This window comes from Silene latifolia, chromosome 9, assembly GCF_048544455.1.
Source record: "Silene latifolia isolate original U9 population chromosome 9, ASM4854445v1, whole genome shotgun sequence".
Lineage (NCBI taxonomy): Eukaryota > Viridiplantae > Streptophyta > Magnoliopsida > Caryophyllales > Caryophyllaceae > Silene > Silene latifolia.
Genome location: NC_133534.1, coordinates 78,440,571 through 78,512,659, shown reverse-complemented (window position 1 = coordinate 78,512,659; position 72,089 = coordinate 78,440,571). Strand labels below are relative to the sequence as shown.

Here is a 72,089-nt window from a genome sequence, read left to right as displayed (position 1 = left end):
CCACATCCGAGACATGAGGATATTGAAGACCGCATGGTATGATCTTTCCAATCTCCTTTTTCCTCTTTATGTTAATGACTATGTGGCTCTATTTTGATTGATGCGGTATAACAATGTGAACTTAGGACATGAATTTAGTTTATATGTCATATTAGTTGGTAGAATCATTTGCATTAGGATGTTTATATGTTAGTTGCATCATGGCATGTAGTTGCATATTAGAAAATTTTGCGAAACCGTCTACTTGGGAAGCTTGACTAGTGTATATAGGCCCTAGTAGATGCTTTTTATTCTTAAGACTTTGCTTGTTAGAATACTTGTAAAACACCCTAGGATGTGTCATGCTAGTATCCTTTGACCCATGGATTAAGGCCTAGTCAAGAGTACCTTGTGGTGCGATAACTCCTTGGCTACCTTTTATTCCAAGGTGACCCTTGAAACCATGCATCCATCCATCCATCATCCATGTTCTACCACATTTTTGTCATCAAAGGGAATGGGCACAAAAAGAAATCAATTTGAGTTCAATGAAATGAAAAGTGAAAGAAAGTTTGCAAATTGTATCGAATGAAAAGAGGAGCAAAAATAGAACTCCTAAAGCTTCAAATACAAGGCACCCTCGTTACTAATTGGGGTGACTTTGAAAATGTTCAAAAGAAAATGCAAAAAGTTGTCAAGTGTTGAAAATGCCAAAAATCAAAAGAATTGGCAAAGAAAGTGTTCTCAAATGTTATATGCCACAAGAAATTGGGGGGAAAAACAACAATGAAAGCAAACTCCCAAAATGAAACTCAAATACTATCGATCCCTTTATCCATCGTATCCATTTTTGTGCATGGTAGAGAGGGGACGACCCTTCTTCTTGTCTAGGCAAGAGGGGGAATTCCGCGATCCTCCAGTGTTTCTAACACCATAGGGAGTCTACTCTTGACAAAAGCATTTAACGATTGAGGACAAAAGTACCCTAGCTTAACACAACTTGGAGGTGATTTATTGGTATCCTTCTAGGCTTAGTAGTTTGAAGAAATTGCATCTATGAAGGAGTGTGTACCCTTGAATTGCTTCCCTTGTAGATAATTTCCGCCACTTAGATGAGGAAAGTGGCTATTCTTTTGTAGATGCATCCATTATGTGATTTTGTGTGCTTAATGTTTGGATGTGTCGCCATTTTGGCAAGACCCACCTTGCCTTGCAAGAAGGCATCCTACCTCATGGTTGTCTTGTGGGAATTCTAACATTTAACTCTTATTCAAAAATCCAAAAAATTGAAAAATTTCAAAAATCATAAAAATTTGAAAATTGAAAACCCAAAAACATGTTTATTTCCTTTTGTAGTCTTGTATATATTGTCTTGTATATATTGTGTTTGTTCATCCTTTTTCACATTGATTGACTACGCCACATCCGAGACATGAGGATATTGAAGACCGCATGGTATGATCTTTCCAATCTCCTTTTTCCTCTTTATGTTAATGACTATGTGGCTCTATTTTGATTGATGTGGTATAACAATGTGAACTTAGGACTTGCATTTAGTTTATATGTCATATTAGTTGGTAGAATCATTTGCATTAGGATGTTTATATGTTAGTTGCATCATGGCATGTAGTTGCATATTAGAAAATTTTGCGAAACCGTCTACTTGGGAAGCTTGACTAGTGTATATAGGCCCTAGTAGATGCTTTTTATTCTTAAGACTTTTCTTGTTAGAATACTTGTAAAACACCCTAGGATGTGTCATGCTAGTATCCTTTGACCCATGGATTAAGGCCTAGTCAAGGGTACCTTGTGGTGTGATAACTCCTTGGCTACCGTTTATTCCAAGGTGACCCTTGAAACCATGCATCCATCCATCCATCATCCATGTTCTACCACATTTTTGTCATCAAAGGGAATGGGCACAAAAAGAAATCAATTTGAGTTCAATGAAATGAAAAGTGAAAGAAAGTTTGCAAATTGCATCAAATGAAAAGAGGAGCAAAAATAGAACTCCTAAAGCTTCAAATACAAGGCACCCTCGTTACTAATTGGGGTGACTTTGAAAATGTTCAAAAGAAAATGCAAAAATTTGTCAAGTGTTGAAAATGCCAAAAATCAAAAGAATTGGCAAAGAAAGTGTTCTCAAATGTTATATGCCACAAGAAATTGGGGGGAAAAACAACAATGAAAGCAAACTCCCAAAATGAAACTCAAATACTATCGATCCCTTTATCCATCGTATCCATTTTTGTGCATGGTAGAGAGGGGACGACCCTTCTTCTTGTCTAGGCAAGAGGGGGAATTCCGCGATCCTCTAGTGTTTCTAACACCATAGAGAGTCTACTCTTGACAAAAGCATTTAACGATTGAGGACAAAAGTACCCTAGCTTGACACAAATTGGAGGTGATTTATTGGTATCCTTCTAGGCTTAGTAGTTTGAAGAAATTGCATCTATGAAGGAGTGTGTACCCTTGAATTGCTTCCCTTGTAGATAATTTCCGCCACTTAGATGAGGAAAGTGGCTATTCTTTTGTAGATGCATCATTTTGTGATTTTGTGTGATTAATGTTTCGATGTGTCGCCATTTTGGCAAGACCCACCTTGCCTTGCAAGAAGGCATCCTACCTCATGGTTGTCTTGTTGTGAGTTGAAGGGGCGGAGTGAGACCCGCTAATTGTCTCATATCGGCTATATTATTAGGATAGGTTAGTATTGGTCCTAGTCTTTGTCACCTCTTTACTCGGGACGAGCAAAGGTTAGGTTTGGGGATATTTGATGTGACCATAATTGGCGCATATTTAGCCCCCGAATTAGCCTTGTTTCCATGCTTTTTAGTGCTTATTTGGGTCATTTCTTATCTTTAGTTCTTTGTTTTGCATATTCTTTGAGATTTTGATCCCTTGGTAGGAAAGGAGTAAGAATCTTGCATTTTCATGGCAAAACGAGACTAAATTGATCGAATTCAATGACCAAGCATCAAGGAGAGACAAGATTAGAAGGTCTTTGTACATATTATAGTAGAAGAGCAATGTTGAGAAAAGATCGTTGAGTCCCCAAGGAAATCCCCAAGGAATTTATGAAGAAAAGGGAAGAAAAGAAGAAGATTTGTTGCTGACTGACAATCCGAGCGGATTGTCACCAATCCGTCCGTCTCGCAGCAGCACAATCCGAGCGGCTTTGCCACAATCCGCTCGGATTCCCCCTCCACAATCCGCCCGGATTCCCCGAATCCGCTCGGATTCCAACGCGAGAATCCGCCCGTCCCGACCCTATTCCGCCCGGATTCTAGCACAAAGACGGATTGTCTTCTCCAAGCTACGAAGAAAGAAGCCCTTCTCTCAGAAAATACCGGCTCCTCCTTGCTCAACTTAAAAAGTGTAATTACTAGTTTAGCCCTTAGTTAACCCTAATGCATCCTCCCTAATTTCCACTATAAATACCCCATTAGTCTAATTAGAGGAGCATGTTCTTCTTATCAATAATTAGTGTAGTTAATATCAATCAAATCTCTCTTTAATATTGTAATCAAGTATTAATCAAGTTTTAATCCAAGTTTTAGTTCTTTAATCTCTCTTTTGTTCATCCTTTATTTTGGGGAATTGAAGACTATTTGGGTTATTGTTGGGAGATTGACAACCTCTCAATCAAGCATTCAAGTACTTCTTTTATCTTTGCTTTATTATTGGAATCATTAGTAGGTATAATCTCTTAATCCCTCTTTAATTATTGTTAATTATTTTCATTTATTCATCATGTTTCATATTGTTGGTATGATTGACAACCTTGCTAGCATGATCAACATGATAATGAGTGAGTAGTCTCTTAGCTAGGGTTAATGGGTGATTAGGGGAAACCAACATGGGGAATGATTCATGCTTAAATTAATATGTTTTCATGTTTTATTTGCTTGCTTGTTTTGATATCAACTCATGCACATGTTATTTTTGATGAAATGCTAAGCCTATGAATCCTTGCATTTACTATCATCTTCTATCTTTTCAATGAGACTTGTAAGACATAACCCAACTCGAGTCTCATTAGACCATACATGTTGTTGAGTAGGGAAGATTAAGTCGACTTTTAGGTGTTGTACAATCTAATCGATTCGGCTCCGGGACCCAAACTTTCCTAGGATTGTAAGATATAACCCAACTCAATCCATCACAACAATAATTGCTTGCTTATAATTTGAGAACATGTTTGTATGATCATATCCCATGATTCCCCTATGATCCCATGACACCCTAGTGCCTTTAATCAATTGTTTACACCCCTTTAATTCATCTTGCTTGTTTATTTTCATTGCTATTTTAGTTTAGTAACCTTCTACATCAACCCAATTTGTGACACCCCTTAGACACCACTAGTTACAATAGAAATCTCATTTCAACTCCCGTCCCTTGGGATCCGACCTTTACTTGCCTCTTTACTAATTGTAGAGTTGTTTGTGGAGCTATAAATTGTGTTTTGATTCGACCCTGACCAACGACCACATCTTAATTTGTGAACACTTAGCGAGATCGCATCAACTTCCACGCCCGGGTACCCGGTCTTGGCCACAGAGTCATAGATCGGCTCCGGAAAGCCATGGTAGAGCTCGGACTCTCCCTCGGGGACAAAGTATCCATTGAGAGTCAGATGATAGGGACGGAGGATAACCCCGTGCTTCTTGCGTTTTCGAACTAGGAGGTTCATCTTCTGGATATCTTCATCGGTAGGTTCATAGCCCAGTCCGAAGGGGGTGTTGGGGACCTTAGCCTGTTTCAAGGGAGGTAAGGTTCTCTTCAGCGGATTGAGGGGTAAACCCGGGAAGTAACCCTGGCGCATCATGATGCGGTTGACTGTGAGGTTGGCAAACGGGTAACAATCAAAGGGTGTTGATTCATCAGTTATGGCGTTCACGGCTTGGAATCCCCACATTTCATTATCATCCTCCTCAATGGCTTGGGAGGGTATTCCCCTTCTCACGACGGCTTTGATCGAGGAAGCCGGAATCGTGATTGTTTTCCCGTTGAAGGGAACCCTGATTTTCTGATGGAGAGTTGAGGTAACTGCCTTGACGGCATGAATCCAGGGACGTCCCAGGAGCATATTGAAGGAGGCGTCGATGTCGACCACCTGAAAACTGGTTTGCCTTTCCAGTGGTCCGGTTGCGATAGTTAGAGTGATAAGCCTTGCGACCTTGCGACGAGTGTTGTCGTAGGCGCGTACTCCTTGATTTGTCGCGACCAAGTCAACTTCCTCAATACCCAGTTTGTGAGCCGTCTTAAGGGGAATGGCATTCACTGCGGACTCGTCATCCACAAGGACCATGGGCACATTCTTCTTGAGACATTGTACGGTAATGTACAAGGCAAGATTATGATTGGCTTCGAAGGGAGGGATAACCTCGTCATAGAAGACGACCGGGTTGTTCAAGTCAGGGGTGTCCCTTGTCATGTGTGCCACTATTTCTTCAGGGGAGGAGGTGGAGGGCACAGTTAATTTTCCAAAGGCCTGTAGCAAAGCTTGTCGATGCTCAAAGGATGTCGCGATCAGTTACCAAATTGAGATTTCGGCTTTTGCCTTCTGGAGCTGTTTGAGGATCAAATGCTCGGGATCCTTTGGTTGAGTGCCCATGTCCGGGACGACTTTGTCATTCATTGTTGGAATGACCGTTGGATTGTTCGGGTTTTGATAGGGGCGTCCGGATCGGGTAAGATGATTGATCGCCTTTGCCTGCTTCCCTGGGACGATATAGACATCCTCAACATCATCTCTCCAGATGCCATTAATATCCGAATTCCGAGGGTACCTTCGAGGGGCATTCTTCGGTGGGCAGTTTTTGTGAGGGACATTTTTGTGAGGGTGATTCTTGTGAGGGTAGTTATTGTGAGGCTGATTATTGTGGGGGTGATTATCGTGAGGTGCATGCCAGAATGGTCGCGGGAGCAATCCATCCTGGTGAGGGTAGTTTTGGGCGCTCGGGGGACTATCCCTCGGGCGTGGTGGTGGAGGATTGAAGATAAGTCGACGGTAGGCATCGTCAAGTCGGGTGATCCTTTCGGAGAGACTGGCTATGGCTTCCTCAACTTGTTGGAACATGGCAAGCATAGTTGCGGCACTGAACACAAATACCCCGTCCGAGGGATCTTTTTCAAGGCATTCACCTCGTCATCAACTGGCAGGATGAGGTGTAAGCAGTCCAGAGTTGGCTCATCGTTGGAGATAGCGTGGATTCCCAAAGGGTTGGTTTTGTTGTTCGGCTTAGTTGGAGGGGGTAAGGGTAAATCCCCTTTTTCAATCATGTCTTGGATGATGTGTTTGAGTTTGAAGCAGGTTTCCGTATCATGCCCTTTCCCTTGATGGTACTGACAGTACGCATTGGGGTTCCAGAAGCGGGATTTCTTATCATCGGTCGGATCCAGGGTGTGTCCGATTGGTTGTAACTTCCCCTGGTTCATGAGCCTCTTCAGGGCACTTGCATAAGTTGAACCTATGTTAGTGAACACTCTCTTGGGCCGCTCAGCTCTATTGGCGGTTGGTTCAAGGAGGTTGACCTCATCAATCTTGTTCGTTAGACCATAGGGGAGAGATCCGGTTGAGGTGGATCCCTGGTAGCCTCTGCCAGTGGTCTTGGTAGGACACCCTTTCGGAGGTCATCTTCAATGCGTGTCCCGAGGATTTGCAGATCGTGGAAGGTCTTAATGTTTTGGTACCTCAGTAGATTGGCATACACTAGGTGGAGATTGTTGACAAACTTTTCCACCAAGGTTGATTCACTCGGCTTGCTGACCAGCTGAGTACTTACCCTCCTCCAACGGGTTAAGAACTCGGTGAATTCCTCTTTGTCGTCCAGGTTAGGACCTCAAGAGTACGGGTATTGGCTTGGATTTTGACATTGTCGGCAAATTGCTTAGCAAATTCAACTGCAACCTCATCCCAAGTAGTAAGGTTCTTCGATCAAGGGAGTAGTACCATTGGCGAGGGATCGGTTCCAGAGAGGACGGAAAGATCCGGGTGAAAAGTTCCTGTTTGACCCCTTTTATGGCCATGTAGTCTTTGAAGGTACGGATATGATTGAGTGGGTACTCCACTCCTTTGAACTTGGGCACATCAGTCAGGGTAAAGTTGTCAGGTAATTGATCCCCAACAGGTTCGTACCTTCGGTTGTTCTCAAGATGGATATTGTTACCCCGGGCTATGAGCTGTTCTTCCAGGAGCTTGAGCCTTTTCTCAGTTTCAATCAAAGGTGGAATATTATGTTCTCTAGCTTCCTTGTTTTCCAGGGTGTCAATATGGGTCTCGACACGGTCCAGAGTGACCTTAAGAGCAGTGAGCAGGCTGGCTAGCTGAGCAGTCGTGACATCTCTGTTGTTATCATTGTTGTTGCTGTTGACAGACGAAGTTGAAGACGGGGCCATGGTTCTGAGGCAGAAAAACGACTCACAATACAACTCGATCCGACACGGCTCAAAGACTGAACGCAGAAAACACAAAGGGTGAGACAAGGATCAGACTCAACAAGACGAGGATGACCGTGTGTGGTACCTCGATGCTGACTAAATTTATGACGTGACGGTGTTGACCGAACCTTTGACACGCGTCCAATGTAGTAACGTGGCGCCATTGGACGAGTCTCGTGGTGAGACGACTCATAAGTAAAGACCCATAAGTATGTTTGCTTCAACTCGATAGACACGAGGCGGAATTTGAACGGTGGAATGAAGTTTTCGAAAATAGAAATTTCCAAAAAGATTCATTTATCGCTTTATGGCCGGCTTCCGAAGATAGAGATCCCCGCAAGTCGGTCATTTGAAAGGGTTGTCTTGTGTTTATTTGCAAAAGAGGGTTTCGAGTTTGAATCGGCTCGGAAAACAATGTATTGTCTCCAAAGACGGTTTTCTGAAATTCAAAATTATATGTTTTTAAAATCGAGTTTGAAATGTTTGAAGAGGTCTCGGGGATGGTGCATGGTCCTCGGGATCTCGAAAGTGTCTCGAGAAAAGGGTGTGTGCTTTTCTCGGGTTTTGAAAGAGCCATTGTCGGCGCGAAACGGGTTAAAATCCGTGTCTAGACGCGACGATTATAACGGCGTAAAAAGGTGATTTGAAATGGTTGTAGAAAACCGAGTTTGAAAATCGTTATTACGACGGCGTAAAAAGGCGTGTTGAAATGGTTATAAAAACCGGGTTTTTAAAATCGTCATTACGACGGCCTAGAAAGGCGTGTTGAAGTGGTTATAAAAACCGGGTTTAAAAATCGTCATTATGACGGCCTAGAAAGGCGTGAAACCGGGTTTAAAAATCGTCATTACGAAGGCCTAGAAAGGCGTGCATAAGTGGTTATAAAAACCGGGTTTAAAAATCATCATTACGACGGCCTAGAGAGGCTTGTTGAAATGGTTATAAAAACCGGGTTTGAAAATCGTCATTACGACGGCCTAGAAAGGCGTGCAACGGTCGGCGAAAGACCGAGGTTTGAAATGGCCATTATAACGGCGCAAAAAGGTGTTTTTGAAAGTTTGAAAATGACACGGAAGGACTTATGATCAAGTAGCACATAAGCACTCACAGTTTCATTATATTATGCATAATGCTGACACAGGTTTTGGCTTAGATGGGTGGGTTACACACCAAGCAATCAAACCCCGATTTGTGAAAGGGATACCAATCCAAACAAAATGTGTAAGGAGGGTGCCCTACCCTCGTGCTCGAAAGTGTTGAAAGCTCTTTGACGAAATAGAAATGTGTAACGTCAATGGTAAGCTTGACTCAATCGGGATTCAAAACGCGGGGATGAGAAAACTCACGCCGACGAGACGAGCCAATTGGTCGAAGAGGGTAAGGTTGTGGGTCCGGACAAGGAACCCGACCGTGACCGTAATATCAATTAATGCATTCCAACCAAGATCTCGTTCGAGTCTCACCATCTAGGGATCACAAAGACGTAAGTGTCCTAGTTATCCCAGTGAAGTCGCCAATCTGTGGACATCGGCCCACCTGCAAGCCCGGTCGATCTGCGGACGTGCAGCGGTCTTTTGAAAGCCACGCTCGTCGGCGTAAAAATGCTTTCGACCGGATCGTTTTAGATCGGTCGGTTTCGTCTCGGTAAGGGTCTTGAAACGATTAGAGATGTTCGGAGTCACCACCAAACATTTTTGGGATGCTTGGAACCCGTTCGAATCCACTTTATACCTCGGTCAAACGAAGCACAAAGCAGGGTTGACATAGGTACTAAAGATAAGGAATCGTCCATCTTTAGCATCCTATCTCTAGAATGACTCTCGTACGTCGTGGATAAGTTCGTACACTATCCAAAGTTTCTGAGTAAGAGGTGAAGGTACGTATTGGGAAGGCCTTTAATCAGACACCCAATCCCACCCGCGGTAGCGGCCTATACTGATCGATCTTGGTTGGTTGAATGCAAAAGTTGATAAAACGGTTTAAATGCATGAATGCGCATCCAATAATTTAAACCTAACATGTGAGAGCTTTCTAAGTCGGTTGATTTAACCCAAGTATCAAGTATAAGATGTCGAGTTGGCTTAATGGTTGATTTGCATGCAAGACGGAAATTAAACATCCATTTACCGTAATAGGTTTATGGTGCATAATGTGATCCATTTGTCTTAGTAAGGTGTTACGCAAATATGATTAGTCGTCTGATCCATCCTATATCCGGGTTAACCGGAGTCGGGATCCTCCTAGACTAATGCTGGAAGGGGAACAGACCCTGCACCTATTAGATTTATTTAATCTCATTAATATACATATTCATATATGTGACATTTAATTTAGTCATAAAATTAAATCTAGATCTTATGCATGCAAACTAAAACAAGAGTAGAGAAGAAATCGTCATATTCTTACTATGATGTTTCAGATTTTGGGCACAAATGAGTTCTCCTTCTCACTTGTTCTTGAGCTTTCCTTATATGGATGAACAAAGGATCCAAAGAATAATCCCTCCCAAAAGTGAATACCCAAGGTGTAACTCTTAATAATTAACAATACTATGAACTAGTAGTATTATTAATCTTGCTTAAAAATTGACCCAAAATATTATTTTTGCTCTCTTGTTTTTCGGCCAAGAGAAAGAGAAAATGGAGTATTTTCTATCTCTAAGTTCTAGTAATAATAGAGAGTAGAATAAAATTACACTCGTATCAATTATGTAGTGTAAAAGTAGAATAATTATAGAAGAAAAACTCTTATTTCTTCTAGGTGGAAACCGAGTGGGGGAAAGAAAATGAGCCAATGCATGGCCAAGATGCTCTTCTCAAAAGCAGTTAGGCATGCATAGCTAGAAGTAGTGTCATCATATGTGCTTTCCTCATTTAAATTTAAAACACAACAAAACCCTAAACACCCCTATAATTTCGGTACAATGTAAGATAAAATGGGTTCCATTTTATCTTTGTCAATTTGTCAATTTTGTCACAATGTCACATGTAACATGTTACATGTTTATGTCTCACATTTATGTATTTTTAACACATTAAAAATCAATATATTAATAAAAATATGTCATATACAAAATCGACTAGTAATTCGTAATTACTTATACTAGAACGGTTTATTGAATTATAAATCACAACGTCTTGTATTTATAATAAATTATTCATTCAATTTGAATTGTTTCGTAAACAATAATTTAATCTCAATAATAAAACAATTTGATTACTTAGACAGTATCTTATTTAATCGAATTACAATAAGATACGTCAATTATACTCACAAAATCGCCCGTCAATTTTAAGCAATTTAATTAACCCGTATCGACATACGATCAATTAAATAATCAATTAAGAGTGTCACCCTTTAGGTATGACCTAAGGGGATCAACTGATCACCACCGTCGCACTACAGTAATGTCAAACTCTAGTCAGCCAATCACTACCGATATGTGTGGATCAGTTGACTGTAAAACATTACATCCCACATGTATTCTTAAAATGATATTTTAAAATGTGATCATCATAATCAACAGTTGTGATCGCATTATTGTCTGAGGACACATATTTCAACAATCTCCCACTTGTCCTCGACAAGTGTGCGTCACCAATTCTCTTGTCCTATTACTATCTCCCACTCAATGCAAGGTGTCTTTCGGGTCGTACTTGCAAGTGATCATATCATGAGTGGTTTCCTCGATCTGGAGAATAACTGATTGACCGGAATTATATACCATAGATACCTTCTGAGCGTGGCCACGCATTTCCAGTTCATTACTCCTCGAGTGGCCCTGAGATATTGTTATAACACTGACAAGGGGTGGACAATTCCTATCGCACTTATTCCCTTCGACTAGCCACAACCATCATAACCCAAAATATGCCCATTTGACCTCATTTACGAAGGTCGTAGTAACATAAATCAAAGTTAATCTGAAACTGTGCCACCTTAGGCGAACAGTCTTTAGTCAAAAGAATCGACTCATTGGAATACTATAGTAGCTCTCGCCACGACCAGGCTATATAAAGTTTCCAGAACTCTATATGCGGTCATTAGCCCGACAAAGTGTTCCTAACAGTCTGCCTATGTGATCGACTAGTCATCTCACATGAATCTATGGCACTTGAACTTGCCATCAATCGCATCACACTCTAGTCACTTCGAGACGTCACCTCATACAAGTGACTATGGGTTGATACCATGTTAATCCGTGTTCACTTTAACGGGGTTCAATATTGTCTCTACAACCCGTTTGGATGTAACAAAGTATAAAAGGAGTTTTCAGATTTAAAAACTCGAACGACAAATGTGATTCTCACAAATGAATAGTCAATACCTGATTACTACTTCATATTATATAATCCAATTTGATCATGTATGTAGTTGTTCATCTCAATCCAATTGATATGACATGACTCATCATGTTAAGCCTATGAAAAGGCTTTGGTTAGTAGGTTTTATCAACTTCTTGTACCTAACTCAACCTTACTACATACTCGTTTTCCTTTGCAATGTATACATTTGCATTACAAAACTTTCTGAGTACGTGTCTAGATCCAATCTAGACATAGGCCCTCTAGACTTAGAATAGCTCCCACTATTTTCACAGTGTGTGGGACTCATCCTTCTTGCACATCTCATGATTGTAAGTGTACTCAATTTCCGTTGTAAATATCTCTCATTGTTCTTTATTGCCTAGAACGATTCTAGCAAATCTATTTCTTAAATAATATAGCCACAATGGTATCTTAACCATCCTAATGTGTTTTGATTATGGTTTTGTCGGAAACCATGAGCAATCTCAATTATCAATTGTCATTTATGTAACACCCTTACACAAATTTGCATCAAAAACACTTTGCTTTACATCCTTAATGCTTCCTCAAGCACTTAAGAATAATCTATATGGCTACTTGGTAACTATTACTTAAATTCGATTTTGAAACAATTCATCATACTCAAAATATATGAAGTGTTTTACATCATTACTCATTTAATTGATCCGGCAGCGGAAGCAAATGGAATCAATCAAATATGTTCAACTCGATTGAACTAATCATGAATCTTATCAACATAAGACTTCTTATCTGGCACTTAATATCATGTAGATTTATCTCCATAAATCCGGATATTAAAGATGTATTATAATACTCCAAAAGTCTTAAATCATTCCCAATGATCAATATGTCATCCACATATAAGACTAATTAAAATTTCCGTAACTCCCACTAAACTCCATGTATAAACACAACTTCTCGACTTATCGAGAAAAGTTTTATAACATGATCAAAATATTGATTCCAACTCATTGATGTCCTACTTAAGACCCTCTCTTAAGTTTCTCATTATCTTAGGATGGCAAGAATCTACAAAACTCAAGGCATGTATTGAATACATTCCTTCTAATTGAAGAAGTGGGTTTTAGATTCACTTGCTATATATATCTCATAATGAAACACAATCCCTAAGAAGATCCAAATAGACTTAAGAATTTCAACTAGTGCAAAACCCTTTGCCACCAATCAAGCTTTGATATCTAACAATTCACTTGGAATTTATTTCGGATTTTCATGGCTCTAAGCCTTGTATTGAGTTGTGACTTAAACACTCTCATGTAAGTCATATGTTCATTACTTTCTAGAAGTAATCAACTTGAATCAAACAATTTCTTTGTAAGTTTCAAGCTCTTTACTTTATAAAAGTAACACTAATTCATCATCTTCAACAAGTGATGACTTTAACCTCCTAGATTTTGAAGAAACGTCTTACACAAAACGTCTCATGTAGCCAAGAAATTCATGTAGCCAAGAAAGACCAGTTTCTTGCGATATAACATTCTTTGTGGCTCTTGAATAATTTCTCCCACTCTGTCTTCTAGAAATAAACTTGTATTCTAGAAAGACAGCTTCACGAGCCACAAACCCGTTGTACTCGTGATTATAGTAAGGAAAAATGAGCATTTGTTTCTTTTGAAAACTTACAAACATGGTACCCTACCATTTCATATCTCATATGACTCGTTTTAGATTTAGTGGAAAAATAATTTAGACAAAATGATAAAATCCCCAAGAGGATCAAGTAACTCAAAGTAACTTGATTGAAGTCCAAACCATATCGAATAGTGTTTGATTTATTTATCCAACCACGCATTATCCCATAATGCGTGCTAAGAGAGATTAACTTGTGATACTATATCAAATTTCCTTTGGTTTATATCAAAGTCTTCACTTTGATAGTCCCATCACGACTAAATCGTGATTCCTGTAACTCTTTGAACTTCTTTAAAGATTTCTCTATTTACCTTATTAAGTGAACACATTAGCGTCAACTTAAATCGTTGGTAAAAGAAAATGATCAACTTATTTTGGATTAATGATTTACAACCTCGATCTCCTTTTCAACCAAAAGGCACGAGACATCTTGCTTTGAATACAAGATACGCATATACCATAAGATCTAATGGTTTCAAGAGTACTCGATAACTCTTTGCGTTCATCATTCCAGAATCTAAGGTTTAATCTTGGGTTACCAATTTGAGTCTTGCATCATCTTCATGATATATCATTCTAGTTTGGTTTAGAATATAATCACCTTGATAATGGGCTAGCCATACATCAAATCATGGTGTATAGGGTCACAAAAGTGAAACCTCTTTTGTATCTTAACAAGTTTATATTCTTATTTAGAGTTTATGCACTTAATAGTCACAATTAAGTACAACTTTAAACCCAAAAACTAGATTGAGTACACAATGACTCTATCTCTCAACATCATTGTTGCTAATAGTCATATTCTAATCATCCTACGTATCAAATATAATGATGAAAACCACCATCGGTTTCTAATATTGACGAAGTAGTATTAGCAAAATTTATGTCAATCAAATAAACATTTAAAGAAGAAGGTCCCATTAGATGTCCCACAACTAACTTGTTGATTCTTCAATAATTTGGGGTAGTTGCCTTTCTAGCATCCAACAATTAAGACAATGGAAACTTAATCGGTCGGGATTGATAGGTTTAGTATCGTTATTCTCAATAACTTTACTTTTAGCATTACCTTGTATCAATTCCATTCTAATTTTACTTCTTTGAACTTCGTCCTTTTTCTTAACGGTTTAAGAGAATGCTCCCACTCATTTCAATGAGTCTTTGCTTAGAGAAGCAAAATTGAATTTCATGAAGACGACTCTTCAATTCATTTGTTTAGTCTTAAAACTTTCATTGAAGTGGTTGCAGTATTTTGGTCAATTTTTATTTCAAACAAATCTAGTTATTAAAATGTTGTAACGTTTCAAAGTACTTAACTCAATTAAGCATATGAGAAACAATTCATTGTAAGTAGATATGTTAGTCAAGAATCAAAAACCCGTTTGCTCATGAATAACTTTTATCTATATTCTTCACAAGAGATCCTTACAATGGATAATACGAGGTTTTTAGAAGAACATTCAAATTTTGTCTTTAGTTATGATGTTTTAATGGAGATTTGAACTAAAATCGAAATGATATCATATATAAATTGAGGTAAAGAAATAGAACAATATGATAACGGAATAATTAAAACAAAACATTTATCGTTATAATAATACTTGTAAATATAATAACAAGTAAAGCATTTACATAGTGACCTCTACCCAACTATGATAAATGATTCCAAGATCCAAATTCATATTAACTTGGGCACGGTAGGGCCGATTCATCCCTTATCAATATAACTCGGTGGATTAACTCTTTAATCGATTCAACTTTTAGAACTCTTCGTCGATAAAATTACATTAATATTTATCTTTAGCCCAAAACAAACCCGGCAATGGTCGAGAATACTTTTGTAGAGTTCAACCCAAATTTCGAATAATTGTGTCCATGATCCAAATCCACACCAACTTGGGCACGGTAGGGCCGATTCATTCCTTATCAACATGAATTTGGTGGCTAAACATTTATCACCCACTTCCCCTACGTAACAACGTTTGTACCCCGGTAGGGCCGAGCGCACTCCCTCATGTAATAGGTTTTCATGGTTTCTACTTTTTGGTAAGGCTAAGTCTCAATTGTTTATTTTAGCAAGAGGTCATGTCAATTTATTATCTATCACGTTATAAGTGAACTACGATAATTGTAATTGACACGGTCGACATACTCGATAAAATGATAATACATGTTTTAGTTATGGCGATTTAGCGATGCATGCAACATATAAATAAAAAGCAAAGCATAAATAAAATCCTAGTATGGCCTTCCTAGAATAATAAATCTAATAAACTATTACAAATTCGAAAACCAACTCCTTTGGTCCTTTGAACTTCGGTCTTGGCACGTATTTCAAGGCAACATTCTTTGATGGATCGCCTTCTCGAGTGGCACCGTCTTCAAGGAACTCCGGAATAAATAAATTACAAAATAAATTGCACAATTTCCTATTATACATTTGTAATTAAAATAAAAATAAATCTATTAAATTACAAAACGGTGATACGAGATCACAATAATTACAACCGAATCGATATTCCCATACATTTCGGGTAATATCAATTAAAACTAAGGCCATACTAAGTAAAAATTACATAATTCAAAATTACATAAAATTAAAATATGACAATCAATAAATAAAATGCAGCATTATAATATGTATGAACATGCTAGATTTTATGCTAAATTGCCTTTTAAGAGCCAATATCATATATTAATCGGTTTTTACGGATTTGCGTGATTTAATTTATTAAAATCACAATAATTACATAAATTCATATTTATGTACAAGTTAATTACCCTAACCATCTTAGGACTCAAAATTAGTCTCTACTAACATTTTGACAATAATTAAACTTGATTTCTTAATATTGTTCATAAATAGACCTAAAATACAAAATTATGCCATAAACTTCAAATTAAATCATAAAAATTTCAAATAATTTCAAAATTTGAAATTTAAACTCATGAACATTCTGAAAAAAATACCATGACACTCATAATGTTCAAAACTTAGGTTAAAAATTTCGAAAATTTATCGAGAAAAACAATGTTGCGGTTTATCGGATTTAACAATTATGATCCTAAAAATATGAGAAAAATTATATTCATCAACTTTTCACTTTTAGATCTGAAATATATGATAAAATGCAACATATGACGTTTTTCCTTAGTCATGACGTATGTTTTAGCATTTTTACTAATTAAAGTCACTATTTATGTGATTTTTCATCAAAAATTCATAGATCATGCATAAAGACTTCATTATAGCCAAATATTTTACACACATCTTGTAAAATTTCATGTGACAGCATACTAAATTTCCATGACCCTATTCGAAATATAACTCATATTAACTTATTTACCCATTTAAATACGATTTTAACTTGAAAAATCCATATTTCGAGCAAAACAACTCATTTTATCATGAAACTTTCCAGGCCATCAGTAGATAATATATGTGAAAACATATCCAAAAACCACTGAAAAAATCGAAGTTTAGCTATTTTTCGTCCAAAAATGACATTTTTATCATAAAAATCACATTTTAATGCCATTATTATATAAAATGAACAATAAAATCCATAAATAAACCAAAATGTCCTAAAAATCACTTAGGACCAGAAACTTTTAACATGCAAGGTAATTTTTAGGTTTATCTTCATAAAACCAAATTAATTAGTTTTGTATGTTAATAATATAACTCGGAAAAACTATAAACCGATTTGCATGCAAACAACCTAAGGCTTTGACACCACTGGTTAGATTTATTTAATCTCATTAATATACATATTCATATATGTGACATTTAATTTAGTCATAAAATTTAATCTAGATCTTATGCATGCAAATTAAAACAAGAGTAGAGAAGAAATCGTCATATTCTTACTCTGATGTTTCGGATTTTGGGCACAAATGAGTTCTCCTTCTCACTTGTTCTTGAGCTTTCCTTATATGGATGAACAAAGGATCCAAAGAGGAATCCCTCCCAAAAGTGAATACCCAAGGTGTAACTCTTAATAATTAACAATACTATGAACTAGTAGTATTATTAATCTTGCTTAAAAATTGACCCAAAATATTATTTTTGCTTTCTTGTTTTTCGGCCAAGAGAAAGGAAAATTGGAGTATTTTTTAACTCTAAGTTCTAGTAATAATAGAGAGTAGAATAAAATTACACTAGTGTCAGTTATGTAGTGTAAAAGTAGAATAATTATAGAAGAAAAACTCTTGTTTCTTCTAGGTGGAAACCGAGTGGGGGAAAGAAAAGGAGCCAATGCATGGACAATATGCTCTTCTCAAAAGCAATTAGGCATGCATAGCTTGAAGTAGTGTCATCATATGTGCTTTCCTCATTTAAATTTAAAACACAACAAAACCCTAAACACCCCTATAATTTCAGTACAATGTAAGATAAAATGGGTTCCATTTTATCTTTGTCAATTTGTCAATTTTGTCACAATGTCACATGTAACATGTTACATGTTTATGTCTTACATTTATGTATTTTTAACACATTGAAAATCAACATATTAATAAAAATATGTCATATACAAAATCGACTAGTAATTCGTAATTACTTGTTCCAGAACGGTTTATTAAATTATTCATTCAATTTCAATTTTTTCGTAAACAATAATTTAATCTCAGTAATAAAACAATTTGATTACTTAGACCGTATCTTATTTAATCGAATTACAATAAGACACGTCACTTATACTCACAAAATCGCCCGTCAATTTTAAGCAATTTAATTAACCCGTATCGACATACGATCAATTAAATAATCAATTAAGAGTGTCACCCTTTAGATATGACCTAAGGGGATCAACTGATCACCACCGTCGCACGACAGTAATGTCAAACTCTAGTCAGCCAATCATTACCGATATGTGTGGACCAGTTGACTGTAAAACATTACATCCCACATGTATTCTTAAAATGAGATTTAAACATGTGATCATCATGATCAACAGTTGTGATCGCATTATTATCGGAGGACACATATTCCAACCGCACCAGGCAGCCATATGAGGCGCGAGCCTGTTGGCGATGCAAGGGGGTCTCCCCTGGTTTTGAAAACAGGAAAGAAATGGCCCATTTAGGCGCGGGTCAGTCAACAGTTTAAGACGCGTTCTGACCATTTGAAAAACGTTTATAAAACGTGTTGAAAAATGGGTATTTGAACCCGTTTTGGTTTGAAAGGGTCGTTTAGACCGTATTTGTGTTGATTCGAGGAACGAGACTCGAATAATCAGTCATTATTTTGATGATGTTGGATGTCGGGTTCGACTTGACATGGATAGTTTTGAGAATGATTATGAACTAATTGTTTTAAGTTCATTTGAATATAATTAGTTGATACTCATCATCGTACCCGGGTTAAAATCCGGCATGGTATGTGGAACCAAGGATGACTTTGTGTTGGTGACTACTATGTTTATTTTGGAAATGTAAAGAAATGATGAAAGGCTTTAAAATACCCCTCAAAATGTAAAGAAATGAAATAAAAGGCTTTAAAATACCTTTTAAATGTTATTAACTAAATATTATCACCGAAACTTGGATTAAACCGTCATGGTATTAAGAACCAAGGGTGAAAAATGTTTTATGGTTAAAATTTGTAAGAATAAATAAAAGGGTTTGAAAATATTCGAAATGGTAAAAACCGATTACAAATATGAAAATAGATTAATGAGGAAGGACGAGAACAAACACGGTTGAGTTCTGACCTGGGTACCCCATTGAGGCGCGGGCCTCTATGCAGGACAAGGGGCTTCTGCCTCAGGCCAAAACTCAGTTTTGGCTCGTCTATCCTATTTTTTTGGATCGTTTTATGCATGTTTAGCATGTTATGTTCATAAAACAAGCAAAGACATGATAAAAGAAGGATTTTTACACCCTCATACTTACATGTTTGGTTATGGCGAGATACCGACGTAAGTGTAACAACTCGTTTGGTCGGAAAAGACTCGGTTTAAAACCGTTTTGGTAAGTAAAAAGAGTGTTTTATTAAGATTAGTGACGGTGTAGTGGTCTAAATGGTCGGTCAAGTGATTTAATGCACGATGACGGTACCAAACAATGTGTAAGGCTTGTATTTACGATCGGTAGGTCGTAAATACGCGTCGGATTGTGACTTAAGAAGTCGAGTCGATAATTTTAAGGGAGAAGGGGGGGGGGGGGACACTCGCGTAAGTTCTCAAATGGGGGCATTTGAGGGGTATTTATAGGAAAATGAGTGGTTGTGTGAGTTTTGAGCGACGTGGCCACCTGGGTGCTGAAAGAGGCGCGAGCCATGTCGCGGGTCTTCGAGTTGTCCTGTCACTTTCACACAAGTGCAATCATGATTTGTTCTATCCTAGGATTTGTAGTCACATGTTTGGTACTTAACCATTCATGAATCCGAGAAATCTTAGTTTAGAAGGTTTGAAATGGTTTGTTTTTTGTGGTTGACTCGGTTTGACTCGTTGTTGGAGTCAGGATTTGAATTTTTGAGTCGGATTTTTGTCCGGTGTCGGTTTTTACTCTAGTTAGTGTCATTGCGACCCCGTTGTCGTGCATTAAACACTCCAAGTACTTTTGAAAAGTTTTGAAATGTTTTATTTTCGAAATCGTTTTAAGTTTTCCGACGTAAAGTTGTACACAAACTGTCGATTAAACGCCGCGATTCCAAAACATGTTGTAGTCCGATAATCATCGGGTGTTTGTTGGAGTCTCAGCAGATACTGTGTATCTACAGCATGTCCCTCAGGATTAGCAAGATTGTTATGTTTTTCTTAGGGTCTTAATTTTTGTATAAATACCCTATTGTACTACCTAGATTATCATCCTATCTTAATCTTAGAAATTTTATCAAAATCATTTCCTTAATTTAGTCTTAATCAAAGTTGTAATACACATTTCAATATTAATAATATCTTAATCTTTCCTTAATTCTCTCAATTGTTCTTAGTTTAGTTGGATAATTAGAAGATTATTGGGGTTTATTGGACGATTGACAACCTTCCATCAATCATCAAGATTACTTCTATTATTCATTACTTTATTATTTGGATCACCTCAATAGGTATAATTTCTTTTTACCTTTGTTTAATTATTGTTAATCACATAATTTATTCATCGTGTTTAGCTTTGTTAGTATGATTGACAACCTTATTAGCATACTAAACTTGATCATGAGTGAGTAGTCCTTTAGCTACGGTTAATGGGGAATTAGGGGAAAAATCATGGGAATTGATCTATGCTTAATCTAATATGTTTTCATAATTAAATGCTTGTTTTTTGTGATTTTAACCTATGCTCATGTTATGTTTGATGAAATGCGAGCCTATGAATCCTTGCATTTTTTACCCATCTCTTATCTTTTCAATGAGACTTGTAAGACATAAACCAACTCTAGTGTTGTTAGACCATGCATAGAGTTGAATAGGAAGAGACTAAGTCGACTTATAGGTGTTGTAAAGTCTTGATCGACTCGGCTCCGGGACCAGACCTAAATCTTGCTAGGAAATGTATGATATACACTAACTCGATCCCATCACAACAATAAGTGCTTGCTTCTAATTGAGAATATGTTTGTATGATCCATTTCCATGAATCCCCTATGAACCCATGACACCTTAGTGCCTTTAATCAATTGTTTACAAACCCCTTTATTTTCTTACTTTGTTTCCATTCATCTCGTTGATTAGTTTAGATTACATCTCATCTCAACCCATAATTTGTGACACCCTAAGACATACACTACTTGCAATTGAAATCCTAAATCAATACCCGTCCCTTGGGATCGACCTTTACTTACCACTCCACTAAAGAGTAGTTTGTAGAGTTAGAAATATTGTTTTGGTTGATATCTTTTTACGACGAGTTTAAACCGATACCAGTTGGGATGATGGATACCCCGGGCCAGGGATTGGCAGGATGAACGGGTGTTTCGGGTGATGAGCTCAGTAGCATTTGTATATCATATCATATGATGTATTATCATATTATTCTTGTTATTTATTGTTGTTTAGTTATTCTACTCAACCCTTTGGTTGACGTGTGTGTTTGCTTATGTGTCAAAATAAAGTTGATGCCTGCTTTAATTGATGCGTCCGGGTCCACTATAACTGTACAAGTGTCATATATAGTTAGTACACATAAGTATAGGTGACAATCGTGTCACTCGGATCGGGTTAAAGCGGGTCGGGTCATATCGGGTTCGGGTTATCTCTGGTCAGTGACAATGTTTGGGTCGGTTTGGGCCATCTTCGGGTCGGGTCATCAACAGGTGGCAAGTCGGGCCAGTAGACCTAGCAAAATGGGTCAACGGGTCGGCTTCCGGCCGGGCCAATTCTGGTCGGGTTTGTTCGGGTCTCTCATTGATTTCGGGTTAATTCGGGTCGAGACGGATCATTTACGATTTCGGGTCTATTTCGGGTTTGTTGGTCGGGTCTATTTCGAGTCAAGCGCATCGGGTTGTTTCAGGTTGGGTCATTTTCGGGTTTGGTGGTTTCGGATCGGGTCATTTTCGGGTCGGGTGAGTTACGGGTTAAGAAATATCGGGTCATGTTCGGGTCGGGTCAATTCGGGTCAATTCGGGTTTTCGGATCATATTCGGGTAATGTAGTTCGGGTCACTTCGTGTCTTGGGTCAGTCTTTTCAGGACGGGTTGCTTTTGCCAGATACACGGGTCGGGTATGTAATACTACGTTTTTCTAAGACCTGTTACTCGGCCGAGTTATGCGTCGTGTGTTTCTAGTTATGCTAGTGTCACTACTACAAATGAGCACTTGGGCCACGGCTAAATTCGTGGCGCAAGTACTAAATTTCCGTGGCTAAATCATTTTGCCACGGGAATACCTTCCGTGGCGCAAGTGGCCGTGGCAAAGGGATAGCCACGGGAAAAACAAGAACGTGGCTATTATTGAATTTTTGGCCACGGATTTTCTCGTGGCTAATAACTCCCGTGGCCAAAGAAATTTCCCGTGGCGAAAAAATAATTCCCGTGGCAAACAATATATATGAAAATTAAATAAATAAAACGTAAAATAATTTATTTATTTTTCACAATGGGTATTTTATCATATACGGAACCGTGACAATCTAGGTAATTGTTTCGCTAGTTAACTTGATTCATTTGAACGTTATTTCGTTTCACGAGTCATGCATTTGTGAGCATCGGAGAGGCTTCCCAGGAGGTCACCCATCCCAACACTACTCTCACCTGAGCACGCTTAACCGTAGAGTTATTTTGATGTGTCACCGAAATTGAATGTTACCTTTGTTGATATAATTAGCACTTTGAATCCTTTTAAGTTTATTTTTTTCTTTCAAATTTTACCTTTAGTACTATTTAATTACATAAATATTACATGTTTTACAATTTTTGCGGGAAACAATTATGTTGGCTGAAACAATTAAATTTTCGACATTAACCTCCTGGTTAATGATTTTGACATCATTTTTTTTTGCCCAAGTCAGTAAACCATTTTCTCCAAAAAGTAAAATTAATTGTGTTTTCCTAACATTTTTTTATTTCTTTTGTTTATCGACATACTTATTTTCATTTCTCATGTACTCATTTTTTCGTATATTTTTCTTCGCAAATTCTATTGTATAACCGTTGTACCTGCGATATGAAAAATGAGACCATTTTTTTAGTAAAATAATGACCGCTTTTTATAATTAAAGGTCTTTTTTTCCCAAAGTGATCACTATTAACCAAAAAATAGTCACTTTTTTACCCAAAACCACGAAAAAGATTATTGTACAAAAGAATCGCTTATTTTCCTAAACTGATTTCTCTTTGTTATGATTTATCGTTTCTTTTCTTAAAATTTTCACATTATTTGCACATGTGACTTTAAATTATTATAATTTATATATTTTTCCGTGTGATGCGCTCATTTTCAATGAAAAAAATTTCCCAATTTTTTTTCAAAGAAGTTAAATTTTACATAATTTTTCACGGTACCCTCGAATTTTGACAGATTACATATGGTACCCTTCTTTTAAAATTTTTACATATGCTACCCCTGTATTTACGTTTTTCGGTCTCGAATACCCTTTGACAAACTTTCGTCATAACGCCGCTACTCATATGCCTTGTGACGCCTTTTTTGTTATCTAATACACTATCAATTCATCATCTAATAATACCTAAATCCTTATTTTGTCTAATAAACTAACATTTAGTACCTAAATAATATAACAATAACAGCATAACATACACAATTACTCATCAAATTACTTATAGGAGTAATGACGTTATGACGAAATTTCCCCAAAGAGTATTATGGGAATGAAAAGGTAAACACAAGGGCAACATATGTAGAAACTTAAAATAACGGGTACCATGCGTAATCTGGCAAAGTTTCCATAAATTTTATATCAAATTCAAAATTTTTTATAAATATCCTACAAATAAAGATGGAAATAAAATTTTGAATGAAATAGTTTAACAATATATTAATTTTGGACTTTCAAAGATAGATGGTAAATAATTTTTTTATTCAATTTGATATGCTATATCTTTAAATGTGATACGATCATTTAAGATTGTTATTCAAGATTATAAAGTTTAATTTAAAAAAGTAAAAGAAATTCATCACGACTTTAATAAACATAGTATATATTAAAACAATTTTTTTAAATTATCAATATTTTGAAAAACCTACAAAACATAAATGTGATCTGTAAAAAATCAAAAAATTAGACGATAAACTTTTCTTTGCTTGCATATAAGTTTATAAAATTTTAAAATTTCTTATTAAAGTAAATAAAACAATAAAAAATATTAATTAAATTAATCAAAGTGTTTCTAAATTTTTATATTCAAATGTATTTTCATATTATTATATTTGATTAAATTTCATTCAGATTTAAATTGGAAAAGATACTCGCCACGGGTGTTTGTTTGTTCGTGGCTAAAAAAATATTTGCCACGGAACAATTTGTGACTAAATAAAATTTCGCCACGGGTGTGACATAGGCCGTGGCTAAAATGATTATTTGCCACGGGTGTAGCCTAATTCGTGGCGGAAGTGACTTTTTGCCACGGGAAAAGTTATCACGTGGCATAATTTTTTTTCCAAAATAATGAATAAGTTTTTCCCGTGGCTAAGCCAAATTTAGCCACGAATTATGAGTTCCCGTGGCATAATTCGTGGCGCAAGTGATGATTTGTTGTAGTGTGTCCAGGAATACTCGGCCGAGTATGGTAATACTTGACCGAGTAAGGGATACTCGGCCGAGTATACTCAATACTCGACCGAGTATCTGGTCTGACGAGTTTTATTTCTGCTGTTTGATTAAAGACGATCAGAGTTATAAATTACGATTAACAGTTTCACTTTTCAATTTTATTATAACCTAAAACATTCTACGTAACTCTAATCATCTCTAATATCTCCCAAGATCATTGATTGTTCATGAGTCCTTGTTCATTTCTCTCTTGCGTCGATTGCGTCGGTTAATCACTAGTCTTATACCTTTTGTCAGTTTGTCTTTTAGGGTTTTACCCTACTGATTGATTTGGGTTAATTTGGGGGAATGGTTTATAGTGATGGTATGTGATTATTGTGTGTAGGTGACGGTGTCATGGAGAATTGTTATTGATTGCTTGTGTGTGCTTGGATTGCGAAAAGGGAGGGTTTCCCTACTCAGTTGATTGTATAATTGATTTAAGATGCATTGTTGTGATTAATTGATATGATTAATATTGTTGATTGATTGTTGTTGGCGGATTAGAGTATGGGGTGTTGGAGTTGAGATGGTTTATGATGTTTGCGAGGTGCATCCTAGGCTGAGTGGAGTCACATGCGGGAGTGGCTTCACGCCCTTGATTTACCCTTTGTGGAACCCGCCACAAGAGGGAATGTGCACATTAATGAACATGGGTTATTGCTCGTGTGATGATCGGGGCTTAGGTGGGCAAGGCTGTTGTCCCCCACTGGCAGGGCAAGACACTTTAGTGTGTAGTAGTTATGAGTTGTGATTGGGTGTTGGAGATTGATGGTGGCACAGTTGTTTACCTTTGTTGCATTTTGTCTTATTTTATTTATACAGTGAACTGATCCCGTTGTTATTTTGTAAAATCTATGGTAATCCATTCGGGGATGGTGAGCAGATTGTGACAGGTGATGATGGTCTTTAGCTATGGGGACGAGATGAGGAGTCATCACTTCGAGTCTAGCCTTCGCTGTTACGAGATTAGCTGTTTTAGATTTCAATTGTTTTGATATTTGTAAACATTTCTTTTGGTTTGGTTTTGGAACAATGTAATCGTTAACTTTATATACTTCAATAAATGTTGTGGAATGGTTTATTTTGATATACTAACCTTGGACAACCGAGACGGTAACAGTCTCTCATGTGAGGGTGGTCCTAGGTAAGGCACATTGGTATGTGGGGGTGTTATAGGGTCATTAGCGGGTCATTGTCGGATCGGGTTATCAACATATATTTTATTTTTTATATTTAGTTTTACTATTTGGTTGCACCGTGCGCGATGCGCACGGTACCCCAAGACATTTTCGTATCTATAATATAGTCGGCTTGGATCAATCGTTTTTAAAATCTATTGTTGATGTAAGCATTTTGTCATTTAAAGCGGATATGAAGAATGACAGTTTATGGGTAATGATTGGCTGGATTATTCCCTTTGCATGATTTCCCCGGACTATGTGTGATAAGTAGTATGTATATTAATTAAAATCTTCATTGAGATAACGTTTACAAAGACAATAACGTTGACTTGAAACCGCATAATCTAACAAAGACTGAGTTGTGTTATTAGTATAGCAAATTCTCATAGGTTTATATTTAAGCAGCTATAGATGCAAACTTCATCCTCTTCAGCGAGTTGCCTTCCTTCCTTCCTCAATACATTTGGTACCTTCTTATATATTGGTGTACACCCAAAGTATTGTTCATCGCCTTTTGTTGTAACCTATAGATACGGTCCTTCTTGTGGTTTGTATTGAGCAAAGTACTCTTCACGGCTATGGCCGGCATATTCAAATTTTTCCTGTAATTTAAAAGCCAATTTACATGCGTCATTGTCGTGTCCCATCTATATGCGAACTACTCCAGTAAAATGCATGGCTTTGGCGTAATTAGAAGTGTATAAGCCTTCTATGGGATAGCCATGGCTCTTCAAATTGTTTGCCAGTGCCGTTAGATTTCGCAGAACATAGCGCTCGTGCTCCATTTTCCCGGGGACATTTGCGAGGATGCACGTGTAAGGGTATACAAACATATGTCCCATTTTTTTTTGTGTTTACAGGAATTTTTTTTAGGTTTTATATATACGATTTTTATTTGGTGAAGATCTATGTTATATATACTGTTAACTTTCGATGGATTTTTGGTGGATGAATGAATTGCATCTATATGTATTCAATGCATGAGTTGAATTTTCGTTTTTAGAGTTGGTATTTGTTCAATGTTTTGGTTGTTAATATTCCTGGTTAAATGTATTTTTTAATTTACATGCGTCATTGTCGTGTCCCATCTATATGCGAACTAGTCCAGTAAAATGCATGGCTTTGGCGCAATTAGATGTGTATAAGCCTTCTATGGGATAGCCATGGCTCTTCAAATTGTTTGCCAGTGCCGTTAGATTTCGCAGAACATAGCGCTCGTGCTCCATTTTCCCGGGGACATTTGCGAGGATGCACGTGTAAGGGTATACAAACATATGTCCCATTTTTTTTTTGTGTTTACAGGAAGTTTTTTTTAGGTTTTATATATACGATTTTTATTTGGTGAAGATCTATGTTATATATACTGTTAACTTTCGATGGATTTTTGGTGGATGAATGAATTGCATCTATATGTATTCAATGCATGAGTTGAATTTTCGTTTTTAGAGTTGGTATTTGTTCAATGTTTTGGTTGTTAATATTCCTGGTTAAATGTATTTTTTAATGTTTCAGTTTAATTCTCTTGGTTTGTTCACACATAAATGTTTTAAGTTTGTTTGATAATTGATCTTATTAATATTCATTAATCATCCAACGTTTCAATGAGTTTGTTTGACTGCAAATACAATGTATCCATTTCATCATTTCAGGACCTATTGCTTGATATATGTAGTTTAATAAAGATATCTAACGCTAGTGAGAGTATTATTTACGATTGTTATTACTTGATCCAATTAAAAGGAACTTACTATACTTATTAAATCATTAATATCCATAGTGATATTTTAACAATAACAACGTTACTCCTATGATAATATCAACACCATTAATTTAACTAATAAGACTCTAATAATAATAATAATAATAGTAGTATAATAATAATAAAAATATTAATTATAATCTGATTGATGATGAATCTCCTTTAATTTGTGTGTCGTTGGTATATTGAAGCGAAAAGTATTTATTTTTTTGTTACTATCCTTTGCAACAATGTTGCGGCTTTCGAAACTAATTTTAATTGTAACCGAAATTATTCAATTATTACGCTCATTTGCATGTGTCATGGCTACGGACTAAGTATATGATAAGTTCAGTTTTGTGCTTCGCAAGATATATAGTGGATAACTCTATAATACGTATGGGTTGTCCACATGCATTATTTTGACGATGCTGCTCTAACACAATAACTTGTGTGTTTTTTACGATTGCATTTTTTGATGTTTCACGTGTACGTTACAATTTTTTTTTTTTTCTTTCATTTAATTTTTGGTTTAGTACACTAATTTTAACACTTACTATGCGATGCGGCGTTAGACTATAACTTGGTGGCATTTAGGTTTGATTTTCTTGTTAAGAGTTTGTTTCATTGTTGAGTCATATCCCTTTCTTATTTATTGTTGTTTAGCACCACAACTGTGGTCTGGAATTAAGGTCTGAACTAACAGCTGCATAAGGTTATGCAGCAATAATCTGTGCGCATTAAAATGTTATAGCCTGTGCAGCAGGCCGAGTATTGTAGTTTAATTGAGTGGGCAAGTAGAACTTTCAGTTAAATGTCGTTAGTTCGTCAGCTAAATAGTTAGTCATCAATAAATTCAGCTAGACTATGATGCGAAGAATTGTCTGAGTTTGGTACAACCAAGTGACGATTGCGCGTGGAAACTAAGAATCATAAAATAAATCTCTGCGGAGCGTAGATTAGTAGTTCGAAAAGTGTCCCCTTAAAGTTTTTTCGTTAGGGCATTTGTCTGTGTTAACTTGTAATAGTGCTTGAGGAGGCAAAGAGATCTAAACACGAACACGTTTTATACATGACATTTTTGTTTTAGAATGCACAATGGTGAACCCAAAGGCAAGTTTGGTAGGCTTACAGTTTGTAGAATTGTTGAGTACGACATTACAGCCTACAAACGTCATATATAAGTCTATATTTTAGAAGCAAAAGGCAGACTTTCTAGCTTAGGTTATTTTTATAGGAAATAAAAAGAAAAACAAACATGCAGCTAATTGTGGACATGTAGCTGGAACAACAAGGCACTTAACAGTCAGAGTCATAGTACCCTTCACTTCCAGACGCCTCTGAATGGTACACTTTGTAATCGCACATGGTTGCCTGCGTTTTCTCCAATTTTCTGTGATACACTCGCTTTTCCTTGTCGGACCTATAGTATGCGCATGTGCAGAATATCTTAACTACCTTTCCTTCCCTTGATAGCGTAACCATACCGTCGTAGTTCTGCCTCACCAGTTGCCTATTATAATCATGGTCTACCTTAGATGTTTCGGTACCCACGATAAACCACTTAGCCCAACACTTGCACACTTCAGACATGCTCTTATTATCAGGTTTGGAAAGCTTGTTAAAGATATGGGTCTTCACTGCCACTTGGGATAGCCTGTTCAACAGTGGTAGTTGTAAAGATATTCTTGCAGGCATATGTTTTCGGCATCCATCGTACATATTCGTTGACAAAGGCCTCGTCAGATTCATCTCGGTAAACAGGTCGGGGGCAGATAAAGTTAGACATGATGTTGAGTAAGTATTGTTTGATTATAATGTAAGGTGAGAATTTATGTTTGAATATGGAAAGCTAATGAATTGCATGGGGGGTTAATTTTGTAGAAGGGTTATATAGAATATGAGGGAACAAGGACATTTATTAGTAATGATGAATATTGATAAATTATGTATGTTAACTTGTAAAACGCCCACTCAACATAGGTAGATGAACAATTTTTTTTTTATTTAATTTGACTTGTGCACACACAACTCTCACGTCTTTGAACAGTACTGTCTAATCCAGCTGACGTCACAATATTAGGTGGATTGCATTGGATTACAATTGAAATTTAGTTAGTTGGCACAGTAACCAGTTGTCTTAATTGTAGGTGTAGATACCCAGTATCTGCTGAGATTCCAACAAACACCCGATGATTATCGGACTACAACATGCTTTGGAATCGCGGCGTTTGATCGACAGTTTGTGTACGACTTTACGTCGGAAAACTTAAAACGATTTCAAAAATAAAACATTTCAAAACATTTCAAAAATACCTGGAGTGTTTAATGCACGACGATGGGATCGCAATGACACTAACTAGAGTCAAAACCGACACCGGATCAAAAATTCAAATCCTGACTCCAACAACGAGTCAAACCGAGTCAACCACCAAAAACAAAACATTTCAAACCTTCTACCTTAAGTTTTTCCAGATTCATGTTGGTCAAGTACCAAACATGTGACTACAAAACCTAGGATAGAACAAATCATGATTGTGTTTGTTGTGAAAGTGACAACACAACTCGAAGAACCGCGAAGTGGCTCGCGCCTCTTTGAGCAGCCTAAGTGGCCACGTCGCTCAAAACTCACACAACCACTCATTTCCCTATAAATACCCCTCAAATGCCACCCATTTGAGAGTTACGCGAGTGTCCGCCCCCTCTTTTCTCCCTTAAAATTCTCGACTCGACTTCTTAAGTCACAACCCGACGCGTATTTACGACCTACCGATCGTAAACACGAGCCTTACACATTGTTTGGTACCGTCATCGTGCATTAAATCACTTGACCAACCACTTCGACCACTACACCATCACTAACATCAAAACACTTTTTTTACTTACCAAAACGGTTTTAAACCGAGTTTTTTCCGATCAAACGAGTTGTTACACTTACGTCGGTCACTCGCCATAACCAAACATGTAAGTATGAGGGTGTAAAAATCCTCTTTTATTATGTTTTCATTTGTTTCATGACTATAACATGCTAAAACGTGCATAACATGAACCAAAACATGGAATAAACGAGCCAAAACCGATTTTTGGTCTGAGGCAGAAGACCCTTAGGTCGCCAACTTACCCGCGCCTAAATGGGGTGTTCAGACAAGAAATCAACCGTGTTTGTTCTCATCATTTCCCTTTAATTCATTTTCATATTTGTAATCGGTTTTTACCATTCCAAATACTTTCGAACCCTCTTTATTTTATGTCATTTGTTTTAACCATAAAACATTTTTCACCCTTGGTTCCTCATACCATGACGGCTAAATCCGTATTCGGTGATAATATTTGGTTAATTACATTTAAAAGGTATTTTAAAACCTTTTATTTCATTTCTTTACATTTTTCAAACAAACATATTAGTCCCCAACACAAAGTCATCATTGGTTCCACATACCATGCCGGATTTTAACCCGGGTACGATGATGAGTATCGACTAATAACATTCAAATGGACTTAAGGCAATTAGTCCATAATTACTTTCAAAATTATTCATGTCAAGTTTTTCAAATCGAACACGACACCGAATATTATCCAAGTAATGATGATTATTCGAGTCTAGTTCTTCAAATCAACAAATGCGGTTTAAATGACCCCTTCAAGTCAAACCGTGTTTAAACACCCATTTTCAATACGTTTTATAACGTTTTATAAAAGGTCAGAACACGGTACATAAACTGTGGGCTTACCCGCACCTAAACAGGCCCTCCATTTCTCATTTTCAAAATCAGAGGGAAGCCCTTTGTATCGCCGGTTGGCTCACGCCTCATATAGCCACCTGATATAGGGTCTGTTCCCTTCCAGCATTAGTTTAGGATGATCCCGACTCCGGTTAGCCCGGATATAGGACGGATCAGATGACTACTCAAAATCATATTTGCGAAATGCCTTACTAAGACAAATGGATCTTGTTATGCACCCTAAACCTAATACGGTAAATGGATGTTTAATTTCCGTCTTGCATGCAAATCAATCATTAATCCAACTCGACTTCTTATACTTGATACTTGGATTAAATCAACCGACTTAGAAAGCTCTTACATGTTAGCTTTAAATTATTGGATGCGTATTCATGCATTTAAACCGTTTTATCAACTTTTGCATTCAACCAACCAAGATCGATCAGTAGAGGCTGCTAACGCGGGCAGGATTGGGTGTCTGATTAAAGGGCTTCCCAATACGTACCTTCACCTCTTACTCAGAAACTTTGGATAGTGGACGACCTTATCCAGGGCGTACGAGAGTCATTCTAGAGATAGGATGCTAAAGAGGGACGATTTCCTTATCTTTAGTACCTATGTCAAACGCTGCTTTGTGCTTCGATTTGACCGAGGTATAAAGTGGATTTCGAACGGGTTCCAGGCATCCCACAAATGCTCGGTGGCGACTCCGAACATCTCTAATCGTTTCGAGACCATTACCGAGACGAAACCGACCGATCTAAAACGATCCGGTCGAAAGCATTTTTAACGCCGCCGAGCGTGGCTTTCAAAAACACCGCTGTGCGTCCGCGGATCGAAGTGGGCACGCAGGTGGGCCATGTCCACAGATTGGCGACTCCGCTGGGGAAAACTAGGACACTTACGTCTTTGTGATCCCTAGATGGTGAGACTCGAACGAGGTCTTGGTTGGAATGCATTAATTGATATTACGGTCACGGTCGGGTTCCTTGTCTGGGCCCACAACCTAACCCTTTACGACCAATTGGCTCGTCTCGTCGGCGTGAGTTTTCTCATCCCCGCGTTTTGAATCCCGATTGATTCAAACATACCATTGACGTTACACATTTTTGTTTCGTCAAAGAGATTTCATCACTTTCGAGCACGAGGCTAGGGCACCCTCCTTACACATTTTGTTTGGATTGGTATCCCTCTCGCAAATCGGGGTTTGATCGCTTGGTGTGTAACCCACCCTTTTAAGCCAAAACCCGTGTCAGCATAATGCATAATATAATGAAACTGTGAGTGCTTATGTGCTAGTTGATCATAAGTCCTTCTGTGTCATTTTCAAAACTTTCAAAATCGCCTTTCTAGGCCGTCGTAATGACGATTTTCAAACCCGGTTTTCATAACCATTTCAACACGCCTTTCTAGGCCGTCGTAATGACGATTTTTCAAACCCGGTTTTTATAACCATTTAACCACGCCTTTCTAGGCCGTCATAATGACGATTTTCAAATCCGGTTTTTTATAACCATTTCAACACGCTATTCTAGGCCGTCGTAATGACGATTTTCAAACCCGGTTTTTTACAACCATTTCAAATCACCTTTTTGCGCCATTATAATCGCCGCGTCTAGACACGGATTTTAACCCGTTTCGCGCCGACAATGGCTCTTTCAAAACCCGAGAAAAGCACACGCCCTTTTTCTCGAGACACTTTCGGGATCCCGAGGACCATACACCGTCCCCGAAACCTCTTCAAACATTTCAAACTCGATTTTCAAAACATACAATTTTGAATTTCAAAACCGTCTTGGGAAACGATGCACTGATTTCCGAGCCGACTCAAACTCAAACCGTCTTTTGCAAATAAACTTAAGACAACCCTTTCAACTGACCGACTTGCGGAGATTTCTATCTTCGGAAGCCGTCTATTAAAGCGACAAATGAATCTTTTTGAAAAATTCTATTTTCGAAAACTTCAGTCCACCATTCCACTTCCGCCTCGTGTCTATCGAGTCGAAGCAAACGTACTTATGGGTCTTTACTTATGAGTCGTCTCACCACGAGACCCGTCCAGTGGCGTCGCGCCGTTACGTTGGACTCGTGTCAAAGGTTCAGTCAAACACCGTCACGTCATAAATCGAGTCAGCACCGAGGGACCACGCACGGTCACCCCCGTCTTGTTGAGTCTGATCTTTGTCTCTTCCTTCGTGTTGTCTACGTTCGGTCTTGGAACCGTGTCAGATTGAGTTGTAATGTGAGCCGTTTTTCTTCCTCAGAGCCATGGCCCCGTCTTCAGCTTTATCCAACAACAATGATAACAACAGAGATGTCACGACTGATCAGCTAGCCAGCCTGCTTATCGCTGTTAAGTTCACCCTGGATCGCGTCAAGACCCATATCGACGCCCTGGAGAACAAGGAAACTGGGGAACATAACACCCCACCTCTGACTGAAACTGAGAAGAGGCTAAAGCTTTTGGAGGAACAGCTCCTAGCCTGGGGTAACAATATCCATCTTGAGAACAACCGAAGGTTCGAACCTGTTGGGGATCAATTGCCTGACAACTTCACCCTAACTGATGTGCCTAAGTTCAAAGGAGTGGAAGACCCGCTCAATCATATCCGTGCTTTCAAGACTACATGGCCATTAAAGGGGTCAAACAGGAACTTTTTACCCGGATCTTCCCATCCTCTTTGGAACCGATCCCTCGCCAATGGTACTACTCCCTTGATCCGAAAAACCTTACTACTTGGGATGAGATCGCAGTTGAGTTTGCCAAACAGTATGCCGACAATGTCGAGATCTAGGCCAATACCCGCACTCTCGAAGTGCTAACCCAGAACGATAAGGAAGGGTTCACCGAGTTCCTGACCCGTTGGAGGAGGGTGAGTACTCAACTGGTTAGTAAGCCCAGTGAATCAACTTTGGTGGAAAAGTTTGTCAACAATCTCCGCCCAGTTTATGCCAACCTACTGAGGTATCAGAATATCAAGACCTTCCAAGATCTGCAGATTCTGGGGACACGTATTGAAGATGACCTCCGAAAGGGTGTCTTGGCCAAGACTACTGGCAGAGGCTACCAAGGATCCACCTCAACCGGATCTCGCCCTTACGGCCAGACGAACAAGATTGATGAGGTTAACCTCGTCGAACCATCTGCTAAGAGAACTGAGCGCCCCCAGAGATTGTTCACCAACATAGGGTCAACTTATGTAAGCGCCTTGAAGAGGCTCATGGACCAAGGGAAGTTACGACCGATCGGACCCACCCCAGATCCGACCGATGCCAAGAAGTCCCGTTTCTGGAACCCGAGTGCTTACTGTCAGTACCATCAGGGAAAAGGGCATGATACCAAAACCTGCTTCAAACTCAAGCACATCATCCAAGATATGATTGAGAAAGGAGATTTGCCTTTACCCCCACCAACTAAGCCGAACAACAAAACGAACCCTTTGGGAATCCACGCCATCTCTGACCATGCGCCGACTTTAGACTCCTCTCACCTCATCCTGCCAATTGATGACGAGGTGAATGCTTTGGAAAAAGATCCTTCCGACGGAGTGTTTGTATTTAGTGCTGCCACTATGCTCACTATGTTTCAACAAGTTGAGGAGGCCATAGCCAGCCTCTCTGAGAGAATCACCCGACTCGACGACGCCTACTCTCGACTCATTTTCAATCCTCCACCACTGCGCCCGAGGGTGAATTCCCCAAGCGTTCAAACTACCTACCCCAGGATGGATTGCTCCCGCGACCATTCTGGCATAGACCTCACGAAAATCACCCTCAAAATAACTAACCTCCAAATAACTACCCTCACAATAACTACCCCCATAAAAATCACCCTCACAAAAACCATCCTCACAAAAATATCGCTCACAAGAACTACCCATCGAGGAATACCCCCCCCCCCCCCCAAGGTATCTTCGAGACTCCGAAATGAACGGCATCTGGAGAGATGATGTTGTGGATGTATATATCATCCCAGGGAAGGAGAACGGGCGAAAGAAATCGGACATCTCACCCGGTCCGGACGTCCCTATCAGAACCCGAAAAATCCAACGGTTGTTCCAACAACGAATGACCGAGTCATCCCAGAGGTGGACACTCAACCTAGGGCTCCTGAGAAGTCAATCCTTAAACAACTTCAGAAGGCGAAAGCTGAAATCTCAATTTGGCAACTGATCGCAACGTCTTTTGAGCATTGGCAGGCTCTACTGCAGGCTTTGGGAAAATTAACAGTGCCCTCCACCTCTTCCCCAGAAGAAATAGTGGCGCACATGACGAGGGACGCAACTGATATGAACAACCCAATCGTCTTCCCCGACGAGGATATCCCTCCGTTCGGAGCCAATCATAACCTGGCCCTGTATATCACCGTACAATGCCTCCAGAAAAATGTACCCATGGTCCTCGTGGATGACGGATCCGCGGCGAATGTCATTCCCCTAAAGACTGCTCACAAGATGGGTATTAGGGAAGCTGATTTGGTCCCAACAAATCAAGGGGTACGCGCCTACGACGGCACTCGTCGCAAGGTCGCTGGGCTTATCACCTTGACCGTCGCAACTGGACCACTGGAAAGACAAACAAGTTTTCAGGTGGTCGACATCGACGCCTCCTTCAATATGCTCCTGGGACGTCCTTGGATTCACGCCGTCAAGGCAGTCATCTCGACTCTCCACCAGAAGATCAAGGTCCCCTTCAACGAGAAATCAATCACAATTCCTGCTTCCCCGATCAAGGTAGTCATGAGAAAGGGGATAGCCTCCTAAGCCATTGAGGAGGACGATAACGAAATGTGGGGTTTCCAAGCCGTAAACGCCATAACTGAGGAGTCACCACCCTTTGATTGTGACCCGTTCGCCAACCTCACGGTGAACCGTATCATGATGCGTCAAGGTTATTTCCCGGGTTTGCCGCTCAATCCACTGAAGGACCCATTGCCTCCCTTAAAACAGGCTAAGGTCCCCAACATTTCCTTTGGGCTGGGATACGAACCTACCGACGAAGATATCCAGGAGATGAACCTCCTAGTCCGAAAGCGCAAGAATCACGGAGTTATCCTCCATCTCTATCATCTGTCTCTCAATGGATACTTTGTCCCCGAGGGAGAATCTGAGCTCTACCATGGCTTTCTGGAGCCAATCTATGACTCTGTGGCCAGGGCTAGGTACCCGGGAGTGGAAGTCTTCCAGGACTGCTACTTTATCCCCGACAACGCCGAAACTGCATCAACTGAGTCTAAGCCGTCACCATACCTCGACGGACAAGCTGTCACTCTCCTCTTTGGGGAAGATAACATCAAGCACCTCGACTATGAGGACATTATCAACATCGCCCTGAAGGACAACCAATTTGATCCCACCGCCTTGATCTCCGACACTGACCCGGAGAAAGTTACCCAAGGTTGGAGGAAGACCGTCAAGTGGACCGATCGCCGAGGCCGCATTCTCAAGATCACAACTGGAGAAGGCCCTATGTTCAAGGAGGGAAGTGAGGAAGATTCCGAGTCTGAGTCGGAGTCAGAGTCTGTCATAGCTCCTAACACTCCTGATGTCCTAATCAAGGTCCCCTTCCCACTGTTTTATCACAAAGTCGTGGCTGCTTCAGAGGCTGAGTCTACTAAGGTTACCCCCACTCCCATGAAGGGTGACAACCTGGAGCCTGTTCCAGGGGCTACCTCCTCTGTTGTGTCACCTTTGACCATGAAATGTCTGTCCTCTCCGAGCTTTTCGCTCGTGTCAACTTAATGAATGCTAAGTTTGCTTATGACTCGTCTCATTTTAACTGCAATGCAATTCTGAATGACTGTGAGGAATTTGACTTGAGTAACTACCCACCTCACCTAGCTAAAGAACTTGACAAATGGGAAACCAGAACACCCATCATTGAGGAGATCGAACCTATTAACGTAGGAAACGATAACACACCGCAAGAACTTAGGATATGGACAACCCTGGACCCCTAGGAAAGACAACAGTTCATTGACCTCCTTCACAAATACAAGAACGTGTTCGCCTAGTCTTACAGAGACATGCCTGGGATTGACAGAGAAAATGCAGAGCACCGGATACCCATTAAACCCGGGGCTAAACCTGTGAAGCAGAAGCTACGCTGGATGCGTCCTGAATGGGCCCTAAAAATCAAGGAAGAAATGGATAAACAGTTCAAGGCTGGCTTCATCAAAGTGTCTGAATACTCTGACTGGGTGGCCAACATTGTGCCCCTACCAAAGAAAGACGGAAGAATTTGGGTTTGCGTCGACTTCAGGGATCTGAACAAGGCGAGTTCAAAAGACGACTTCCCTTTGCCACATGTTGACATTCTGGTGGACAATACTACCGAGCATGCTCTCCTATCATTCATGGACGGGTATGCTGGGTACAACCAGATTAAGATGGCTGAGGAAGACATGCACAAGACAGCATTCACCACACAGTAGGGTACATATTGCTACACGGTCATGCCCTTCGGCCTCATCAACGCCGGGGGTACCTATCAAAGAACCGCTACCACTCTCCTACATGATATGATACACAAGGAGGTAGAGGTATATGTCGATGACATGATTGTCAAATCAAAAGAACGGGACGGCCACATCAGTGCCCTTCGGAAATTCTTCGCTCGTCTGCGGAAATACAACATGAGACTAAATCCTCAGAAGTGTGCATTCGGGGTTACCTCCGGAAAACTCTTGGGACATGTCGTTAGTAAAAGAGGCATTGAGATTGATCCAACCAAAATCAAGGCCCTTCAATAAATGCCTCGGCCTAGGAACGAGAAGAAGATTCGGGGATTTCTCGGTCAGGTCCAATACATCAGCCGCTTCATTGCCAAGCTCACTATGATTTGCGAACCAATATTCAAAAAGCTTCGGGCCTCCGATCACACCGATTGGGACAACGACTGTCAGAAGGCCTTCGACAGGATAAAGGAAATCCTATCCAAACCTCTTGTCCTCATGCCATCTCAACCGGGGATTCCTCTATCCCTATACCTGACTGTTACCAACACAGCCATGGGAGCAATGTTAGCACAAACATTTGGCAACGAAGAATGAGCCATCTACTATATCAGCAAAAAGTTCATTGAGTACGAGACGAGGTATACCCAACTAGAAAAGACATGCCTTGCCCTAGTATGGTCAACAAAGAAGTTGCGGCATTACATGCTCAGCTATACGGTCCACATCTACTCCAAGATGGACCCGGTCAAATACATCTTCGAAAAACCCGTACTAAACGGAAGGTTGTCTAGGTGGACACTCATGCAGTCTGAGTTTGATCTCAAGTTTGTACCCCTCAAGGTTATCAAGGGAAGAGCAGTTGGCGATATCCTAGCAGAAAATCCCGTCAACGAGGATCCAATGACCGACACATGGTCACTTCCTGACGAAGACATCCTTTGCGCCGACTCCGTCGTATGGGACCTATACTTCGATGGTGCGTCTAATCTAAGAGGCTTCGGGGTAGGAATCCTTCTAATATCACCGGAGGGAGAACATGTTCCGATCTCGGTCAAGCTAGACTTTGCCGTCACCAACAATGCCGCTGAATATGAAGCATGCCTCATCGGCCTACAAGCAGCCATCACACTTGGCATCAAGAGACTGAGGGTCCACGATGATTCCTCGCTCATCATCAATCAGTTGTCTGGATCATGGAAAATCCGATCCGACAACTTAGCTCCATACCGAGCAAAGATCAATCAAGAGGCCGAATTCTTCGACGAAGTCGACTACTTTCATCTGCCGCGAGAGGAAAATCAATTTGCTCATGCCTTAGCAAAACTTGCCGCGCTCGTCAACATACCTGACGACATGACATCAATGCCCCTATGTATCGAGAGAAGGAGCGAGCCAGCTCACATTTATGTCGTTATCAACGACGAGGAAAGCCATGATGAACCTTGGTACCAAGCCATTCTCAATTACAAAACCAAAAACGAATTCCCTCCCAACTCTGATCAAAGAGGACAAAGAGCCATCCGTTTGCTTGCATCACAATTCGTGATAAACCAAAATCAACTATACAAAAGAACACCCCAAGGAATTCTCCTCCTTTGCATCGACCATCACAAAGCCAAAAAAGTCATGGGAGAGGTTCACGACGGAGAATGTGGCCCTCACATGAGCGCAATGATGCTTACACGGAAAATCACAAGGCTAGGTTACTATTGGACCACCATGGAAGCCGATTGCCGTAACTACGTCAAACGTTGCCACAATTGCCAAATCTTCGCCAACATACAACACATACCACCATCCCTTTTATACACCATGACATCCCCCTGGCCTTTCTCAACCTGGGGCATCGACATCATCGGGAAAGTCAACCCGATAGGCACCAAGGGGCATTGCTTTTTCCTTCGGGGTACATCTTCCCCTTGTTCTTCTTATTGGCCCGCCTAGCATGGATTTCCTCCTCAGAACAGATCCTCAACGGATCTAAGATGGCGAGGGCCTCCTGTCTAGCACAAGACCCCATATTCGACCCAAGACGAGCCAATGCACGGCCCACCATATTCTTGGGGCTGGAACTCCTCCTCTTCGGTGGTCTCATCACATCGGGGGTAGCTCCATCAACATAATCCTCAAAGAAGGCACGGATTTCCTTGCCAACCTCTTGATACTTCAAGTCGACAACCTCGTCCTTACGAAATTTGGATCTCTCTTCCAAGGACAGAGCACGCGACCACTTGACATAAGCGGGAGTCACCCATGTCGTGGCACCGGGTTTGGCACCTCCCAAAGCGGACGAGCGGCCCACCACCTATCAAAGAACTCCACAAGCTCGGAATTCTGGAAAATATTCTCTTGGACGAGAGTATCTTGAGCGGGCACCTTTTATTGACGCCCCATTTGCCTCATGAGCCTTTCGGGATAAATGAAGGAAACAACCTTCAAACCCACCACCATCAAAGAACGAGGACTAGCACCCGAAGCGGGCAACCCCGTGAAGGACCTCAAGTGCCACCACGGCACCACCCAACGAATATGAGGACCACCCTCCTCCGCAAATCTTGCGGCCCAATACGCCTCGGTGGAAGCGAAACTATCCGGGTACAACTTCTTCCTCATGGTAAGATGACGGAAGGAATAAGAAGAAGAATAAACCGGAGGCTCTACATACCTTAGCCTCTCCAATAGCCACACTTGGAGGATCCTTGGGGAATCCGAAAGAGAGAGCTTCTCCACAAGAGCCTTCCTTTTCCAAAGCTTGGATAATCTCTCCAAGCACCAACCATGATGGATCTCTACCATGCTCGATTTGCTCAATCACATGAATAAGGGTCATGCTACCATGGCATCTTGGCCCCTCCTTCTTCAAGACATCAACAAAGAGGTACACATGGACAAGGCAAAATGCAAGAGCCCTTCTCCTAGCCACCTCCGAGACATTGGCATCTAATCGATTTGAAAAGATGTTGATAAGAAGCAACATGTCCACACCATGTGGAGCAAGAAGAAAGTTGATTTGGCTTGTTGATAAGCCCAGCATGGAACGGAATTTCTCCTTGTAGCACAACCGAGTCAGAGGAAGCACCGGAACACAACCCGGCCACCTACCAATGGCTCCAACTTTTTCGGCAAGAGGACAAAGCTCACCTTGAAAACGAAAACATGGTGTTTCGAATCCCAAACCGAGAACATGCTTCAAGAAATTAAGGTTGCACCTTGACTTGACGAAGCACCAACAATTGCCCAACTCCCATGCAAACAAGTTGATACTTTTCGGGAGGCGACAAATCTCGGCACCATTGTCGCAATGCGTTCTCAAAAGCATCCATGAAATATTTTTGTGGAAGAAGAAGAGGTTTTGTGGAGATGTTTTTGTGTTTCGGATGATGAAACAATGAAGCGTAAACGTCCCTATTTATACAAAATGATCAGCGCATTTTTCAGAAAAAGGGGAGAGCCGGCTTCCATCACCAGGCTGCTCGCGCCTCTTTAGGCCTTCCCCAGGATTCCCGTTGTTGACTTCTCTCTTTCAACTTGTGCTTTCTCCTGACATCTCAAATCTCCCGCCAGGAAGCTCGCGCCTCTTCGGGATAATCCAAAGACATTTTGTGTTTCCTCACACTCACATTTCCTTGTTTTCGCGTTTTACGAAATCCGACACGGTTTCCATGACGCAGCTTTCAACATACGGATTTTTCTTTCTTTCTTTTTTTAAGGGCGGAAGGGCTAGTCGCCCCGATCCGCGATGGATCGTTTACATGTCAGTCGAAATTACAAAAAAATTTCGCTTTTTCGCAATTTTCCATCAAAAATCAAAATCGAGAATTGATAACACGACATCAATTTTCATCAAAATTAAAGCACTCACAAATTCGAGTCTTGACCTCAAAAATCAAAAATCAAATATACTCGCCAAAAATCCTTTTCTAAAATTCTTTCCTGACGGTTTGAGTTTGAATTTTATTGAGTCAATTTCAATAATTTCGACGCAATTTAATTCACGACATGAGTTAATTGCTCAAATTTTCAAATCAATTCCTTTTGAATTCCGAACGTGACGATTTGTCACGGAATTTTTAAAATTCATTTCAAAATTTCAATTTTAACTTCAAGTCATCTTGGTTAATTTTGGTTTTCGATCAAATGCTTTACGTGTTCTCAATCAAATGCTTCTACGTGTTTGCATTTTTGCATATGTGCTATCTGTTGCCTGTTTTTCTACACTAACGATGCAGGCCCTAGTGCGAAGCAAAAGGAGAATCGACAGCCGACAGCAATCCTCCAAAACACAACACAAAAAAAGCCAAAAATCACAAAATGAGCTACAATCCAAAAACACATATATACAAACCGCCTCACGCAAAATGTAAATATGTACAAACAAGATCCAATACAGATATCTATCATACAGACACTGGCCTAAAACAACCATCTATCATACAGACACTGGCCTAGGACAACGAACTGGGGGCTATCTGCCACCTACCGAACTAAGCACTCCCTACCCTTCCAATTAGAAAAGAAAGGGAGCAACATAGGGAACAGAGGAGCAACAACAGAAGCAGAGGTGGTTACCACGACAGTAACACCTCGTTCCTGCTCCACGACAAAAATGAAGACAGTGTCTTGCAGACTTCGGATGATGAGGAGGCCAAGAACCGTGATGCGATGCACCACCCCGGTGCTGACCCCCAATCATCAGCCATCCTGTCTATGAGCCACAATGAAAAGGACAAGTCGGCCACATCAGGCGCCTCTCCTCCTCTACGGAAGCATCCTCCACGACCGCCTCAAATCCGGCAACCTCCTCGGTCATCTCTTCCCCTCCAGGATCATCCTCCTCCTCCAAAACCTCAACAACGGACCCCATAGGTCCCAGACGATACCCTATGATCAAAAGAACAAACAAAAAAACGTCAGCCAAAATTTCGGCATTACGACGACATGAAATGGATAAATCCAAAAAACGCAACCTGCAATACAAAACAAGGGCAATCCCGCCCAAAATCCAACCAAACAAAACAATTAAAAAAAAAACAAGAATTCGAATGACTCGCCCATCTTTTCAAGCAAAAGACGAGTCAAAACCACAAAAACGGCATTTCGAGACCCCTACAAGGTCCGCCAACAACCCAAAATACATTCCCGGCACAATGGGGATTTTTCTACGGTTCAAAAAGGCAATTCATACGCTAATTTGAGCCCAAACCGGTCAAAAATTCAAAAACGACCGCAAAAAGGCAAACGTGATTTTTCACACCTCAAGGTGACCTACACTACCGATGAGGTCCATTTCAAGGCAAACTGACTCAATTCAAGCCCAAACAGGCGCTTATTTTGTCAGACATAAGACCGTCACAAAAGGCAAAAATCCAATTTTGCCTACAAATACCCAACAAAGGTCCATAAATGGCAAATACGGGTTTTCCCAACTACAATGCAACTTAGTGGAACCCACTACCCAAGCAAATAAACTTGGCGTTGCGAAATGAGACGGTTTCTCACCTCACTCACGTTTTTCGAGCATGGGGAGCGGGAACGGGGACCAAAATGCAAACTAAAAGCACCCCTATACTCCTAAACAGGTTTCTAACCTAATGCAAGCATCAATTTCACTAGAAATGGGCTCAATCAAAAACGCCCAATTCGATTTTTTTAGGGTAAAATTCCGCCCTAATTCAATCAAGCTAAAGATCAACAAATTTAAATGGATTCAAGAGGAAATACATACCTTGAGATGACATTGTTGATAATGGCACGAATTCAAGCGAACTAGAAGGTCCAACAATGGCGATTTTGGTTTGTTTTTGTCGAAAAATGAAGAAGACGAAATGGTGAATGGGATGCAGTCCAACCTCGCGTCTTTTTACAGAAAAAAGGGAAGCCCCTTTGGTTCGCCAGGTGGCTCGCGCCTCAATCAGGCTTCCCTTACTCTTTCAGCGAATTTTGGGCTTTGGCCCAACTTCCACATAACAAGAATCGGATTTTCATTGACGATATTAAAGGTCGTCATTTTTTCAAAAACAAAAACAAATAGTGAAAATTTAAATTCGCTATTTTCGAAAATTTCAAGCAAGCGGCGATCAAAACCGCCAATTTCAAAAATAATGGTGAAATCGAAATTCACTATTTTCTTTCAAAACTTTCAAAAATAATAGTGAATATTCAAAATTCGCTATTTCATCAAATTTTCAAGCAACGGCAATTAAAACCGTCATTTTCAAAATAATAGCTGGAAATTGAATTCCACTATTTTCGCCACACATGTCAACGGCGGCACATAAACCGTCACTTCGATCAATAGTGAAGGTTCCAAATTCACTATTTCTTTCACATGTCAACGACGGCACATAAACCGTCACTTCGATCAATAGTGAAGGTTCCAAATTCACTATTTCTTTCACATGTCAACGGCGGCACATAAACCGTCACTTCGATCAATAGTGAAGGTTCCAAATTCACTATTTCTTTCACATGTCAACGGCGGCACATAACCCGTCACTTCGATCAATAGTGAAGGTTCCAAATTCACTATTTCTTTCACATGTCAACGGCGGCACATAAACCATCATTTCAATTAATAGTGAAGATTCCAAATTAACTATTTCCATCAAATGTCAACGACGGTACATAAACCGTCACTTCAAACGTAATGGCAGATTTAAAATTTGCTATTTCCTTCAAAATTCAAACGGACGGCGATGGAAACCGCCACTTCAAAATCAATAAAGAACAACGAGTAGCGAATATCCCAAATTCGCTATTCCTTCAAATACAAGCAGGGAGCTTCCCAGCGGAACCCGCTCATTTCAAAAACAGTGATAGTGAAAATTCAATGTCACTATTTCCACAGCTGGCGAGCCTTTGTCCGCAAACATCCAAGGACAGATCCCGAAGATGCCTCGGGTACATTTCCTTATCACAGCTGGCGAGCCTTTGTCCGCAACCTTTCAAGGACAGATCCCGAAGATGCCTCGGGTACATTTCCTTATCATGGCTGGCGAGCCTTTGTCCGCAACTTTTCAAAGACAGATCCCGAAGATGCCTCGGGTACATTTCCTTACCACAGCTGGCGAGCCTTTGTCCGCAAACACTCAAGGACAGATCACGAAGATGCCTCGGGTACATTTCTTTACAATGGCTGGCGAGCCTTTGTCCGAAAACAAGCGAGGACATACCCGAAGATGCCTCAGGTATGACTCCTTCCTATGGCTGGCGAGCCTTTGTACGTAGTCTAATGGACTTTAAACGACCCGCAAGGACAGTCGACAGACTCTTAACTGTTCCCGACGACAGGTCCTTGGCTCGTACCCTCGACTCACCTTGACGTCGCCCTTCCCGACGGCAGGTCCTTAGACCGAATCCTTTCTAGCCGCCTCGACGTCGCTTGGGTCTCCAGATTGTAATCTTCGACTGACCTGGAGCTCTACTTTGACTTTCGCCCTATCCAAGCCTCTGTCAAAGTGGGGGCTCTGTAGATAGCCAGTATCTGCTGAGACTCCAACAAACACCCGATGATTATCGGACTACAACATGCTTTGGAATCGCGGCGTTTGATCGACAGTTTGTGTACAACTTTACGTCGGAAAACTTAAAGTGATTTCGAAAATAAAACATTTCAAAACATTTCAAAAATACCTGGAGTGTTTAATGCATGACGACGGGGTCTCAATGACACTAACTAGAGTCAAAACCGACACCGGATCAAAAACCGACTCAAAAATTCAAATCCCGACTCCAACAACGAGTCAAACCGAGTCAAAAACCAAAAACAAAACATTTCAAACCTTCTACCTTATGTTTTCCCGGATTCATGTTGGTCAAGTACCAAACATGTGACTACAAAACCTAGGATAGAACAAATTATAATTGCGTTTGTTGTGAAAGTGACAACACAACTGGAAGAACCGCGACGTGGCTCGCGCCTCTTTGAGCAGCCCAAGTGGCCATGTCGCTCAAAACTCACACAACCACTCATTTCCCTATAAATACCCCTCATATGCCACCCATTTGAGAGTTACGCGAGTGTCTTCCCCCTCTTTTCTCCCTTAAAATTCTCGACTCGACTTCTTAAGTCACAACCCGACGGGTATTTACGACCTACCGATTGTAAACACGAGCCTTACACATTGTTTGGTACCGTCATCGTGCATTAAATCACTTGACCGACCACTTCGACCACTACACAATCACTAAAATCAAAACACTCTTTTTACTTACCATAGCGGTTTTAAACCGAGTTTTTTCCTATCAAACAAGTTGTTACACTTACGTCGGTCACTCGCCATAACCAAACATGTAAGTATGAGGGTGTAAAACTCCTCTTTTATTATGTTTTCATTTGTTTCATGACTATCACATGCTAAAACGTGCATAACATGAACCTAAACATGGAATAAACGAGCCAAAACTGATTTTTGGTCTGAGGCAGAAGCCCCTTAGGTCGCCAACTTACCCGCGCCTAGATGGGGTGTTCCGACCAGAAATCAACCGTGTTTATTCTCGTCATTTCCCTTTAATTCATTTTCATATTTGTAATCGGTTTTTACCATTCCAAATACTTTCGAACCCTCTTTATTTTATGTCATTTGTTTTAACCATAAAACATTTTTCACCCTTGGTTCCTCATACCATGACAGTTAAATCCGTGTTTCGGTGATAATATTTGGTTAATGACATTTAAAAGGTATTTTAAAACCTTTTATTTCATTTCTTTACATTTTTCAAACAAACATATTAGTCCCCAACACAAAGTCATCCTTGGTTCCACATACCATGCCAGATTTTAACCCGGGTACGATGATGAGTATCGACTAATAACATTCAAATGGACTTAAGGCAATTAGTCCATAATTACTTTAAAAATTATTCATGTCAAGTTTGTCAAATCGAACCCGACACCGAATATTATCCAAATAATGATGATTATTCGAGTCTAGTTCTTCAAATCAACAAATGCGGTCTAAACGACCCCTTCAAGTCAAACCGGGTTTAAACACCCATTTTCAATATGTTTTATAACGTTTTCTATAAGGTCAGAACACGGTACATAAACTGTGGGCTAACCCGCGCCTAAACAGGCCCTCTATTTCTCATTTTCAAAACCAGAGGGAATCCCTTTGTATCACCGGCTGGCTCGTGCCTCATATAGCCACCTGATACAGGGTCTATTCCTTTCCAGCATTAGTCTAGGACGATCCCGACTCCGGTTAGACCGGATATAGGACGGATCAGATGACTATTCAAAATCATATTTGCAAAATGCCTTACTAAGACAAATGGATCTTGTTATGCACCCTAAACCTAATACGGTAAATGGATGTTTAATTTCCATCTTGTATGCAAATCAATCATTAATCCAACTCGACATCTTATACTTGATACTTGGATTAAATCAACCGACTTAGAAAGCTCTCACTTGTTAGGTTTAAATTATTGGATGCGCATTCTTGCATTTAAACCGTTTTATCAACTTTTGCATTCAACCGATCAAGATCGATCAGTAGAGGCCGTTAACGCGGGCGGGATTAGGTGTCTGATTAAAGGACTTCCCAATACGTACCTTCACCTCTTACTCAGAAACTTTGGATAGTTGACGACCTTATCCAGGGCGTACGAGAGTCATTCTAGAGATAGGATGTTAAAGAGGGATGATTTCCTTATCTTTAGTACCTATGTCAAACGCTGCTTTGTGCTTCGATTAGACCGAAGTATAAAGTGGATTTCGAACGGGTTCCAGGCATCCCACAAATGCTTGGTGGCGACTCCGAACATCTCTAATCGTTTGGAGACCCTTACTGAGACAAAACCGACCGATCTAAAACGATCCGGTCGAAAGCATTTTTAGCGCCGCCGAGCGTGGCTTTCAAAAAGACCGTTGTGCGTCCGCGGATAGAGGTGGGCACGCATATAGGCCATGTCCACAGTAGGTAATTTAAAAATTTTTTAATTTGTTTTTTTTAATTGTTTGGATTATTTTTCATTTGTTATGTTTGAATTAAAACAATACAACGTAATCCCATCACGCTGTCATGTTTCATTAACGTTTTGGCACATTTGACGTTTTAAAATCTGAAACGCAAATGTTGTTAATATTACTGTTCATATGCTGGATTTGCCTTTTTGATAGTTCTTGGCAGGCATAAACAAACACAACTCATTGATATTTTTGGGTGGCTAGGTGGCTTTTCATGATGTTGGTCGTCATTAAAGCAGCGAGAAATAGTATATTGCGTTTTAAAGGCATATATATATATATATATATATATATATATATATATATATATATATATATATATATATATATATATATATATATATATATATATATATATACACACACACACACTCACTCACACTCAACAGAAGTGTAGCTTGGCCTTGCTTAGTTCTCAACTGCTTGTTTTTTTTTTACCTATGAATTTTCGACACTAAACATCGATGTATTTATCTAATAATAATGTTACGGTGATAGTAAGCTAGGTATCCCTATTATCAATACTTTGAAAACCTAAGAGGACCTTACCTGGGTCCCATGCTAGCTTTTGTTGTTGTCAATTTAAAGTACTAGTGTGGATGGTACGGCAGCTTGTAATGTCTTAGTCGTATTGGCAACAGACGGTAAACCACAAGACCACCGTTGTCTTTCCATGTCCTACAGGGCGCATTAATACAGTAAATAAAGTACCTAAGCAGCATAAATTATTGCCATAACATATTTCGTAACATTTTTCCGAATACATCAGACTGCAGACTACTGGGTATTAGTCTACGAAATTCGATCATTTCCTCTATAGTTTCTCTCTGCGATAGGGTGGGTTCATCGGCCACACTCTTGTAGATGTGGATGTCAAGCCCCTTTTGAAGTAATCATAATAAGCTCAAATTTAAAAGTTACCTTACAAATCCCATCTTAAACATCACTTAAAAGAAGCCAGTACTTAGAGCATGTTATAGCAATCGGCACACGTGCATTGCGCCGTCACTCGGATTGGACCAAGATCCTACTAAGAATTCCATCATCAGCACATCATATTTCCATGCATTCTGTGGACACACTGATAAAGAATTACAAATGTGTATTTGGTTTTAATAAGCCTATGTGAACATGCGGCAGCGTTCTGAAGTGGGGTAATAAGAAAATTGCGGGAAACAAAATTCACCAAAATAATAGTACATACGATTAGACGACAACAGTTCCTGTAATGAAACCATTCACCAAAGCGTGACGGTGTGAACGCATCTGGCGAGTATATCACCTTCAGGCCAGGTAACCACACACTAAAAGTGTAGGCTGCGTAGAGCAGGTAGAGTTGTCCTTATAATTTGCATTGTAGGCAGTGAGCCAGTAGCAAGCATGTACACCTCTAAAGAGGGCAATTATCAGACGTGATTAAAAAAACTAAAAGAGAACTGAAGTAGAAAGCACGAGACAGATCACGAGTGCAAAGAGTTTAGGGTCAGGGCATGGCCTCTACCTGAATTTTTTTGCAGATGCATTAGGCTTTCACCAGTGGCTTTATTTCCCAAATGTTTAGCGCACAATTTAGACACTTCGCAATTCCTGTTCATACAATCAAGTTGTCCAGTATCGGATACCTATCATATTTGACAATATGATGTGGAATAATAAAACATAAATTAATTTACTTTTGACGTCTTAAATTCGCAAACCTTATTTCATAAATATTCTTCCTATGACTGCATCTATCTGTTGGGGTTGGTGTCCTTAACAGTTAGTGCAAGGACTTATAAACCTCTAAAAGGATCAAAGGGCATACTTTGGTATTATTATCAGTTGATCCACGTTTATCAATAACGGTTGGCTTGCTAGATAAGTTTGACGTTATTGTCATACAGATGGCGGTGATCAACTGGTCCCTAAAAGTCACACCTATAGGATACGTTTTGAGTGACGTGACGGTATGAAAATACTGTCATGTAGATGCCAAAATTGACTAACCAGTTAGTCCGAGTTATTTGACTAGTAATTAGTCAAATATGTGATGTTGAGATATTATATTTAATACGGATTAAATATCATGGGCTAAGGCGAATTAACCAGTTAATTCGTAAAATTAAATGTAAGCAATTTATATTTAATTAATGTATATTGAATATGATTATACAATATCGTCTTTGTCGGACATGTATTAATACTTCAACTAACCCGTGTTATTAGTTGACGTTTTAATAGCCGATAACCGATGACGATTTATAAAAACCGCGTCATATACATTTAGTCATTTGGGTACGGACTACGAGGTAAAATTAAGAGGAAGTGGAAGCCCACTTCCCCATGCATGCCCTCGGTCCAGCCGAACCAAACAAAAGGAGAGGCTCCCTCTCCTTTTGACCTAGACAATTTTATTTACAGAAAAACTAGGGTTTTGGAGATATTTTCTCTCTGAAACTCAGATCTCACATCTCGAAAACCTCACAACAAGTTCTCCCAATATTGCAAGGCAATCGGAGAACACTGTTCTAGCACACGGGCATATCTCAGACGATCTTGGGTGCAACGATTAGGAGGAAATCTGCTTTGATTTCTGTTCTTTACGCCGCAATTTAAAGGACCCGAGGTTGTTACTTGCTTCTTATCGTTTCTCTACTGTTTTTATGTTTTATGACCATATTCACATGTAAATTTTACGTTATAGTCCTACATTTAAAGGGGTAGTATACGGATATTGACCCACAAGTGGTATCAGAGCGAGGCCACATAAATTTTTCTATGTGTTTTTCATAAAACGTTTTTGAAACGATGATTTTGTGCTTCGAATTCCGTGCCATGTATACACGGCTGATTCGGGTTTTGTTTTTGTTGAAACCGTGACATGTTTTACACGGTTTTATCACCTTGTTTTCGATGTGTTTTATACATATTGTTGTTTTATACGGAGATTATAACAATATGTCAAGTTTTATCAAATTGTTAATTTTGTTTTGATGCGTTTTGATCAAAATTGAAATTGATTTTGTCTCGACAAACTGTTTTCACGAGGGTTTTGAAGTTTCAGCCATATAAGCATTCGATCGAGCGTATTTCTACTCGATCGAGTGCTGTTTCTGTCTTGTTTTTGCTCGATCGAGTCCCTGTTGTACTCGATCGACCCTGTTCCAAAACCTTTTGTTCGATCGAGTCCCTGTTGTACTCGATCGACCCCTTTCTAAACCCTACTGCTCGATCGAGTTGTCCTCGTACTCGATCGAGTGGATATGCTGATATAAGTTCTCGATCGACCTCCAGTTTAGTCGATCGAGTACCTCCTGATTAGCATACCCCTCGATCGACTTGCAGTTCAGTCGATCGAGCCCTTTAGTTCCTCGATCGAGCACTTGTGTCCCTGGATCGAGGGATTTAGTCTTTGACAGCTTTGAAAATTTGTTTCTTTTGATTTAAATTTTCTTTTGGCTTCTAAATGTACTTTATACGGATATAGTACACTCGCTATGATTGTGAAACAGTTCACACACGTACCATTAAGTTATTTTAAAGCGTTTTTAAAATGACGGATTGTAATGGATTAAAATTAAATGATAGAAGCGGTTTTATCACATGAATTTTAATCATTAAAAGGTGGTTTGGATAAATTTAACATAATTACGGAATTATGTCACGAATGAATTTGTTTTTAGTTGATGCATTTTATTTATCGTAAATTTATGAATGCCGTGAATGCCTTTTTATTACGTATTTAATTTTTGCAAACGGTTGTAACTTAGTGTGGCCTTAGTAGAACGTGTTACCGTAATGATGGAACACGGTCTTGGTTGTATTTTGAGATCTCGTATCTCCGTTTTGGATTTTTCACTTGTAATTACAGTTTTAATTAGAATGTAAATAGGTTTATATTTTGTAATTTTAATTGTAATTTTTGAGAAGACCAAAGATGGAGACCAGATGCTCACTCCCGCTACTTGGATCAAGATGGAACATCAAGACAAGCTTTACGGGTCCAACGGTGGATTCCAAAGTTGTATTATGTTCTTATACTAGGATAGGCCACACTAGGAAATTTTTATTTACGTTTTTGCATTCCTTATTTATTTTACGCAACGATAATATGCATCATATTCCGCCTAAAAACCAAACCACCTATTTATTGCATGAAAACTGACACATATAGAGGTCACGAGTTAGTTTTCATTGACATTCTCATGTCACACGTTTTAAAGCCATCATCCAAATAAATTCATTCACGACAGACGCTAGTTATTCGTTCACTTAAAATGAATTATAATTTAGTTGATGGGATCTTCCTCGTATAAACTAAAATTGAGAACGGTCTTTATAGGTCAAACTCCAATGAGTCCCTTCTTCGTCGGTAGGCATAATATGACCCCTTCTACGTCGGGTAAGTTGGAACCGATTGACCTATTTTATCTCAACACTATGGTCACTCGTACGATCCTGTGATCATGGTGGACTATAGATAGGATTTACGGAAATCTATCGACCAAGAGTTCTTAAGGAAGAATTAGCTAAACAGTTGGCTTATCAATTTACGGAAATTGAGTCTTGGGATCACTTGTATCATTCTTGAGGGAGATCAATTATGCAAGTGCGAGAGTCTACATGTTTAAAATGAATTTTAAAATAGACTTAAATCACCTCGATGAGTTGCTTATTTCGTTTTGTTTTTCTTTCTTTTTCAAAGTGTAGATCACGTTTTTAAAGCGCTAAACAACAAATGGCTGGTTCAAGTGATAACCCAATGCCAAGTGCCACATTGGACCGTGAGTCCGGGCTTAGGATCTTCATGAATCGGATGAATCGGTCTACTCGATCGAAGAATGATGGATCCAACTTCGCGGACCGGGAGGCGGCATTACGGAATCTTGCCGCTGCTGGCGACGGGAAGCTCAAATATCTCTTGGAGCCCATCCCGGCAAACCCAGGTCCCACGGCTAGAGTGCGAAGTCACCAAGTTTAATGATTTTACGTATGGAAGCGGGTGCGATTAAAAACGTACTCATTTTTGCAATGGAACCCAATTTGCAGAAACGCTTCATAGCCCATGGTGCAAACAAGATTTTCACCACGCTCACCAAGGAATTTTCGAAAGCACCGAGAATCGTGACCTATGAGCATACCACTCGCTTCTTTGATGCGAGACTCGAGAAGGGCCAACCGGTTAGCCCACACATTCTCAGCATGATTGAGAATGTCGAGAAACCGGAGACCTTTAATCGTAACATCAGCGAGAATATTGTTATCGACCGTATTCTTCACTCACTCCACGATGGTTATTCACAATTCAGAGCGAATTACTATATGAATGATTTGAAGAAAACTCCGCATGAACTGCACTCCCTTCTCGTACAGACCGAGAAGGACATGAAGTTCAGTGGGAGCTCGAAACAGGATGTTCTCGTTGTGTCAAACAAAGGGAAAGGTAAGGGCAAAGCTCCGGCAAACCTAATGAGAGGTAAGGCGAAGTTCAAGAAGTCGGGTTCGGGTAAGAGTGGGCCTGGTGAGTCGAGTAACTCATCGGGCATGACAAAGAGCAAGAGTGAAAACATGGAATGCCATCATTGCCACAAGACTGGGCATTGGAGACGCACATGTCCTGTTTATCATGAGGACTTAAAGGCGGGTCGTGTTAAACCTGTTGGTATGTCTTCTCTCTCTTCTACTTTTATTCATATGATTGAGATTAACCACGCAAGTTACGGAACTTGGGTACTTGATCCTGGTTGTGGTTCTCATCTGTGTAATCATGTGCGGGGGCTCCGAAACATCGAACCCCTCGTAAAGGGTGAGGTGGACTGCGTGTCGGGAATGGAGCAAGAGTAGCCGCCATCTCCAAGGGGACATATGTGATCCAGCTTCCTAGCGGATTCGAGTTGTCATTATATGTTGCTATTATGTACCTAGTCTTTCCAAAAACATTATTTAGTTTCTGCGCTTGATAAACTTGGTTTTTCATTTGTAATAGAAAACAATGCTTGCATTTTCTCATTACACGATATGATTTCTGACAAGGCGGTTTCCATGAACGGAATTTATGTTTTAGATCGGACCAATGAAATATTACACGTAATGAATAAAAAGATAAAGGTTGGTGACAAAGATCAAACGTATCTATGGCACTGCCGTATGGGACACATTAATGAGAAACGCGTAAAACAGCTCATCAAACATGGAGCTATCTCGGCCTTTGATTTTCAATCATTTGGCACGTGTGAATCATGTCTCATCGGTAAGATGACTCGGATTTCCTTCAAAGGTGTTGGAATGCGGCTGCGACCTATTAGGACTCATACACACGGATGTATGTGGACCTATGTCAATCACCGCACGAGAAGGCTATAGGTATTTCATCACTTTCACGGACGATTTGAGTAGATATGGCTATGTCTACTTAATGAAGCACAAAAGTGAATCCTTTGAGAAATTCAAAGAATACCAAAATAGGGCTGAGAACCTATTAGGTAGAAAGATTAAAACACTACGTTCAGATCGTGGTGGCGAGTATCTTTCTCACGAGTTTGATCAACACCTCAAAGACTGTGGGATTGCCTTACAGTTAACTCCACCTGGAACACCTCAGTTGAATGGTGTGTCCGAACGGAGAAATCGAACACTACTTGATATGGTTCGATCCATGATGAGTCACACGGTTTTACCTGATTCGTTATGGGGTTATGCTCTTTTGTCAGCCGCTCTAATACTTAACCGAAGTCCGTCTAATGCTGTTGACAAGACTCCATATGAACTATGGAAGGGAACGGTCCCTAACTTGTCCTTTATACGGGTTTGGGGCTGCGAGGCTTATGTCAAGTGGAGACACGAGGATAAGCTCGGCCCGCGATCGGTCAAGACATACTTTATAGGTTATCCTAAAGGAACGCTTGGTCATTACTTTTATTCGCCAACCGAACAACGTGTTTTTGTTGCGGCTAGTGCGACATTCTTAGAGAAGGAATTTCTCGAGAATGCAAAGAGTGATAGAACCTTCGACCTGTCGGAGATTCCAGAACCAAACACCGAGCAACCATTGGAGGAACCTGTTCCTTCAATCCCAACTGCGGTGAATATTCCTGAGGAACCTAGGAGGTCGGGAAGAGTCTCTATTCCTCCCGGACAGATACATTGGTATGGTCGAGGAACATGACATAGATGACGTTCTACTCTTAACGAGTAGTGAACCCGCAACCTATAAAGGTGCCATGACAAGTTCTGACTCAAAGCTATGGCTTGAGGCCATGCAATCCGAGATGGACTCCATGTATGAGAACAACGCCGGGATCTTGTTGACTTACCCGCTAAGGTTCGTCCCCTTCAATGCAAATGGCTTTACAAGATAAAGCATTCTGTGGAAGGTCAAACAGATATCTACAAAGCACGACTAGTTGCTAAAGGTTTCACCCAAGTGCCAGGTTTGCACTACGATGAGATTTTTGCACCCGTAGTTATCTTTGCGTTCCATTCGGATTATCTTAGCGATCGCCGCTTTTCATGACTATGAAATTTGGCAAATGGATGTGAAAACCGCCTTCTTAAACGACTTTTTGGAGGAAGAGTTGTACATGGTACAACCCGAAGGTTTCATCGATCCTAAACATCCTAAGAAAGTGTGCAAGCTTAAGCGTTCCATTTACGGACTTAAGCAAGCATCAAGGAGTTGGAATCATCGCTTCGACCAAGTGATAAAAGACAATGGATTTACTCGATCGGTTGAGGAACCATGTCTATATATCAAGTCGAGTGGGAGCAAGATTGTCTTCCTAATATTGTATGTTGACGACATACTCCTGATTGGGAATGACATACCTCTCTTAACTTCGGTGAAAGTATGGTTGAAAAACCATTTCCAGATGAAAGATCTGGGAGAGGCACAAAGAATTCTAGGCATCCGTATCTATCGAGATAGATCACGACGGATGTTATCTCTCAGTCAGGAGTCTTACATAGACAAAGTCCTAGAGAGATTCAGCATGACTAACTCCAAAAAGGGGTTCCTTCCTATGGCTCCAGGGGTGCATTTGAGCAAGTCTCAGGCACCAGGGACACCGGAAGAAAAAGAGCGCATGACACGGATTCCTTATGCTTCGGCTATAGGATCAATCATGTATGCCATGATATGCACACGTCCGGACGTGGCATATGCATTGAGTATGACAAGTCGATTCCAACAGCAACCAGGTGAACCACATTGGTTGGCTGTCAAGAACATTCTTAAGTACCTCCGGAGGACTAAAGATTGGGCATTGACTTATGGAGGCTCTCAAAAGCTATGCGCAACCGGTTACGCAGATGCTAGCTTCCAAATGGATCGAGATGACTCGAAATCTCAGTCTGGATTCGTTTTTACTCTTAATGGCGCTGCAGTCAGCTGGAAGAGTTCGAAACAAACTGTTACAGCAGATTCTACGACTGAGTCCGAGTACTATGCCGCGTCTGAAGCAACAAAGGAAGCGATATGGATGCGTCAATTCTTACATGGGCTCTCTGTAGTGCCTAGTTCGAATGACCCGATCACCATCTATTGCGACAATAGTGGTGCCATCTTCCAAGCTAAGGAGCCAAAGTCTAGCAACAAATCTAGACATGTACAACGGAAAGCTCATCTAATCCGAGATTACGTAGAGCAAAAGGAAGTAGTGATAGAAAAGATTGCTACTGATGATAACATAGCAGATCCTCTCACTAAAGCATTACGACAAGATAAGCATGAAGGGCACGTTAATTCCATGGGAATCAAACGTGTTCCTGAGTTGTAGTACTTTTTATGGATTAGATTCATTCTCGTTTGTACTCTATACGACATCATCGTTTTGATATTTTATATATATATTTTGTTTTTCATGTGGAATTGTACGACAATTTTGAACACCACAAAGTGAACTGAACAAACATTATAGTTTTTAGTCCTTAATTGCCCACATGAGCTGATAACTCTGGCAATTATTTTGTGACGTTGGTTGATGGTGGGTTCAACGAGCCATAAGTCAACCGGTTGACTGACCAATCACAGAGGCGAGTTATACGGATATCTCGTAGGACACAATTGTGACATCGACGTGGAGTCCTAAATGTTTTATAACATTTGCTGCCCGGTCGTGGATAGGACTTCCATGGTGATCCTAAGAGTCGATTCTTTTGACTATCGACTGTCTCTTGAGACTACGGCAGATTTTGGGTGACTTTGGTTTCTTTCTCACGGTCATCCGTAACAGGGGGCCAAGTAGATTTTTTTCTGGGTCATTTCATGCTGTGCTTAGATCGGAAGGAGTCGAGTTGAAGGAAATATTCAGCCTTTATCAGGTACTCGATATTTCTCGGGGCCACTCGAGGAGTCAGAATCGAAATGCATGGCCATGCTCGGATACGGATTCGTTTTATCAGTTAAGTTACTCTCTAGTCGGGGAAACCACTCTAGATACAGATCGATTGTAAAATACGACCTTTGTGGATCCAGATCTGCAAATTGTTTTACATTGAGTGGGAGAAATTTTAAATGAATATGAGAATCGGTTATCGCACATACACTTGTACGGACAAGTGGGAGTTTGTTGGAGCTTGTGTCCTCCAGTTAGTGCGGATAACGTCATTGCACATACACTTGTACGGACAAGTGGGAGCTTGTTGGGGTTGGTGTCCTTAACAGTTAGTGCAAGGACTTATAAACCTCTAAAAGGATCAAAGGGCATACTTTGGTATTATTATCAGTTGATCCACGTTTATCAATAACGGTTGGCTTGCTAGATAAGTTTGACGTTATTGTCATACAGATGGCGGTGATCAACTGGTCCCTAAAAGTCACACCTATAGGATACGTTTTGAGTGACGTGACGGTATGAAAATACTGTCATGTAGATGCCAAAATTGACTAACCAGTTAGTCCGAGTTATTTGACTAGTAATTAGTCAAATATGTGATGTTGAGATATTATATTTAATACGGATTAAATATCATGGGCTAAGGCGAATTAACCAGTTAATTCGTAAAATTAAATGTAAGCAATTTATATTTAATTAATGTATATTGAATATGATTATACAATATCGTCTTTGTCGGACATGTATTAATACTTCAACTAGGGTTTTGGAGATATTTTCTCTCTGAAACTCAGATCTCACATCTCGAAAACCTCACAACAAGTTCTCCCAATATTGCAAGGCAATCGGAGAACACTGTTCTAGCACACGGGCATATCTCAGACGATCTTGGGTGCAACGATTAGGAGGAAATCTGCTTTGATTTCTGTTCTTTACGCCGCAATTTAAAGGACCCGAGGTTGTTACTTGCTTCTTATCGTTTCTCTACTGTTTTTATGTTTTATGACCATATTCACATGTAAATTTTACGTTATAGTTCTACATTTAAAGGGGTAGTATACGGATATTGACCCACACTATCCACTATAGTTTCAGTAACCTGAAGAACAAACACTTTAGATAAACAATAGTCAATGCAGAAACAAGCAACATACACAAGCAACATACACCCAGTAGATTCTGAAACAATTAACTTTAAATCCAAGTAAACTACATAAACATAAATGGCATGTTATAAAGGCAATTAAATATTGTAACCCAAAAGTAATGCTGATTCCATCCAAATCATAATCACTTTAATATACAGCAATCTAAGAAGATGAATATACACTAGTTACCGGGGTACGCAAAATGACTTGAAATACTATTGCATAAATGTTTTTCCCGAATCTGATCCCAAATCAATGACACATTTAAGTTTAATAATATCAAAATCGAGATCTACTTTTTGAAGGATGGACATGATAACGGAAATGGTACCGCAATCGAGACTGAACTCTGAGCCCCCAAAAAAATGGAAAAAAAAACACAGAGATCTTATTTAAAATTAGAACCTTACCAATTCCAATTCTGAATATAGAACTTTCTAATCGAGTCGTCGTACTGAGGTAAGGAAATGAGATCTATGTAGTGGAAGTTTACAAGAGCTAATGAAATTAGAGATGGTAAAAAAAACAAAGCAACCGATAACGGTAAATCAATTGTAATAGAATTTAGATTAAAAACCCTCAAAAGGCTGAAAAAATATAGGAGATCGAAATACAACTAAAAATCCAGTAAGGGGAGAAGTAGAAGAAGATGTGAATACGAGAGATTTAGTAGCTCACCAATCCCAAACCTCAATGTAGAAACACTACTACGAAAAAGCAGGATACTGACGGCGTAAATCGGTCGGTACTAACGGATTTTCCGTCAGTATTTCCATTTCTTGACGGACATTTCGTCAGGAATCCGCGTCAACGATTTCCGTCACTAAAAATAGTGTCCTGACGTAATTTCCGTCACGAAATGGAAATACTGACGGATAACTGACGAAATAACCGTCGTCCAATAACAGCAGATGACAGACGGAATTTCCATTAGTATTTCCAATTCCTGACGGATTGTCCGTCAGGACAGTGACACGTGGCAATTTTGGCGGCTGTTTTGAAATTATGAAAAATTGCCCTCTGACGGAAATTCCGTCAGGAAAGTCAAACTTTCTTTGACTTTCCTGACGGAACTTCTGTTAGGAGCGTGACACATGGCGTTTTTCAGGAAAATGGAAATCCTGTCCTCTGACGAAAATTCCGTCAAGAAAGTCAATTGAGGTTTTACTTTCCTGACGGAATTTCCGTCAGGATTATTAAAAAACAGGGGCTGGAAACAGCAGCTTGCTGCCCAGCCACGAAGCGTATTTGCATCATTTTAAATACAACCAGAACCTGCAAAACACATATACAATCGTCGACCGCCAAGCGGGAATCCATTTTCACGTCGACTGCAATTGCGGGACTAAAGAGAGGCAACAAAAGAGAATTGAACGCAAATGTTTTACATAAAAAGTAAGTCAAATTCGTACATTGTCTTACTAATTAAACACAAATCACTTATGTTTTTTCATACTCCCTACTAGACGACAATAATAACCTAACTAAAGCCTCTAACCTAAAGGCTCTAACCTATAGGGGAATTAAAACTACCACCTCCAAACCCGTGTCTATCATCCGCAAAGTCGTCCCGACCATGTGGGTTGAATTGTGAGCACGTGTTTGGGGGTTGAGATGCTTGCATATTAGCCCAAGCCTTTTGCATTGCCGCCATTTGTTCGGCCGGTTGATGAACAGTTTCTTCAAGACCTAGTCGAGCGGCTCGCTCATCATTCATTTGGGTGGAAAGCTGTGAAATCATGCTAGGAGCATAAGAAAAAGATCGGCGACCACTTTTGTTAGTAGAAGGATCATACCATACTTCGGCCCCTTTTTCTCCGGCCCCAAATAGCCGGTTCTTCTTGTCAAAGCCCTTGACAACCTTGTAGCATTACCGGATCTCGTCGGGAGACTGTTCAAGTGGCAATGGTTGACTCATCTCCTCATTGTAAGCATTCTAAAAAAAGAGAGAAAACCTTCAGAAATGATATATATATATATATATATATATATATATATATATATATATATATGATGCGTGTCTATTATATAAGGTTTTCACCTCATTTTTACACGCATTTCTATGCTTTTTATGTAGCATCTGGCTACAAATACCCCCGAATATTCTACTTTGGTCCGTTTATTGTAATTTGCAGGAATTGACCGAGGAGGAGCTAAATCGAGCCTTAATTGTCCCAATTGTATGCATTTACGGGAAATAAGGATCCGGAGTTTGGGAATCTTACACTTGGAGGACGTATGAGATTAGTTAAGGAAGATGTTCAAGTCCTGGTGCGCATATATAGCTCGATCGAGTGCTTTAGTGCTCGATCGAATGCTTACACACTCAAGATTGGTCGATCGACCAGCTCAAGGAGTCGATCGAGGATGTTCAGCAAGCAGTGCTCGATCGAGAGGTGGTTCTAGCTCGATCGAGTGACTTAGAGTTCGATCGAGTGATCAACTTACTCGATCGAGAGGTTTTCGTGTGTTTTTGGTTTATTTCCGCCTAATCTTCTATGGGCTTTTGTAATCAGTCCATGGATTAGGTTTAAGACAATTTTTCAGTATAAGACTGAGGAGAACACTACGTTACTCCCATCTCCCTTACCACGTACATTTTCATCTGTTGTTTTTGGTCTTGTTCTTTGGGAATTCTACTCTCTACCTTGCTACTCGGATTCGGTACTATCAATTTAATTATTCCCTTATTGTTTTTATTGTTTTAATTCCTTTTCTCTCTTTACTTGATAATCGTTCAATCAATTAGATCATTCATCATGTTTAGTTTTAATTGTTTGGCTATTGTTATTGTTAATCTGACAATTATGAGTAGCTAAATCCCTATGCTAAGACTATAGGGGACCCATGATTTGAAGGAAGAGTAATCGAAGTACTAGATCAATGCCGGTACCGCCTTTGTTGTTTAAATGCTACAAATAACTGTAATTGCCTAATTGAGTCGACGCAATTAGACCCTTATTCTTGGTGGACCTTGACCTGGACCGAAAGGTTGGAAGAGGGAGACTAGTAGCGAACAATAGAGTATTGCAGCGAGGGCGAAAGTTAAACTGTTTACGCTTTAGGGTGAATTAAGGACCGAAAGGTGACGTTCGCTATCCTTTAGACTGTACTGCATTGACTTGGGACATAGATTACTCGACCTGGACGATTGTGGCGAACCGCTTGTCTTAGCTATTCTCTTTTATCTGTCAAACCCCTCCTTTTAATTTCTCTTTCCCTTGCTCCTTTAATTTAGAAATCACAATTTAAAACCCCCATTTTGGTTACCTTGGCGAACCTAGTTTGAGACAATTTCCTACCTCTCTGTGGATTCGACCCGACTTCCCTAGCTATATTAGTTAGTTGGCCGGTTGGTTATTTTTGTGAGTACGCGACAGACGTGTCAATATATATATATATATATATATATATATATATATATATATATATATATATATATATATATATATATATATATATATATATATATATATATATAGAGCCAAGTTCAAATGAGTCCACCTAAATATTTGAGTCCCTAAGTCCTAATCTAAGCCATTGATCTTCTAAGATTGATAGTTGAGATTTGAAACTTTTAAACAATTTTTGGAATGAAACTTTAATGTTTTATAAAAGAAACTTTAATATGTGAATGAAACTTTAATTCTTTAGAATTATAACTTTAAATTTTTAAAGTCATTTTTTAACAAAATTTTAAAATTTAAGTATTTTTGAATATAATTTTAATGTTTTTCAAGTGAAACTTTAATGCTTAAAAGTGTAACTTTAATTTTTTTTTAAACCATTTCTAACAAAAAAAATTTGATTTATGAAATAATGTAATTATAATTAATGTTTTTTTAATTTAACTGATTTTTGACTCTAACTTTAGTGGTATACGAGTACAACTTTAATGCCTAAAAATGAAACTTTAATTTTTTTAAGTCATTTTTAATAAAAAATTTTGGATTTATGTAATAAAGTAACTGTGACTAAAATTTATTTAATTTCACTCATTTATGGACGTAACTTTAATAAATACGGGGTGAAACTTTAATGTTTAACAAGTAAAACTTTAATGTTTTTTAGGTCATTTCTAATATAAAAATTGAATTTATGTATTAATATAATTTTAAAGTTTATATAACTTTAATCATAAATTATGAAACTTTAATCATAAATTATGAAACTTTATTCTCGAATAACTTTATCGACTGAAATTTTAGTCCATGTCCTGTAACTTTAGTACTTTAATGGTGAAACTTTAGTCCATATCGGTGAAACTTTAGTCTGAACCACCACCATCGACACCAACTAATAACAACCACCACCTCCTTTGTCACCAACCTGACCCACCACTACCTTTACCAACCACCACCACCACAACCACAGTCCCACCACCACAACCACTTCACAGCCAACAACCACCATAGATCTGAATAAAAGAGTGGAAAAAAAAAGGAGGGAGTTAGAGAGGAGGTAGTTAGAATGACCGCCCATAACTCACGGCACGGCCACCACCACCACGGTCCACCAACCATTCCGTCCCTTACTCAAATCTGAAAAAAAAAAACAGAGAGAGAGAGGCGGTAGAACAACCACCACGACAACATCGAACCAAAAAAAAAAAAGTGAGAAGAACAGACGGCGGAAACCAACACGACAACAGCGAACAAAAAAAAAGATTTTCAGTACAACCACCGTCGCATCAACATCCCAACCGCCATTTTGGTCATTAATAATTAAATTTCGAAACAAAATGAAACTTATAGCCACTTTTATGTGTAGATTTGAAATTTTCAAAAAAAAAAAGTTTTCAATGTGTAGATATGATATTTTCGAAACGAGAAATAGAGAAATGAGAAGCGGAGGGAGGCGGCAACGTGGGTAGTTGAGGACGAGAGGAAGCAGGCGGGTGGCGGACTGGCGGCGAGTAGGTGGCGGCAGTTGGAGGTGATGGAGAGAAGGAGAAAGAGAATGGAGTGAGAGTGATGGCGGCATAGTGGCGGCAGCAGCTTCGTGCGGTGGCCGCGTGAGTTACAGAGGAGGAGGGAGAAGAGGAGAGAGGAGGGAGTTAGAGAGAGGAGGAGGCAGTGAAAATGAATGAGTGAGTGAGGATGAATTAGGGTTTGCTTGCTTTTATATCTCCCCTCTTTTTTTTGTTTTAATCTTAGCCATTTATTTTCTATGATCTAAGGGTTAGAAATAGGACTTAAGGACTCATCTAAGAGTAGAGGACTCACTTGAACCTAATTCTATATATATATATATATATATATATATATATATAGTCAAGATCCGGTGAGAACGACACTCGGTGAGAACGGTGAGAACGAACTAACTAACTTTTATTAAACTAAAAACACAGTACAGTTTTAGGAAAATAAAAAACACGCGTTCGTTTGAACTAACCAACATCCCCTTTCACAACTTCACCTTGTTTCACATACTGTCATCAGAATCGGAGCTCCGGCAAGCTATCACCAGCAGTACGCTCGTTTGATGGCCGCACACCACCAACAGATCTCCGACAGCCACACGACCATACAATCATACATGCACCTTCAACATACTGCCACCGGCATCACAAATAAAAACAAACGCATCACCCATCATATGTCACTCATCCCTACCGAACACAATCGAACTTTCCGACCAACCATATATCTCCGACGAAGGCTTGCTGCTGCATTTTATTACATCATTTGCGACCTCTTTCGCGTCTCCATCTTCACTCTCACCATAATCCTCATCGACGCATCACCATATTCACCTGTAATTTGTTCCCATCTATTCAATGTATCTACATCAAGATTTGATGTACCTAACCACTATTTTAATGTACCTTAACATAGATACACAAAATTAGTTGTTAGGTACAACAAAATTGATCTGAGATACATCGATATATAAGCCAGATACACACTTATTTCGTTTAGCTCTAACAGTGATAAACTGATGATGGAGAAATTAGATGTTGATGGTTGGTCGGAGAAATCAAAGATGGTGATGGAAAAAGAAAAGAGAGGTATACAAAGACTCGCATAAAAAAGATGTCGTCGGCGGAATCTCGGTAGACTAACCTCCGTCAGTTACAAGGGTCGATTGCGGTGTCGCACGTTGGGAGAAGACTCATAACCATTTTCCAATTACACATTCCAGAATCCGTCAATCCCCAATTTCACTCATCCCCAATCTTCATCTGCTTCCGTCGTCGACAATCAGTTCATGACCGGCGACTCTCCCATTTCCAATCAGCGTACTGTCAACGACGGTGATTTTGGATGCGGAATAAGGGCGAAAGGGACGCGAATTGAAGGAGGGGCATAACGGTGGTCATCTCGGTGCCAGCGTACTGTCAACGACGGTTAGTGACGGGGCTCGGTGTCGGCGATGGGTGTGGTGGTTGCGGATTTTGGTGGTAAACTGGTAATCGTAGATTAGGATGAATGGGATTTGGATTTAGGATTTGGGCTTTGGGCTTTGGGTAGTGTGTTGTTAATAATGGGGTGGGCTGATAATGCATTTGTTATTAATAATGGGCTAGATAGTTCGTTCTCACCGAGTGTTCGTTCTCACCGGATCCTAAATCTATCTATCTATATATATATATATATATATATATATATATATATATATATATATATATATATATATATATATATATATATATATATATATATATATATATATATATATATATATATATATATTGTAACACCGCGAATTTATCATTTTGACATTTATAATTTATTTAACCATTTTATTACTTTACTTTATATTTTTAAATTATTTAATCTGATTAATTTTATTTTAAACATGATTTTTATAAAGGTAATATTTTAAAGTTTAATTTATGTAAAAATACGTATTTTAGTCGGATAGTAATAATAATTTTCCATCTTAAATTAATATAGACTTGAGACATTTTCCCGTCTAGCATAAGACCGTCACATTTCACTTTTGAACCTAGTTTAATCCGGACCAACCACAAATCGACTACACATTCACCTACCCTTTTACACTCTACTCTTAAATAATAATAATAATAATAATAATAAAAATAATAATAGTAATAATAATAATAATAATAATAATAATAATAATAATAATAATTATTATTATTATTATTATTATTATTACTACTACTACTACTACTACTACTACTACTACTACTACTACTACTACTACTACTACTACTACTACTACTACTACTACTAACCCCACCAACCCGTCTTCCCCCTTCCTCTTTTTTTTTGGAATCAGCTACCACAACAACAACATACAACGACACCTTTAAACTCCATTTCTGTCGTCCTTCTTACTCCGATCCCGTCACCATTTCTCAACAAATTCGATAATTTTTGTACCATTCTATTCCTCTTACCTTCCTCCTTCCTTCAAGGTAAGAAAGTCTCATTTTTGTGGTGGTTTCGTTTTTCGCCGTCTTATAAAAGTGTCATCTTTTATCTTCCTTATCCCGTTTTCTTGCTCTTTAATGAAGGATTTGAAGACCCAAAGTAAGACTTGTGCCATGTGAACCATTTATTCGAAGAAGTTATAAGGTAACGGTGATAGGTTACTCGACAAAGTGTAGGAATTTTGCCTTATAAACTAGTTTCTAGCTTATGTGTGTGTTAAAGTTGTGTCCTTTTCGCTTTCTTTCATTTGTATGGTTGAGTGTGTGAGTTTAGGAGGCATTTTACATGTTTGTCCGGCTGTTCTCATAGCTTATTTCTCATGTATGATGGGTCGTTTGTGAGCTATGCAGATTCATCAGATATTGAAAAGGCTCTGAATGTTTTTAAGAGACTAAGCAAATAGTTGGTAAAAGCATTATATAGGTGAGTGGTTCCGAGATGTTGGGAACGTATTATGACCAAACGATTTATGAGGTAGCTGATTCATAGTTAATGGGTATTAGCCAACTAGATTTTAGTGATTATAGATTTTACATGGTGTATTTCACAAGAGATGAAAGATGGTCTGCGTCACCTAAAGGAGAGCAATTATGTGGGTTTAATTGAGTTTTTGTTGGTCCTATATGATGAATATTCTCATACTGCAATTGTTATGCAATATTTAAAGTGCCGATTTTTATTAGGCTTTGAGCTTGGGCTTGTCATTGTACAGAGAACCTAATTTGGGTGTTGCTGTTGTGGGTACATTATCGAAATTCCGTCTCATGCTTTATATAACGTATTTCGTTAAACATCGTTCATTTGTATGTTTTTCTCACATGAGGTATAATTGTAGAATTTCGTTATTTAATTATTTTTCCTGTCTCAAGTATACATGTGAAATCCTCGTGTTTTATATTACGTAATTCATTAAATATCGTTCAATTGTCACATTTATTCATTTGGACTCGTCACATTTATTTAATTGAGCTTGTTGTGTTACATTTGTAGGACTTCACATAATTGGATTGTTGGACTTCACATGATTTACTTATTGGGTTTAATAGGTCTTGTTTATTGGGCTTGACATGATTCAATTGTTGGGTTTAACATGTTTCTTTCATTGGCTTTCTCATATTTTATTTATTGGGCTTAAGAGTGAGTCATTTGTGATGGTTCCATTTTATTCCGTAATTTTCACATAACGTAAATTATTCATTATCGCTCGTTATACTATATTTAACCGGCATGTTAAATTATGAAATGAAATATTTATTTATATGATATAAGTATGAAAGAATGATTATAAATAATTACTTGTAAAAGGTCGCATTCTTGTAGAAATGCCATAATACCATCGTATATGCTTGACATACATTTTCGCCCTACTTGTGCTGTTCTGGCAAGTACGAGTTTGGCCTGTTTGTGCTGTTCTGACAAGTACGGTTTTGGCCTACTTGTGTTGTTCTGGCAGGTACGGTTTTAGCCACTTGTGCTATTCTGGCAAGTGAGTTTTATCTTAGTTTTTCCGCCACTTTTGTGCTGTTCTGGCGATTGGGGTACTCGGTCTCCTTAGTAGTCGAGTCTTGGGTGTGTGTTGTGCTAGCGCACGTCGAATCGGGATGTACACCCGTAAATCTGCAGATTTAGACTTGGACCGTATTATCATCGTAGTCCTACCCCGGGAAATTATAGTCTAAGAGTGATAAATGTCTTGCATTATTTGGATGGTTACTTTGGTCACATCTCCTTGAAAAACGTGCTCGGGGCTAAGTGGTCGTGTCTGCTTCCTTGTCTTTCTTCTCCAATTATTTATTATTTCTTATGCCTTACTTACTTGTTTATTCCATCATTTCTTTTATCCTTGTTGGTTTAAACACGTATGGCCCCATGTTTAGTTATAATTCGATTCACTCATAACTTATCTAATATGATTATTTGTTTATGTTCTTTGTTATGTTCGTTTTGACATTTTGTGGCTGGGAGAACGTTGAGTTACTTCCCACTGACTGTGGCTTTCTTATTTACATGAAAGGCAGGTTTGTGAAGATGCATTTGTGGGTATTAGACGTGTGAGCTTGCGAGCACCTTGGACTAGTAGTCGTTTTATTAGGATTGCTTAGACTCACCTTTTATTGTATTATCATTCGAGAGATATATTTTCCCTCATCTTTGACTATCACGTTTGTATAAACTTAACTTTATTTCCGCATTCTTTATTTGGGTTTTAGATTTTAATGAACCTGCGCTTTAAACCTTAGAAGTTTCAAAAATTTCCTAATTTTCGCTTGAATTTATAAGTTATATTTTCCGCATTATTGCGGGGGTTCACAGTTGGTATCAGAGCCTATGTTGCTCCCGACGCACACACGTGTACCCTAAATTTAAATTTTGACTTGACCTTGAATAATTAATGAGAGATGGGTAGACTTAAGGACCTAAGGTGATAGTCTGTAGTGTGTTTGCTCATTGTTAGGTTCTAACATGTTTGTTGATTGTCAATTAATGATTGTTGTACCCTTGGATCAATGACCGTGATTTTACCCGTGTTGCGATCAAGAATTAGTGCCTATTGCCGGAAATTGAAGAATGCTTCTATTTCCTCGAAGATGTTCCTCGTTCTTGTGTACCTTGCCTTGTTCTTTTACTTCTTGATGCTTATTTCTTCTTATAAACTCTCTTTTGTTTTCTTTTTCCTTGGAAGCTACTTTTGTACCCTCCCAACTTGTCCTTTGCTCCTTACTTATCCTGCCTTGACACTTTATAGATATCTTTCTTTCTTTTGTGGGATGTTAATCTTGGTTAGATAATTTGACTTTTGAGGTGATTGTTTGTGGTTGACCCATAACCCTGGTTTTGAGAGGTTGTGATGCTAGAAATACTTAGGGAGTGTGATGAGGCATACTTAGTGATTCTTATACCTAATTCCTTGATAAAGTGAGTATATTTGATTGGTGGATTCTATGTGTTAAGTGTGAGTTGCCTATGATACTAAGGTTATGGAACTTGGCCTTGTTGTTTACACTTGGAATTTGAGAACTTGGTAACTCGAGTATTGGTGATTGGAGCTTTGACATGGATAGAATTTATGATGAGAGCTTGGAAGGAAACACCTCTAGGATGTTGTTGGCCATTGGTGGTGAAAGTGTTACTTGGAAGTTTCAGTTGAGCTCGAGGTTAGCATAGTCGGTATACTTTTGTGAGCGTTGTGATGATTACATAAGAACCGTGTTAGGCGAGAGTTGTTGCTAGTTTTAGAATCTCATTTGGGTATTCACATTGCGGTAATGAGAATTAGTAGCCAGAGTTCTTGAGATGTAATTATAAGTTGGGATCGATAGATGTTGAGCTGAGATGAGTTAGATGTTTTGGGTGGTTGTCTCGTACTTTGGAGAATGTCACCATCTATGCTTTGGGTTTCGAGAGTATAAAAAGATTTATTTGGGATGATAGAATGCGCAAAGGAACTTTTGAATTTGGATTCTTGATTGAGGGTTGTACCATTCTGAGAAACTCATAGTTTACACTAGTTGGATATGAGCATAACTTTGTTAGAATCTTTAACCTTGATCTCGTGGAGGTTGTTTGTAGATGTTTGAGGATTTCGAGTGATGAAATCACACTTATAGTGAAGTACCTTATTTCATGGAATGGCTTAGGATGAAGTAACATAAGTGTTTTAAGGAAATCCTTAGGAGTGATGTGGTTATGAGTTTTGTTGTTAGGAAGTTTTCGGAACCGCTTAGCATGATGTTCTTATTTGAGATTTGAGTATCTAGAGTTTCCTTGTTGTCTATTTTTCTCTTTTTCTTTGACCATAAGCGTTACCGTTCTTACCCCTCTTCCTCGCTTCGTCGTTCTCCTCCTTTAAGTTTGCTGTTGGTAACTTATAAAAAAACTGTATCTTTGACATCGTTGTTGACCTTACTTCGACTCTTACCCCTAGGGAGTTCATCATAGTTCTTTTGTTGGTTAAGTTTGAACCCTCTTAGCGTACCTTGTATTTTGGTGTCTAGATTACCTTTTATTTCGTACGATTTCAACCATTTCAAGCTACCATTTTTGGTTCGTTGTTAAAAATTTATGTTACTTTTACAAAACTTTACCTATTTTAGAGGTTTGAAAATAAAAATTTAATTTAGTTCCCTTTTGTTCTTTGAGTATAGACTTCTTTATCATGATCTTTGAATGCTAAACCCGAGTTGCTTTTAATTTTGCTCAATTTCTAACTAACTTTGACTTATTTATGGTTCCTTGTTAAAATTTAATGTTATATTTTCAAGAACTTGACTCCTTTTAGAGTTTAAAAATGAATCTTTTACTTTTCATTTGGCTTTTACAAAAGAAAATTTGAGTGGATTATCATTTTCATTTGGTTTTAACGTTGATGGGATGTTAGGACTCGTCATTTAAGGCGTCTAATAACTTGTCCTATGCTTATCGGCGAATGAGTTTGTTTTGAACTTGTCTTTGGCTTGGAAAGTTAGCGCGCTCTTGTGTGAACGACAAGAGCAATTTCGTTCCATGAAGGATACTTTTACTTTTGAAAACTCTCCATGACCGTTTCTGGAAATATTTTGATTTTGGATTTCTGCAAATGATGTGGTATTTAACCTTGTCTTTGATTTGGAATGTGATGTTCTTGAATGCGCAACGAGAGCACTTCCGTTTCTTTGATGAGAATCTGGTACTGTTGAAAAATTTTACTTGAGACTTTTGAAGGAATTTTGATTCTTACTAGGACAAACCTTTTAATATTTTAGTTACCGATTTCAACAAGTCCGGCTTTATCCTTATAACCTTTCATTTTGTACTTTCAAGTTTCGAGGACGAAACTTTTTAAAAGACGGGGTGATTGTAACACCCGCGAATTTCTCATTTTGACATTTATAAATTATTTAACCATTCTATTACTTTACTTTATATTTTTAATTTATTTAATCTGTTTAATTTTATTTTAAACATGATTTTTATAAAGGTAATATTTCAAAGTTAAATTTATGTAAAAATACGTATTTTAGTCGGATAGTAATAATAGTTTTTCGTCTTAAGTTAATATAGACTTGAGACATTTTCCCGTCTAGCATAAGACCGTCACATTTCACTTTTGAACCTAGTTAATCCGGACCAACCAAAAATCGACAACACATTCACCTACCCTCTTACACTCTACTTTTAAATAATTCTTTTATTATTATTATTATTATTATTATTATTATTATTATTATTATTATTATTATTATTATTATTAATTATTATTATTATTATTATTATTATTATTATTATTATTATTATTATTATTATTATTATTATTATTATTATAATTATAATTATTATTATTATTATTATTGTTGTTGTTGTTATTTTTGTTGTTGTTGTTGTTGTTGTTGTTGTTGTTGTTGTTGTTGTTGTTGTTGTTGTTGTTGTTGTTGTTGTTGTTGTTGTTGTTGTTGTTGTTGTTGTTGTTGTTGTTGTTGTTGTTGTTGTTGTTGTTGTTGTTGTTAATATTATTTTTTATTTTTTATTTTTTATTTTTTAATAAAAAGGATGCGCGCAGCTTTCATTAAAATAGAAATAAAAAATTACATGAAATTGGTGGGGAGCCGAGAGACAATCTGGGCTCCCACTCCCTTAGCAACAGCAAAGCTAAGTCTAGTAAAAATGTAAGCGGCCACCCGAACCCCCGCATCCTGAGATACCGATAATTTCTAGATCTGCTTGAGCAAGACAATAACATCCGAACCCAGCTCCCCAAGTGAAGAGAAAGAGAAGGGAAGAAAACCATAACCCGCAGCTGCGCACAAATCCCCGTACTTAGCACACTTACGCTGAGCAGCATCAGCGACAACCCGGCCATGCACAAAATCCGCCATCCCAGTCTGAGTCAAAGGAGAAGACCCTGTCAAGTCGACGCACACATCGCGCCCCCTGTCCCAAGAATAAAGCAGCAAATCCGCAGGACGAAGAGACCCACCATGCCCGTCAACCAAACCGATATCAACCTCCTTTCCCGCAGAAATATCAGATCTATAGCAGATGTCGAATAGAGTGTCACAGACGAGGTTATGCCGATGTTTAACGCCCACAGTACCAGTACAAGAAAAAACGTGGTCACCAAAAACATCATCAGCAAAAACCCGAGAGCAAGCAGGACAGGGCCTAGATACCGTGAATAACGGAACACCCAGACGATACCCAAGCACACTACAGTAAGTCCTCCCATTCATAGGCTGACCCAACCCTGAGATAGGAACCACACGCAACCAATCATAGGAGTGGGAACACTGCTGAGACTACCTCAAAGCAAGTTGGCGTGGTGTCAAAGAGAAAACAGACCCTGAGGTAGCAGCAACCGTCGCGAAATAAATGTCTGCCAATTTCTTCATAAGTTTGGGGGCAGCAATTTCACTAGGGTTACCTAAGATATCAGAGCCTGTAGTCACAGAAAACACCCGCGCGGCATCATCAAAAGTAGGACCAGCAGCTACAATACCAGAAGGTCCGAGGAGCTTAGCCTGCAAATCAGCAGACTGCAAACGGGACGCAATAAAAGCATAATG

At 39.2% G+C, this 72,089-nt stretch overlaps 1 long non-coding RNA gene across 3 annotated transcripts; it reads right to left on the bottom strand.

The window, feature by feature from the left end:
• Window positions 1-41,868: 41,868 nt before the first annotated feature.
• On the bottom strand, window positions 41,869-49,419 carry LOC141598185 (uncharacterized). Of its 3 annotated transcripts, none has more exons than XR_012523307.1 (5): window positions 49,386-49,419; window positions 49,190-49,275; window positions 48,610-48,718; window positions 48,238-48,366; window positions 41,869-42,599 (listed from the first exon to the last, which is right to left on the bottom strand). It is a non-coding gene; the product is annotated as an uncharacterized LOC141598185 (long non-coding RNA). The 3 variants fall into 3 exon arrangements; XR_012523308.1 differs by having other exon boundaries at window positions 48,610-48,715; XR_012523306.1 differs by lacking the exon at window positions 48,610-48,718 and having other exon boundaries at window positions 41,872-42,599.
• Window positions 49,420-72,089: the final 22,670 nt, after the last annotated feature.